Source organism: Oryza brachyantha, chromosome 11 (assembly GCF_000231095.2).
Source record: "Oryza brachyantha chromosome 11, ObraRS2, whole genome shotgun sequence".
In the NCBI taxonomy this organism is placed as follows: Eukaryota; Viridiplantae; Streptophyta; class Magnoliopsida; order Poales; family Poaceae; genus Oryza; species Oryza brachyantha.
Window position 1 is genome coordinate 15711732 of NC_023173.2, and position 62849 is coordinate 15774580.

The following is a 62849-nucleotide window of genomic DNA, read 5'->3' on the forward strand; positions in this document are numbered from 1 at the left end:
ATCCAACCCATTAACAGGTCTATGTAAAGTTCATTTCAAATCTTGCAATCCTTTTACCATTCTTTAAAAATATCTTGAGGCACCAAAAATTATAATATAAAATACTAGTATTTTAAGATATATTGTACCGTAAGGTATTAAACTTTTACGCTAAAAATTATGATGCCTCCAAGGTCGAGTTAGGAAGGTACGTAGTTCATCACAAACTTCTAGCTAGCTAGTTAGCTTCACACATAATCAGGAGAATCTCTGCTGCCTTAATTTGACTAGCTAGCAGCTAGCTATAGCTAATTACCTTCCACACTTTGGTTAATAATTAATTTTACTCCCCCCAGTAGCTAGGAGATTTACAGACATAATTCTTTCAAGTAAGGATTGATGCCGATTCGTGTGCTTTTTCTGTCAAATCTGCCACATGCACCACAAGATTTAAACTAGAGAAGACAATTTTCTGCAGAAGATTGGAACAATTATTTCTGTACAAACTGGATTATGCATGAGCCATCCATGGTACACATGGGCTGGTTTTCAACTTCTGATTTACGTGTTATACATGTCGGCTGTCAATTTACAGATCAGAGTTGATGATTACCTTGTACAGACAAAATCAACATGTCAGCACACGCCCATTGTTTGTATGCATCTTTCGTAAGATAATTTTGGTATCTTGTGATACGAAATATCAGATTCTCATACGTGCAGATTAATGGAAATGACTATATAGAGACCTCTCGTCCCGATTTTTCATAGAACATGCCCTAATGTTACCTATAAACCAATTCTACACGGATATTTGTAAGCTGATTTACGCTTTAGGTATAATAGGGTTCATCTTTTTTTCTTTTGAAGAAAAAAGTCAAACGACCATAAATTTTGATATATATATATATATATATATTCTTGACGATATAAAAGTCAAGACTGGAAAATAAACTATGATAAAAAAACTTTTAAATCTAAGTTAGATCGTAAAAATTTAAATTTTAGCTTACAAGAAAAATCAAGCGAAAAGATGGGTTGAATATCTCAATCCAATAGTAGTTTGGTTCAATCTTTGTGTGTTTTCTAGTTTATTTTGGTCTGTTAGATTCAAGCGTTTATTTGATAGGATTAGTCTTAATAAAATTTCGTAGGTTTGAGAAAACTTGTGTACCTAGCTAGTTTATTCGTACCATGGTATCTTGTTAACCCTTTTATATGGAACTGTAATGAAAATATAAGTATGATGCTAAAAAATATGTGCTCACTTGGTATGTAGAGTGGGATGCATGTATTCGAAGGTTGGGGGGGGGGGGGGGGGTGTTACACCAATTGAGTAGCCGTGGAATAAAGAAGGTAATAAAAATAGTTTATTACTAAAAATTTTTATACCCAGTAATTAGCGGTTTAAAGGCCATACCGATCAATAGAATAAAGGAAAAATATCCTAAAATTAATTTGAGAAATAAATGTCAATACTAAAAGTTTAGATATGGCAGATAGGCTAATTAACCAACTAGGATACAACGTAATTAATGTATGCTATATATAACTTTTTTGTGTAGACTTTGTAAAATAGTATACAGCTTTATATAATATGTCCTCGTAATCGACCGTAAAATACTACTGCTGTCATTTCATAATATAAGATTTTTTAGCACTTTCTAAATTTATACAGATATTAATAAATCTAGACATGTATACAAACAATATATTAATTAATCAATAGATAAATCTAGATATATCTAAAACACTTGTAAAATATGAAACGGATGTGCACAAAGTCTGCCTCTCGTCTATATCAGCAAAAAAACGATAGGAGCATACAATTTTGTTATTATTTATGCAGTGCATACTTGTACACATCTTCTCTTATCATGACGTGGCCACCCATGCCATTCCATGCTGTGTGAAGTCGGTGTGTTGCATCTACTCCGACCGTGCAAGTGCAGTACACGTGTCACGAGAGGTACGGCCGTGCGAGTGCAGCATGCTGGGCTGAAAGCGTAGGGCCATGTGATCAGGACTACCCCGTTTATATTGCCCACACCACACCACACGCCTCTCCCATCTCGCTCCACACTCCACGCCTCATCTCCCTCCTCTGCCTCCCCCTCTCTCTCCACACTGCTTAGATCTTCCCCCCCTCTCTCTCTCTAGAATATGTAAGAAGGGGAGCTAGGTAACACTCCATCACCATAGCAGAAGCATGGCTGAGAAGGTAACTTGATCTCTCTCTGTCTGTCTCTCTATCTGTGTGTTGCAAGAGATTATTGGAGCCTCGTTACGGTTTCATGTTTGTGTTTGTGTGGATTTTTTTCTCTTAGAGTTGATGGGTGGGTTCTTATAATAATGGAGTGGGTGTGAATTATGCTGTTCGTGTGAATTTAAAGAGATATGAGAATTGGGATTTGTGAAATTTATTCTCAAAGTTTCTATCTCCGCGTTGAGGAATATATCTTTTTGGGTGACATGAAACTCTATCTCCGTGTTCAGGAATATATGCTCCCACTTACACCATCGGTTTTCCGTGCAAAGATCGGTGGTTGGTTGGTTTTCTCTTTTAGAGATGTCCTAGAATTTGGAACGGCGTTGATCACAGCGAATTCATAATCTGATATATGTGCCACGTTTCCCAGCTACATTGCTGTATTTCATAAATTGAATTGATGTATGAATTCATTAGCCTCTTAAATTCTACCGTGTTTTTCCTGTCATTTGTAAGATAGCTGTAAAAAAGAATTAAAAATATATGTGTTGAACTCGAACAGTACTTGACAGTTGACAGTGTCGTGCAATGTTTTAAGAAAGGTAAAAAAAAATTTGATATATTTTTCGTGTGAATGTGTGATAGCTCCACGATAGCTTGACAGTGTTGTACAATGTTTTCAAGGAAGGCCATGACCTGGGCTATTAAATATTTATTTTTGTTTTTATTATGGGTGATAGCTCCACTGGTAGAATTGATGCTCTCTTACTCCATCACCGTCAAAAAGAATAATATTTACCTCCCCAATGCTGCTGTCAACACAGATCTCCACGATAATACTTAAGGTTGACCTTGACTGCCACAAGTGCTACAATAAAATTCGCAAGATTCTCTGCTGCCTCCAAGGTAAAAATCCTCTTAATTAACACTGTGCAGTAATATTACTATCAAATCATCAGTAACCAGGATTTACTATTCCGATATGTATAAATTTACCATGGGACCGAAAATATGGGAGTATTTTGGAACGAAAGATTTTGAGATTTGAATAAATTCTGCTACGTTCACAAAAAAAGTTGAAATTTTTGGGGAGATAGTTTGGAATTGCAAACCATGTCAGTTACCTAGAAACAATTAAAATTTGCTATCGTGATTTACGACATAATTACTCATTGATTACTAATACTAATCAGTATTAAGTTTTACTAATTGTGCAGACCAGGAGAGGATCACGACGATCTCATACGACAACAAGAACAACATCGTGGTGGTCGCCGGGCCGTTCGATGCGCAGAGGCTGTGCTGCAGGATCCGATGCAAGGGAGGCAAGGTGATCAAGGACGTCCACATCGTCGACGGAGCCGGCGGCAAGCCGGCGAAGATGGTGGAGTCACCACCACCGCCGCCGCCGCCGCCGGTGAACACCGGCAAGAAGAAGAAATCCAAGAAGGACAAGCACAAGGATATGTCGCCGCCGCCGCCGCCGCCAGCTGAGATGATGCCACCACTGCCAGTGGCTCATGAGCCACCGGCCGAGCACATGCGGCCGCTGTCGCCGCCGCCGCCGCCGCCATCGCAGCTGGCTCCTCCTGACAGGGAGATATCGGCGATGGTGCCGGCGATCGTCGAGGAGGAGAAGCCGAGGGAGCGGCCGGGCGAGCTGGAGCTGACGCCGCCACAGGAGCGGCCGCCGATGGAGATGCCACCACCGGTCTCATGCACGCCGGTGGTGGAGAAGCCGAGCCCGAGACCGGTGCACCCGCCGGCCGTGAAGCCATACTACCCGGTGGACATGACGACGACGACGATGGTGGAGATCCCGTCGTGGCCGGCGGCGCCGCCGGCGGGCCGGCCGTGCGGCGGCCCCTGCTGCGCGCCGTGCTACCAGGGGTGCTACGAGGGGTGCAGGTGCGGAAGCTGCGGCCGCGTGTACGGCTACTCCGTCCCCAGCGCCAGGCCGCCGCCGCTGCTGCCGCCACCGTGCTACGGCGGCGGCGCCATGGCCACGCCGTACTGCGGCGGGTACAGCGGCTGCCGCCTCGTCAACGAGGAGGACCCGACGGCGTGCACCATCATGTGATCGATGTGATTCGATCGTCTCGTCTTTCTGCTACCTCGAGTGTTCACTATGCACAGTTGCATACTATGATTGCATATGCATCGGGATTAATTCAGTAATTAAATTAAACAGTAATTTTTGCACAGATTGAATGATCATTCATACATCCATGCATCTTCAGCTTGAAGCTGAATTGTTGAGCATTTCACTGTCGATCTGTTCGTCAGTATTTTTTTGGTACAGATTGGTTACTGCCTTTCTCTACATTTCACTGTCAGTCGCTCTGTCATGCCAATGTCAGAGAACTCACAATCTTTAAGTTTCAAAACAACAAAAGAGAGAGATAGCATTAGCATCAGAGTTTTGCTCAGAGTGGTACAACACTGATGTGTGATGTGTGATCAGTTGTTAGATTAGAATAATCCAGTGAGTCTAAAAGATAAGCAGAATCAGGTTCTGACTGCACTAAGAAAAAGGGGATGCTTCCTGAAAGCAGTGTTCCCTTGGATCTTGCACATGATAAGAGACCCCATAATAAAACAGTTATAACACTGAAGATCTGAAGCTGATGTCCAAACATGAAAAGAGAAGTCTGCCTCTGAGAGCTACACCATCAGTCCATAGTGTTGCAAAATCTGCACCCCACTAATCTTATTAATTAAGGATTACATGCCTGGCAAGCAGAGTCTAGTTAATCTCTAATGAATCCTTCAAGAGGAAGAAAAAATAGAAGAAGAACAGAAGTAGCAAAGCAAGCTTCCATTGTTGGATTATGATATCTTCTGCTTAGGCCTACTAGAATTTCTTGTGATATAGGCAGTAGTGGCGTACCAAACAAATTAGCCACAGCTGGAGAGAATCATATGCTCTCCTGCGTGGTGCAACAGGTGGCTCAAATCATACCGTGTGATTCGCAGACTTTGATGTTGCAGTGGAACGACCTGATATGGTGATATGCCTGAACGTGGGAAAAAGTCCATGGACATCCATGATATGCTTCACCAAGCAGATCTTTATAACTTCTCCTGGACTTCTGTCTTTAGCTACAAATATCACAACATGGGAAAGTGTTTTAAACTCTCGAGAAAACGTTTCCTCGTATATTGTATGTTATCTAAATAGTCATTAAAAAATATAAAAAGTTTGTGAAGATAGATTAATCAGATCGATATGGTTAGATGGGCAAGGGGGGGTGGTTAGACTGTGGTTTGAATGTCGGTTTGACTGGCCTTTGCGAGAAGGCTCTGATCCTTTCCAAACTTTGTTCAGAAAGTATTACATGCCCGGACTTACCAATGCCGATGGCTGTGCCACTAAACCAATTGACAATCAAACAAGGCCTGGCCCAAGTTGACCACTTAAAGCCCAATCACCTCAAACCACGATTTGGGCAACAACTTTTTTGTGTTTGCCACGATTTCTTACCATGTTTTTTTAATTGATGGGCCATTCTTCCTTGTAATATTTTGTCTTTAAACATAAGTTTTTTTTAAAAAAAAAGCAAATCATAATACCTGGGTTTTATGAAATTTATGCAATCCCAAACATAGAAAAGGGGACTATACCCAGAAAGTGATCTCTGGGCCATTTAAGTTGTGTTTCATAATATAATCATTCCTGTATTAATTCCCATAATTTTAATCATTTCAACGGTTCAAGATCCAATCAAATTCTTAAAAAGATAATATAATTAATTTAAAAAATAATTACTAAAGTGACTAAAATGAAATATTTTAACATATTTTTAGTCTATACTTCAAAACAATGCAGAAACAATTACTCCCTCCCATTTTTTTTTCAATTTGAACTAACCAACATTATATATTATATATTTAATAATAGATGGAGTATATTTTAGAACGGAAGCGGCAAAAACAAACTAGCACCAAGTATAATGGATAAGATGGACGGTTTAGATTTGCTTTCGTAGAGTAGATCGACGGTCAAGAACGGATCGCAGGCCTGAGACTCCCCGTATCACCTGCCAAGTGGGCCCACCATCCAACTCGATCCCGATCCCCCCTTCATCGCGCGACGGTTGACGTCTCCGACGCCGGCGATCTCCTCCTCCTCCTCCGGCGAAAGCTTCCCCCATCTCGTCCCCTGCTCCTCCTCCTCCGCCGCCGCCGCCGCCTCCATGGTAACCCTCTCGCGAGTCGAATCTGATCTCGACCTCCTCCCTAGTCGCTACTACTTCCCCCGTGCAGCTTAGATTGCAGTGCGGTCAGTCTACTGAGCGTTAGATCCCACCCTGATTCGCGCTTCCGGGGTTCGCAGAATTACATCATCGGAGCCTTCAAGGCGCCCTGCGATGTCTTCATCACCTTCGCCGACGAGAGGAGCCGGAAGCAGGTAGGAGGAGGAGGGGCTAGTGTGTTCTTGGTGGGGGCGCAATTTACTGTTTGCTGGATCGGCTACGGGGTTGGTTTGAATGCTCGGTGTCGTGTGTGATTCTTGCGCAGGTGGCGATCAAGAAGGATAACGGGAAGACGGTGATGGTCCCGGTGTTCGAGAGCCTGGAGACGATTGCAGGAGAGGTAGCGCCACACTGCCTGCTTGTGTTGTGTGTGTAGATTTCTGGTGTTGCAGATGGGAGTGTGTGATTGTGATTAAGTGGTGTGCAGGTGTCGATAGCGCCAGTTCCAGGTAAAAGGGTCGAGCACCAAGGTATCAAGATCGAGCTGCTGGGTCAGATAGGTATGATTCACCCTTGCGTTAGTTGATTCGAATACGAGTGCTGTGATGCCTATGTTAACTACATCGCAATGCAACGGTGCTGTATTAAGAAGATATGTTATTTCAGGTTGCTGAGTATACTGTTTGTTTGTAGAAAAATAAGTGCGAGCTGAATATTAAGAAGACATGTTATTTCAGGTTGCTGAGTATGCGGTTTGTTTGTAGAAAAATAAGCGTGAACTGAAAGGTTTTTCGTTGTGCTGAAAATCCATTGCATTATTTTTCCAGCCAATGTTGTTTTTCACAAATCTCATTAGTCATTACACCATTTGTCCCCAAAAGAATCAAATTCTGGCTATAAATTTTTATGGACGGAGTATGTGATAAGCATAGGATTTAATTGCTTGTGACACCGCAAAAGGCATGAGCATTGTACCTTCTATCATTATTGTCTACTAGTGCATTGATCTGTAATACTGTAAGTTCTTCTGGCTTCTAGCATAATTATTGGTGACCTTTATATTGCAGAGCTGTACCATGAAAGAGGCCACTTCTATGACTTCACTTCATTAGGTAGGCTCTCTCTTGATGTTTTTTTCACCAGGCATTTGAGTAATAGGCTAAAGAGCCTCTCTGTTGAGAAAGTCATGATCCTTTTTGCATCTCTTCTTGTATGTCATTATCCCCTTCAGGTTTCCTTGTGCACTTCTCCAATGTTGGTAAATTCGTCTACTTTGTATTGTCAAATAATCCCAAGACCACTATCTTGCAAGTGCAATGGGAAAAATGAACCTTATGAAAACCTTGTTATCGTATTGTTGTTTTATGTGCAATTCTTCTCACTAAAGCATTAGTGAGGTTCCATATGTTTGTTTATTTTATCCCTATTCTACAAATAATGACATATAACTTAGCATATTCTGATTTGGATTAACTTGCTGTTCAATTGTAAGGCAGTAAAGCTATTCCATTATCTTAAGTAATTTCTCCTTTTTGTCTGCAGTCCGTGAGTTAGAGGTCGCTGGTGAAATCTATGAAAGAAAGATTTATCCATTTGAGTTCTCTACTGTTGAGATGCCTTATGAGTCATACAATGGAACAAATGTCAGATTGAGGTAAGAATACTAAATTGCTTCTATTATGCATTGCATGGATCATACAAAGAATAACTTGCATGACTTGTATCATCAACAGCTTTGTAACACTGTCTCAAGAGTCATGTTTGTTATGCTCGCAGGTACATCCTGAAACTTACAATTGGCAGACCATATGCTGCTAATGTTGTAGAATTTCGAGATTTTTGTGTAAGTCAAAACTTCATTTCATTATTTACATATGTTGATAGCAGTGTAACTCTGGCAATTTGCATTATTCTAGTTGGTCTTTGCTAAAATTAGATGTCTCATGTATTCACATATGCATCGTTTTTCCATTTCATCTTTTCAAATTGTTTTAGATTCGTTCAAACGGAATGTGTTTCAGATTTCAACAATGGAGAATTTTCCTGGTTTAATGAGCTATGTTCTTTTTTTTTTCAGGTAAGGAATTACACTCCTCTCCCTACAATTAACAATAGCATCAAGGTGAGTGCTAATAATTAAATGGCTGGACACTCAAAGAGTTAACAGCCTTGGCCTCTTGGTATATTATGGTTCAGTGTTGCTTGTAAAATTTGCATAGTATGCCTTGATCATGATTTTTTTTTCCCTTAGTGATGGTGTTGCATTGCATGCTTGAAATATTCTTCAAATTATTTTGAACCATGTAGCCAAGTTTTTTTAATAAAAAACATACGGTAATAGATTATGGGAAGGGAGGGAGTTCTAACCTAGTACCTTACAGTTTTACATGGTGAAATGGTGATAGTACCATGCCAATAATTTGGCATTATTCTTGAAGCCGGTAGTAACAGGGCCAGTGAACAGTGCTGTTTGATCTACTTTAAAACCATGTTTTGGCTGTTCTTTTTTTCAAAGAAACAAAAGTTTCCAGGCAGCAGTAAATGAAAAACAATAGGAGTGCAGGGTCTTTAGATTTCAAACAGTAACGTTTTTTTTCCTGGTTTTCATGTTCCTTATTTAATTCTGTAATAACTCAGCCAATTTATGTCTTAATCATATGCAACATGTACGAGTAGTTATCTTCTGCCAGTTTTCCCCTATATTTTCTCAAATGGGAATGAAGTGGTCCCTTCTTACATTTTACTCCTATTGTTCGATGTGGTAGTTGGATATTTGGGTGTAATTAAATCTAGTAATGTGATCATTTAAATTATTCCTTCCTTAACAGATGGAAGTTGGAATTGAAGATTGTTTGCATATTGAATTTGAGTACAGCAAAAGCAAGTAAGAACAGTACCATGTCCTAATTTGCCGCTTGTTCTGATAGCGAGAGTTCTGATTTTCTTTCTTCTGGGTCAAACCATATTCAGGTACCATCTCAAGGATGTGATCGTGGGAAAGATCTATTTTCTTCTTGTCAGAATAAAGATAAAGAACATGGAGCTTGAGATTCGTCGGCGGGAATCAACTGGATCAGGGCCTGGCACATATATTGAGACTGAGACACTTGCAAAGTTTGAGCTGATGGACGGCGCTCCCGTTAGAGGTAACGTCTTCTGTGGCATTAGGATTAAAATAACTATGGCATGCTTGGCCTATAAGTCTCATATGGTAATACTCCTTAGCTCAAGCAAAGTTTTTACATTTTACAGGTGAGTCTATTCCAGTAAGACTCTTCTTGACACCATATGAGTTGACACCGACATACCGCAACATAAACAACAAGTTCAATGTCAAGTACTACCTTAACCTGGTTCTTGTTGATGAGGAAGACCGGAGGTACTTCAAGCAGCAAGAGATCACAATGTACCGCCTTCAAGAAACTCCAGAATCTTCATAAACTCATGTTGCCCTGACTTGGTACCAACCAGAAAAACCTGCTCTTTTCTGGCGTAAGCGAGCGTCGGGTAGCAGCCTAGCATGATGTGCCTTCCTGTATATAACTCTCCAGATGAGCAATGCAGTTCTGATGTACCGTGTGCTTGCCTATGTTTTTTTCTCCCCGTTTACCCCTTCAGTTGGATTAGGCAACAACCATGACAATGCTGCCATTGTTGGCATTTTCACCTTGTTCACTTGCTCTTTCTTGTTAGAAATCTTGGGATAACTATATTTGTTGATATTTACTTCATTTCACCTTTTAAGTTCATTTGAACTAGATATGGTCTCCCAAGTCCAAAGATGTGCTACTGGACAATAACCACTGTAAGGATATTCACTGAATTATTGCATGTATAATGTGTTATAAGTCAATGTGAGGAACAGGTTAACTCCTTTCGGTTAATCACTCACAAGAGTCCAACCATGACGAACACATGTTGGAATCAGTTTGAGCTGAACATGTGCACATATCATCGTGTATGCATGAACAGGTAGGGGTTTGGTGGACAATTTGCAGCATTGACTGGGTGCAATCAGACGGTGGTTGCGTTGACTCAACATACTACTATTACATAAAAAGAAGAGTAAATTTCCGGCCTCATCATTTTGCTTATTCTTATAAGACAATTTTTAAGTTTAGAGTTGATTTTGAATTTTTTTTGTTGTAATTTATTTTGATTTTAGATAGCTAAGAACATGTATATAAAAGTTTTATTCACAATTTTTTTTTACAAATATATCATTTGTTTTTTTTTTACGAAAAAGCCAAGAGCTGACCTACATCAATGCATGGAGTTCTCTAGAAGTTGAGTGACGATCATTGAAACTGGAAGTAGAATTACTTGGAACAAAAATGCAGGCAGATAGAGAAGGTGCCCATGTGGGATGTGGCTGTCAACTGATTAGTGATTAGCAAGATCCCTCCCGTAATTACCAACCCTAAACAAATCAATAAACAAATAATCAAAGTAGTAAACACGCGTGCATTGCCGTGTTGCGGCATCTAATCCAGAGAAGAGAAGCGAAGCATCACCGCTGATCATCTCAGCATGATGATGGAAGGAAGAATCTCTCGGACGGAGACGGAGTCAGCAGCAGCAGCCGCTGAAATGGAGCAAAGCGGATCTAGGAATGAAAACACTCTACCTAAACCGTTTGCATTATCATATTCTTCTTTTCTCTTGACTAGTGCGTTACCCTAGGTTATTAAAAATAGCAAAATTAAGTTATGTTGAAAAAATATTTTAAATTGTTTGAAACAAGATAACATGTGTATTATATTTTTTAAAATATATATAAAAAATCTTTCATCTTCAAAAATTAAGTGGTCACACAAGGACAAGGAGGTACTAGAGTTTTTACACATATTTTATCGATATAATGGCCCACTTGACAGTGATGGCATCACTATTGTTGGTATAGAAAACGGAATAAAATCGGTATAGACCAAAATGATAATGGTACCCTTGTTGAAACATAAAAAAAATATCAAAAAGCGGGATTGTCGGAAAGGTTTCAAAACAGCGTATCACACATACAAGCAAGTCATGGTTAATGCCATATACAAATATTAGTAACTAATTTAAATACTTTATAATAATATTATAACAAATCATATTATCAACGTATAAGGATTATGAGTATACTTTTATATTATGATGGGCGTGGGTATTCCCCGATAATTTATGCATGAAACCAGGGTGAACAGTAAAAACTCTATATTATTTTTTCCATTTCCAGATAATACGGTGATGAAATAAAATAACCAATAAAAGATAATCGCACATTTTCAAAAAATAATCATTTTTAGATTATATAATTTTATACCAGATTATATTCATTAATAGCTGATTCATATGATTCTCGTCACATTAATGATTCGTCAACCAACCAGAATCTTTAAAAAGGAAATCTAAACCATTCAAAACTTACCGTCTCATCTTTTTTCTTTTGCTTATATTTATAAGTCAAAATTTTAATTTTCAATCTTAAATTTGGAGTAGATTTTGGGAATTTTTTTAATCGTAGTTTATTTTTCAGTCTACCTTTTTTATCGCTAAGAACACGGATATATATAGTTTTTATTGACAAATTAAATTTTACTTGCAGATATATCATTTAACTTTTATCGTGGAAAAACCAAACATCAACATCATAAAAATAACCACCAAAATAAAGGTATTTTTAACCCAATATTATTAATTTCCCTATTATTATTCACCAGACACAATCTGGTTTTTTTGTTAAGCACATAAAAATACTCGTATTTTGAAATGGAGAAAGCACCATCGGTAGCGGAGCTGCTGGAAGTTTCCACCCTATCTTCTTGCTTTTGTTTACGCGTATAACAAATATTTAAACATTTAATCTTAAATTTAGAGTTGATTTTGAAATTTTTTTCACCAAAGTTTATTTACTCGCCTTAGCAGTTAGATAGTTAAGAATATGTATATTATATTTTTATTCATAAATTATTTCTCGTTTTTAAATATACCGTAGGACTCGATCACCTACCGTTATGTTATTATCCCTAAGCGGATCTTTGGCTGCGGGCGGGACCCGGTAAGGTGTACGAGTACGACCCTATAATACGTATGCAGCGAAGGGCGCAGGCGGTGGAGGAGAACCCCAATCCCCCTCCCATCCCCTCCCCCCAATTCATTCGTCGTCGCCGTCGTCGTCGTCGCCGCCGCCGTCCTGCTCGGATCCTCCCCCGCGCGGCGGAGCGGGAGGCCGGCGAGAAGCGCGGAAGGGCCGTCGGCCTACACTGCTCCCCCGACGCGCACGCCTCCGCCGCCGCCTCCTGCCGGCAGCCGCGGCCGCGGTCCGGAAGATCGAAATCGAGCTGGAGGTTTTCCTCCGCTCGGGTGTCTCGTACTACGTCGTAGCACTGACTCCTTGTCTCGGATTGGTGAGCGGATTGGAGTTGCATCCCGGGTTGGGATCGGTTTCTTCTTGTCTCCTCCTCCAGTGAACCAAGTCGTTTTTCTCCCCTTTTTTTGGATGGGTTTCTTCGATTCGATGCGTGGTATGGTAAGATTAGCAGCTTGGATTCGCCCCGAACATATAAAAAAAAGAAGATTTTTCTTGGGTTCAGCTGAACCGCCGTGATGGGTTAGATCCTGTCCCCTGCGGCTGCGGCTGCGGCTGGAGGAACCTGTCAAATGATCGGATTTTGTATTTGTAGTTATGGATGCGTTTATTGGAGGATTACTGACCTGATTTGCTGCAACTGACAGATATTGACGGGCATTTGGACTGAAGAACTCAATTTTGGAACAGGTCATTGTTTGGACTATGGGAGCTTTCTGTTCGTGTTTGCAAGCTGATTATTCCGATCACCATGGGCACCATGCTTCCTCGCCATATGGGGGCTGCATGTGCCTCAGGTGTTTTACTCAGCAGCTGATCAATGCGGTATGTCTTGTCGTGTTAGCTTGATTCCCTCCATGTTTTCTGTATGTTGTTCTAGTCATTGCTGTATTGTCTCAAGTGTATTGCCTTCCAGTCTAGGTATAATTGTCTCAAGTGTCTGTTTTACTTCCATTAATTTTAAAGACACCCTACAAAAGAAATGTTTAATTGAGCTGAAAATGCTCCGATATGTTATTGGACAGCTTGTTTCTTTTTAATGAGCTGATACAGGTCAGAAACCAATCAAATCATTGACATTTTGGTCTTCTCTCTTTGGTTTTTCCAGTACACTGTTTTATTCCGAGCTGGAACAGTGCATGCAGTTTCTCAGTCTATAGAAGCCACTCCTGTTGATTCAACTGAAAGTTCATTTGACACATATCGTTCACCCCCAAGACCGCTTCCATATGATGATCCTAGATTCTCCCCTCCTCAGCGTGATTGGTTAGTATCAAGGCATGGACCCTCATGCCATTCTCCAGAGGAATCAGAGCCACTGAGGGCAAATGATGATGAGGACATGGAAGTACCAAGTTCAACAAATAAGTCAAGTAAAACAAACTACGACACAAAAATGAAAAGATGCAGCTCTACTTATGGAGAGACGCAGCCAGCAAAGGAACCTGGAAATTATTTCACATACTTCTCCCCATCTGCCGAAGATGAAGATGTCTGCCCGACATGTCTTGAAGGTATTAATCTTGTCATCAGTGAATAACATGTAGTGATTACTACATAATGCAGTACAGTAAACTTAACAGAATCAAGTGTACTGACCATGAATGACATCTGGATTAGTATATCCAAAGATATCACAGTAATTTCTTCAGTGCACTAATTTTGTAACTATAACTTTCTGACATTATGGTTGACAATTAGGAAAATCATTCCTGAATTTATGGCCATGAGTATCATTCAGGCTGATTGAAAACTACTCGGACATCAAATTATCCATTTTAGCGCCATGGAAAATTTATTCGTCTAAGATTTTGCACTAATTCTTGCATCTATCATTACTTATGCAGATTATACTTCTGAGAATCCTAGGATAGTAATGCAGTGCTCACATCATTTCCACCTTGGCTGTATTTATGAGTGGATGGAAAGAAGTGAATCATGCCCTGTTTGTGGGAAGGTAATTTGTCTTTAGCCCTTTTCTCCTAATAATATTGGTCTGGTGATCATACTCTTTGTTCTCTTAATTCAGAGACTATGAAAGTCATTTCTGTGTATTTGCGTCTCTTTTTTTAGGTACCAAAACTTTTTGATACACATGCATTTACTTAAGGATACCTGAGTTAATTGCATTATACAAATGGTTGTCATTTCCTAGTTGGTGGTTTTCATTCTTTAACTCCAGCAGTAATGCTAGATATCCAATGGGATGATATTGAGCCCTAGTTTTAATTACATAGATGTGGTATCAGAATTGCATGAACTAACCTGAAATCCATAACCATGAACTTGTTTTTAGAATCCTAAGAACCTTAGGAACATGGTTTGTAGATACAATTGAAATTTCAGCCTTGAGCTTCAGCTACATTTTTATATGTACTATCTTGTATTCTGTTTTCAGAAATTTTTCTCTTACCCTTAAAACTAGGCCTTGAAGTTTGTACCCAGGCCAAATGCCTGTTTTATGAACTACCCAAGGCATGGTACACTAGTTACTGCACAATGTACTTTACCTTACATAAAGATAAGGTAACTCTTAAGCCCCTTTAGGATGGATGATTGGTGACTATCACACAGACAATAATTTAACTTGGAAAGGGAATTCACATCTACTTCAGACCGGCATACATAAAAAAAAAAAAGAATTGTTTTTTTATGTGGGTGGGAGAACTTTTACCTAATTGAGATGTTGACTATTTAAATTAAAAATAAGCAAAGTAGTTTTGGTAGTATTAACCTAAAATAGATGTGGAAGCTGATATTTTTTATCCCAGGCTTTATGCAGTGGTAATTTCCACTGGATGTATCTTTATGGATGATGGTTTTCAGAATATATTTTATTTTTTTCCTTTTTAAACAGTGTTTTCCTTGTAACTCTTGACTGATGTTTTGCTTTCTTCTAATCCTTTACAGAAAATGGAGTTTGATGAGACAACGTAATCATCAGGACGGGCTACACATCTTGGATTAGTAACTGGTGATGGAAACTACAGGTGGTCTAGGCCACCAGATACTCTGTACATACCCCTTGTAAGTATTGAATCGGTAGTGTGATCCTCATCGCCTCTGATATTCTTGAAATGTTGGAACGGCGCGCGAAACATTCTTTTCTATTTCTTTGAAATAGTTAGTAGGGGAAGCTTGGCTCCCATGGTTTCTTTGTGCGCCTGTGCTGCTATGAATTGGAGGCGCCTGATTGTCCTGTGATAGTACCACCTGAAAGCTGTAAATTGATGACCTGTGTTCATATAATCATATGAAGTTCTATGGTTCTGGGGGAACCTCTTTTCTTGCAACCATCGTGTGGCACCGATATCATGTTTCATGCATTCAGTCATCGCAATGGTTCCATGGATTTTGCATCCCTGACATCAGAATACTGTATTTCCAGCTCCAATTCTGCTATCTCTAACCCAATGTATATGACTGATTATTGTTTGGTACTCACCAGATGTTCCTAGCTGAGTTTTGTGTTGATCTTGAATGAGCTTTTGGCTGCCTAAAATTTTGGCCAGTTGTACAGTCAATCGCCCAACACAGCAAAGTCCGAAAACAGATGGCGTGCTGTGTCAAGGTGGATTGTGCCAGATACATTAGCTAGTGTAGTAGGGTTCTGGTGATTATTTGGCTTATTCAGATAAAAAGCTAAACAACATATTACAAATAAAAATTATTTATGAATTAACTTTTGTGTAGGTGTTCTTGGTGATATAAACGATAAGGCTGGAAAATAAACTCCAATGAAAAAATTACCAAAATCTACTTCAAATTTAGGGATAAAAAATTTAAATTTTGGCTTTTAGGTATAAACAGAAGTGAAAAGATAGAGCTTATTTTTCTCTGATCTTCACAAGAGCAGTTTTTCCCAACTTATTCAAGGTGACTTATCCATCAATGCACAACTTGGAAAGGAAAACCAACGTAGACATGGTCATGTAAATGTTACAGGTTACAACTGCACTTCAAGCACACTAACATCATCTCAACATATATAACAGTGTCCAGTATCTGATAGCCTCATACAGCCATCAAAGCTGGCAGGACTCGTCAGGTTTTCTTATATAAATCACACAATAAACAAAGAACACACACGGCATACATCTACGCGGAGCAGGTAGAAAAATAATCATGTTATTTCTTCCATCACTTGCCGCCAGCGCCGCCGAAGAGGTAGTCGAGCGACGAGCCGCCGCCCGGAGCGGCGTGCACCTTGGTCGACGGCCGTTCCTGCATTCCTCACCAGCGACCAACAGCATCAGCAATTTCAGCATCCAGCAAAACTTGTCGGTTCATTTCTCAGAATCACAATCTTTTCTCTTTTTTTCACTCAATAGAAAAGAGGAAAAATTCAGAAAAAATTGCCTAGAACATCATCAGAAATTTTCATTTGATTTTGGAAAATAATCGGAAATAAGTGCAAATAAATTTCATGTGGCAAAAAATGAGCGGTTGCTATATGTTTATCATATCATAATCTTTATTTCACTCAAAAGAATAGATGAAACTGGTTTAGAAAAATTATGAATACCATTTGATTTTCAAAAAAGAATAAGTTTGAAACTAAGAAGAGTACAAATCCATAAACTTCATCTGGAAAAAAGTGAGTGCCCATGTACAAATAAAATTTGGCGGGAATGAAATTTGATCAAACATGGAGAGCGGCTGACCGTGAGGAAGTTGCCGCAGTTCTGCCCTTGCGCCCGGAAGTAGTTGTTCGACTGGCTGCTCTGGATGCCGGCGGGGATCTCCTTCATCTTCTCCGAGACCGACGGCGCCGGAGACGTCTTCTTCACCGGCGACGGCGTCGTCTCCGCCGCTGCCTCCGCAACCGGCTTCGGCTTCGGCTTCGCGGCCGCCGCCACCTCGCCGCCGCCGAACAGGTAGCCCAGCGAGCTCTGCCCTCCCCTGCTGCTCACTCCCCGTCCCCTCCCCATCCCTCCCTACGCTTCTACGTCGAAGGCGGAGGAGCTCGCTCGCGGCGACCGTGCTGCCTCTGCCTGCTCGTCTCGTCTTGCTCCGCTCCGGCGGCGGGAGTAGCCGCCTCTTATTCGGAAGCTCCACTATTTCCACAAAACACCCTGCACAAAACACAAATCATGCACAGTTCTCCTGAAGTTCTAGTAAGGACTCATATGTAAATACGGGGGAAAGTAAGGGGTCGCGTCGGGAGAAGGGGAATCGCGACGCGTCGACGCATCGTGGCCGTCGGATGATAGCTTTCCACCCGTCGGCGGGCGCATCGGACGGCCCGGAGGTAGCTCCCCGCGCGTCGGTGGGAGGAGAGAAATGCGCGCCATTTTCCGTTAGGCAACGGGTCGCCATTACCGGCGACTAAGAGAGAGAAAGAGACTCGTTAGAGAGACCTAACCGATATTTTTGCTTATGCTTATACTTATAAATCAAAATTAAATATTCAATCTTAAATTTATAGTTGATTTTGAAGTTTTTTTTTACCAAAGTTTATTTTGCAGCCTTAGCTCTTAAATCGCTAAGAATATATATATATATATTAAAAGTTATTATTAAAAGGTATGAAATTGGATGTTGAGGATTGGTAGAACTATGATTAGGGAAAGGTTGAGGGGAGTTGAGGAGGAGATGAGTTTTGGATACCATTCTCAAAAGGTTGATCCAATAGTTCATTAAAAAAAACCCATCTTGGGAGAATCCATCTCGTCTAGCAAAATTTGATGAAATATGAAGATGTCTCCCGAGTTGTGTATCTGTTTTGTTGAAGATGAAGCTGTAGCAATGATGGGAAACAACAGCTACAGAAGGCAACAATTCAAAGCAAGTTATTCTGTCTTTTATTTTTTTTAGTATGACTTAGAAACACCATCTAAATAAAGTAGTCATCAGAAATAGCCGGATGATATTAATGACACTCATAATTCTTCTGGCTGATTGTAAGGTTGCATTTATTGTTTTCTACTATTTTTTCTTTTTTTTTGAAACACATGTATAAACGCAAATGCTCATATATATACGTGTCTCACATACTCAATCTCTATAAAGGCGCACATATATAGATTTATTATAGTCGCCCCTTAAAATAAAATAAATTATCTCTAAACTTGTTTTCTAACTGCCTGAGTTTTGACTTTTCCATTGTGCTCAACATTTCAAACCTCTAGAATAAAACCATAGCGTTTAGGTATAGCTCTTTTTTTTTTCCTCCACCCTAGATCCTCAAGCTTATGTTGTGGGCTTTCACATTCATAGCACAGAGCCTGTAATCTCCTGCAAAACTAAAGACCTACACTTTCAAGCTAATTCTAGAAACATTAAAAATAAACAAATTCTCCTGTCAATGGGCACTAGTACTATATGCAATATAATGTACTAGTGGAATCTTGAGAAAGATAATGAAATGGCCGTGTCAATGTCATGCAATGGATTACAGAATAAAATGATACGGTTGGTACAAAGTATTTCTTGGCTGCAAACACTGGTGATGCTAATACTAAGCTAGATTGTGGTTGAAGAAAGCATCAGCACCAAGTTGGAGAAAGCATTAATCTAAAAAAAAAAGTTGGCAAAAGCAAGAAAGGGACATGGCATCTGTTGCAGGGTAGTGAAGGATGGATGCCATTGCAACCAGAAGGCTCTCAGAGTTGGGCAGGTTAGGAGCATATAAATTTTTAGGTTAGATGTAGGAATCCATGGCTTGATGAATCTGATCGACTGGCTAATTATACAGGTCATTAGTTGGTATAATGTTACTGAACTTTCTGATGCCTTCAGAGACAGGGACATATCCTTTCAGGACCTGAAATCTGACGCTCCTTCGGTCGATAGATTCTGGGTGGAATGGCTTGGCAATACTGACAGAAGTTCAATACTGAATTGATCGTTGTGGTAAAGTGGTACTCCACAGCCTACAAATCAGCTCAAAAACTGAATACATCGAGTTCAACTATTGAGTTATGATCTGCAGAATATTGAGCACCGTTGCTACAATCAAAAGCATCACTTATTTGAGGACATGGGACTACATAGTTTTTGACACTATTTTTTTTAACATTGTCAGATAATAAATGTGAAACAGAAAGATGGCTCAAGGGGGTGATTGTTTAGATGTTTCATGAAAAAAAACCAAATAAAATATTTACAAACGAAAAATAATTTACGAATAAAAATTTTATATATGTATTCTTAGCAATATAAAAGCCAAGGCTGAAAAATAAATTTCGGTGAAAAAAAATCCCAAAATCAACTTCAAATTTAAGGTTGAAAATTCAAATTTTGACTTAAAAACATAAGCATAAGCATAAGCGAAAAGATAAGACTTAAGTCTCCAGCAATTGCCCAGGAGATAATTTATTCACAATATTCAATACAGAGGCATCAAGTTTACGCCCAGGATCGTTTTATAAAAGGATGCAAGGTTTAGGAAAGCTTGAACAAAAAAAAAGTACTTACAATTGAATAATCACGCCTGAAAAATTCTAAAGCTTCAAGCCTTCAATAACATCTACAATTACACGCCACTCAGTAGCAACAATGCTAGATTCTAGTATGTGGAAAGATGATTACGGCAATTCTGCAATTAGTTCTTGAAATTCAACGACAACCCAATCTGCTTTTGCTGCAACTGGTTCTCTCATCTGGACACCTGCGTAACAGATGAACAAGTCTGCTCCTCCAGGTTGCCGAGCCTGCAAACAGACAAGCAAATTAAATACTGGATGGCCACATTTTGTTCATTGTCATCTATAAAGATAGTTCTTTTATTGTACTAGAAGGCAAACTACCACGAAACACATTTAGTGTTCACGTCAATATTCATGCATTACATAGCCATAGAGTGCAATTCCCAAAATTTACCCTTACTGAAACACTAAGAAAAGAAATAACTATAGCATTTCAATAACTTGAAACTTTTTCCCCCAAGAAACACTATACACAATAATATGGACTTATTTGGCATTTGTTTCACATGAGAATTTTTTCTCGAACGCGCAAAAAGTTTCACATGATAATAGAAGGCTCCTGCTACAGTACATTTGCCAGAAGCTTTGTTACTAGTCCTAAATGTGTATCAATGTACCACAAGCCTGCAAATCCTGACTTGACTAATGACAACAGTCAGTAGCTGGTCTCTTACCAAACAAATATATTTAGTTCAGATATACTATCCAGGAGCATTCCAGTTACATACCTCAAGATCAGTTGCACCATCTCCAATCATAATGAGCGTCTTGTAACCATGGTTCTGAATACATAAGTGGAAGATAAATAATCTGCCAAGAAGTGATAGATACAATACCAAATGCTACAAAATCAAATCAAACCTGTCTAATTTGTTGTACTGCTAATGCTTTACCCCCACTTCGTGAAGTAGGTTCAGTGGGATCAAATCCAGCATACTCTCCAGTTGTTCCAAAAAGCAGTTGGTTTGCAATGATGTTTTCAGGAGGAATGCCAAGTTCAGATGCCACAGGCTAGAAAGAAAGTCAAACGGAAAACTGAGAACTGCCTATGGTATCAGATGGAAATTTAGAGCCAATTGATTAAAATCCAGCACATATTACATATGTAATTTCGTCACACAAGATTCAAGTCATTCAATGTCTCAAAGTGAAAAAGGATATAGCTGACAGATTGTCTAAGGGATAAACATATCCTTGATTATTACTCAACAAATGATATAGGTCAAAGCTGTAGAACATGGTTTAGTTTCAATTTTTTATGACCGAAAAACAAATCTTGATGCAGGATCTGAGTATAGCAGGCAGAAAATTGAAGAATTTCTAATATCCAGGCAACCTAATCATCTTCTGTTATTCCAGAACTACCAGAAGTGTGATTACCTTGATCATTTGTCGGAAACCACCTGACACAAGGAATACATCAGTATTATTAGCTTTAAGCTTCTTAATCAAGTCAGCAATTCCAGGAGAAATCCTGCAGTAAGAAAACATCATTTTGGTGATTCTTTGAGTCGACTACGAAAACAGTTTTGTAACACAGAAATACATGTTAGACTGTACAGTGCTGAATATATGGCTGATTAACGCTATCCAAACTTTGTTCTGTTACAAGAGAAATATTTGATACTCTCTCATAAAGATACGAGGAAAGTTGGACAAAATAGATATTCTTGTGGTCACTTCTATAAATTCAACTGTGGCTAAATTTTCTTAATTGAACAAAATGAAAAAGGCTAAGTAAAATTAGGTAGTGTTCCAAACACTTTACGTTCTGTTCAGAAAGAAAAGAAAAAGGAGTGGAAGGAAATGAACATATCCAAAGATTTCCTAAATGTGAATAGTTGTAGTAGTGCCTGACGACATAAAAAAGTAGTAAAGAGAAACACCTCCCTAACATCTCAATTAAACAGGTTGGGACTCATATAAGCTGACCTTGGAGGCCTCTTCACTAAACAGTCCGCAACTTGGGAGAGAGAGGGCTTGATTAACGACAGCCTGGCAGCTAGTGCATCCTCAAATGGAACAGTTCCTGTCATTGCCCTAAGAACATTAAACCAGTGAGCATCTTGAATAAATTTCATGAATTAAGGCATGAACACAATCTAAAAAACTAATTGCACAGCATGTTTTTTACTTTGCAGTCCACTCAGCAACAGCCTTCCCAGCCCCACAGAAATCAGCGAGCTCATCAATACCCTCATCCAGGCAGACTGTGCTATCGACATCGAAGCATACTGCATTGGCATCACACCATTTCTCAAGAACACCTGAACACAGATCAAGTAAAAGTTACATAAATATTAAAAATTGACACAATAACCTTCAGAAACACATCAATCACTCCAGCAAATGGAATTCCCGGCAACAACCTTTGGAAGGTTGGCGATTGGCAAAGCCAGCAGAAGGCGCTGTGACCTCCATTGCAGCCACCACAAAGGGACGAGCTTTGCAGAGTCTAGCAGCACAAAGAAACGAAGGTTTGGTACACTTGGTCGCCAATTGTGATACTTGCAGCAGCGGACGATTTGGAACTGTCTGAGCGACAGACAACGAGTGTCTTGGGCCGGCACTGGCACGGACGGTAATCAGACCAGCCATATCATACGATCCTGCAAACCAAAATGGAATCACTTAGGGTCTGTTGGATTAGCATTTCCCAACAAAATAAACAGAGAAACTTATGTTTATGTCTCACCCAATACTTGCCTGCAAAGGATTTCAACAGACGGAGGGCGACCAGCGGGACAGACGGAGGTCGACGGGCGAAGGAGGGCGACGGCCAGAGGAGGGCAGGGCGGAGGATTGCGCGCAGAGGAGGAGGACTATGGCCGGAGGAGGGCGGGGCGGAGGATGGCAAGCGGCAGAGGAGGGCGACGAGGGGAGGAGGGCGCGACGGGCGGAGGAGAGCGACCGGCGGAGGACGTGGATGGATGCTCACCGGTGAGGATGAAGGACGGCAGCTCGCGGGAGATCAGCGCAGGCGGCGTAAGGAGGAAGCCCGTCCTGGGCCGCCGCAAGGGAGAGCGCGGAGGGGGAGGGGGAGCTCGCCGGCCGGCTGTCTGTCCGTGCTGCGGCGCACCGGAGAGAGAGAGACGACGGAGGAAAGAAAGATCCGGTACACTCAATAGAAAATGCCGGGGGCATTTTGGTCTTTCCAGGTGGTTGCAAAGTTCTTTCTGATATGATATTTTCACACGTCACAGGTTGGTTCTACCTACCTTTCATAAAGTAAAACCACTGTAAGCGATATCACGATTATTTGCGATAATCGTGAGAAAATTACATGAATTTAAACTCTATTTTTTAAATAAAATCACCGCGGTTTTCGGGTCACACCACGCGGTAGAGAGCGATTATTGTGTAGTGGGTAAGGATTACCGTGGTAGTTTTGGTGTAAAAGATAATTACGGTATCTATGACGATAATTGGGGCAATTTTCGTGATATCGATAATCCATATGTCACGATTATTGCAATATATCACCATAATTATTATTTTCCTTTTTCATAATTTTTTAAAATCTTGAATTCTTGCAATATTTACGGAACAAACGGCGATGATCGTAAATTCGTGATATCGCAAACTCTGGTTACAATTGGTATGCTAACCAATTCAACTATTGAGCTGATACAATAGTACATTTCTAGACATCGCGAGAACGAGAAAATATACTCGAGGCACAATGATTTTCTCCTTTTCTTTTGTAGCCACAAATAGGTGTCTCCTCTAATTCTTTCTTATTGATTAATTATCTTTTACTTATATATTAAGTTTAAACTAATATTTTTTCCTCAGAATCAAAATTAACCATTTTAGACTTGTCATACCAGAAAATTTGAAAATTACAGTATGGATATATAGAAGAGAAAAATCTAAAAACTAAAATAAAATATAAGATATAAAATCAATAATATAAGGTTTGTCTATTTTTTTAAATAATAAAAATACATTTTAGAAAACCACATGTATTATGACTTTTTACCGTGTCCCTCGCCAAGAAAGGACAATTATAATTTTTTTTATGGATATTCAGCTGCTTTAATAGTTTACCCAAACCTTTCTGTTCGAAAGAGGAGATTATTGAAAACATGCATGTAGAACTGATAATTAAGCTGAATTCGTCGCATGAATTTGTAGCTACTATAGTTCAATGTCGCCACCAAACAACTTACTATTTCCGTTGCATTGTTAGCTCTTGGATTACTCTAGCTTATTCAGTTGTTCATTAATTTGAAGGGAAGGTGTTAACATTTTACTATTTTAGTTATGGAGACACACTATTAGTGCATCATCAACTACTTGATGCGGTGCCATTTTGCAACTTAACAACCTTGTTTCATTTATTTTATCAAGCCAATGTTTGCACCATGTAAGTACAAAAAATTAGATAACATTTCCCCATATTTTAGCTTATAATAATGAATCGAGATTCTTGACCTTTTCCTTTTCCCTATTTGAACAACGGTTTATTTAGTTTTTCTATGTCATTGAATCCTCTATTTACAACTATATTCATATCTTATCCAATTTGTATGTTTCTCCTGTACCTATGATTTTTATTCATCTGTTCTGAATGAGCCTTTAATCATGTTTTTCATAATTCAGTCAAAATCTCTACAGAAGATCATTTTTTACGTGTCACTTAGGATTGATGCGGGATCAACCCAATGTGTAATTCAGAACATGCTTTAATTTAATGAAATGAGATAAGTTTCGCTATAAAATAATTAAGGTCATTTAAATTTTCTCCGGCTCAAAATTAGTTCATTTTTCAGTTTTTGATATAATGTTTGACTCTTCGTGTTATTTAAATTTTTTTTGAGATTAATTTTTTATTGTTATTAGATGATAAAATATAAATAATACTTTACGTATGACTAATATGTAAGTCTTTTTTATAAATTTTTAAATAAAACGGATGATCAATATTAAAAAAAATTTTTTAGGGAGGAACTATTATACTAAATTATCCACGGAGTGGTCAGTCTGTCATCGCTGACGCCACTGGGTCACCGTGAAGCGGTTCTTCTTACTGGTACTTTGGGTCACTTACATGTGGGGTCCGCATAACGGGCCCATTCGTCAGTCATACACCAAGAATCAGAGTGGGGACAGAAGGAAGCGTCAGTGGCCACCGGCGAGAGGCGCTCAGGCGCGGCAATGGCGGCCGCCGGAGCAGCAGCGAGCAGCGGCGGAGAGGAGAACGCGCGGCGTTCCCCTACGCGTGGGCGGCGCGCTACAGCCAAAGTGGTCACTGGTCAGCGTCGCCAGTCGCCTACTCGCATTCGCAGCGCCATCTGTCACCCCCCCCCCCCCCCACCCCCATCGACCAACCGCGAGCTTTGACCAACGACTTCCCCGCAAATCCTTCTCAGCGTCAGTACCCAGTACCCACCTGTTCATAGCACAAAATCCACGGCCACGGATTCGATTCTTGACAAGTTCCACGAGCTACCGCCGCGAGGAGGAGGTGCGCACGAACTTGTTCTTGAATCTTGAGTTTTTCTTTTCCGTTTTCTGGCCATGAACCTGTTCTTGAATTCCTGACAACATTTGATTTGAGACACTTAGATTTCTGCAATTTTCAGTGGTTTGAAAGCCACAATCATCCACCAACCAACAGAAGATTTCAGCCATTTCGGCGCAAGAACTGATTTGCGCGAGAGAGAGGAGATGGAGGTGGATGGCATCATGGTGAGCGCGGCGACCGGGGCGATGAACTCCCTCCTCGGCAAGCTCGCCGCGCTGCTGGAGGAGGACTACCAGATGCACAGGAGGATGAAGCGAGATATCACCTTCCTCAGGGACGAGCTGAGCAGCATGAACGCTCTCCTCGAGAGGCTGGCCGACGCGGAGGCGCTCGACCCGCAGACGAAGGAGTGGAGGAACCAGGTGAGGGAGATGAGCTACGACATCGAGGACTGCATCGACGAGCACACGCGCCAGCTCCGCATCCGGCAGCCGCAGGCGGCCAGTGGCGTCTTGGGGTTCTTCCATGGCTATGTGCAGAAGGTGAAGGAGCTTGTTGGCCGGCACGAGATTGCCGAGCAGATCCGGGAGCTCAAGGCCCGGATCGTCGAGGCGGGTCACAGGCGAAAGCGGTACAAGCTCGATTCGTCTGCGGTGAACTGTAAGAGCAGTAATGCTGTGGCGATTGACCATCGATTGCCTGCGCTGTATGCCGAGTTGGATGCTCTTGTTGGTATTGACGCTCCAAGGGATGAGATCATTAGGTTGTTGGATGATGGGGATCAGAGGATGAAGGTAGTCTCAATTGTGGGTTCAGGAGGATTAGGCAAGACCACTCTTGCTAACCAGGTGTACCAGAAATTTGGGAAGCAATTTGATTGCAAAGCTTTTGTGTCACTGTCACAACATCCTGACATGGGAATGATCTTTCAAACCATACTATACCAAGTCAATGATGAGGCTGTCAGAACTAGATCTGGAGACAAGGAGCAGGTCATCAATGAACTGAGGGCTTTCCTAAAGAACAAGAGGTATCGCAGTATGATAAGTTTATTTGCACTAGCTTCAAATATGCTAGTAATTTTCATCATCTGTTTTATTTACCTTGACACCACCAGCTATTAGACTATCTGTTACAATATGGAAAGTGCCATCCAACTATCTACCAATCACCAGGATTTTCCTTTAATTGAGAACTCCTGTCCTGACAGGAAACAAATTAAAACAAATTTTTTTTTGTGGATCTTACCATTAAATTATAACTGTATTTTATTTCTTAGGTATTTTATTGTGATTGATGACATATGGAGTACCCAAGCATGGAAGACTATTAGATATTCGTTGCTTGAGAATAATTATGGTAGTAGAATATTAGTGACAACAAGAATCGGTACTGTTGCAAAGTCATGTTCCTCCCGTTGCCTTGATCTTGTATATGAACTAAGAGTGCTGAGTGAAAATGACTCTAGAAGGTTGTTTTTTAGAAGAATTTTTGGCACTGAAGATAAATGCCCTCATCAATTGAAAGATATTTCAATTGAAATTGTAAGGAAATGTGGTGGTCTACCATTGGCAATAATTTCTGTGGCTAGTTTGTTGACTACTAAACCATATGCAAGAGCAGAGTGGTACAAGGTGCATGATTCGATTGGTTCAGGACTTGAGCAAAATTCTGACGTGGAGGAAATGAACATGATATTATCTCTGAGTTACTATGATCTTCCTTATCATTTAAGGACTTGCTTATTGTATCTAAGTATGTTTCCAGAGGATTATGTGATCAACAGGGATTATTTGATAAGAAGGTGGATATCAGAAGGATTTATAAAGGTTAATGGTGGGCGAACTTTAGAGGAAGAAGGCGAGTGTTATTTTAATGAACTTATAAACAGAAGCATGATCCAACCAGTACATATCCAGTATGATGATAGAGTATATTCATGTAGGGTTCATGATATGATTCTTGATCTCATTATATCAAAGGCAACAGAAGAAAATTTTATCACTATAATTACTGGCAAAAAACAAATGTTGGCCTCGAAATACAAAGTTCACAGACTCTCATTTGACAACCATGATCAAGAAAATGTGACATTATATTCCATGGTTACTACTCATGTTCGTTCCTTGAACATATTTAGATACTGTGAACAAATGCCTCCTCTTTTGAACTTCCCAGCCTTGAGAATGCTGGATCTTGATGGTAATAACAATTTGGAAAGCAGTTATCTTGAAGATATCGGGAACTTATTCCAGTTAAGGTATCTACGGATTAGAGCAAGTAATATTTCTCTTCCAGATCAAATAGGCGAGCTACAGTTTTTGGTAATACTGGATCTTCTCAACTGTATTGGTATAAGTAAATTGCCAGCAAGCATTGTGAAACTTCAATATTTGAAATGGTTAATTGTTCCTCGTGTTGAGTTGCCGGATGGAATTGGGAACTTGCAAGCTTTAGAGTATATGTCACTTATGGTTGTAGACCAAAGTACCTCTATAAGTTCATTACAGGAGCTGGGCACTTTAACCAAATTGAGAACCCTCGGATTGGATTGGCGCATCAATGAATTTCACAAGGAAAAACTAACATACACAGATAATTTTGTCTCATCACTAGGAAAACTCAGTAGGTCTAACCTACAATATTTAACTCTGATCAGTCCTTGGTCCCTTGACTTCTTATTGGATTCTTTGTCACCTCCTCATCTCCTTCAGAGATTAGGAATCACAGGTTGGCATCTCAGTAGGATTCCAGTGTGGATGGCCTCACTGGCTGACCTAACATACCTAGATATTGAGGTTAAAGTCCGACAAGAAACCCTTGAGATCCTTGGGAATTTTCCAGCTTTACAGTTTCTAAAATTATACTCAAATGCAGTAGACCACAATGAAAGGTGGCTCACTGTCAGCAACAATGGATTTCGGTGCCTGCAGAAGTTTAAATTTGTTCACTGGATGAACCTGATATTTGAGGAAGGAGCCATGCCAAAGCTTGAAACTCTTGAATCCCAAATAGTAGCACATGAGGCACGGCCTGAGTGTGGATTTGGTCCTCCTGATTTTGGTATCTGTCATCTCTCTGCCCTCAAGAACCTCATCATTGATATATTCTGCGAGTGTGCAAGAGTTGAAGAGGTGGAGGCATTAGAAGTTGCCATCCAGATTGCAGCCAGTATGCTTCCCAACCATCCTACACCAACTTTGAACAGATTTCGTGAAGCAGAGATGGTAAAGAATTGCCAGGGTAAGCAGTAGGACATGAAGTAACTTACAAGCCCTGCCTACCTCTGCATCTGCAATCGTAATTAAGGTACTCCTAGTTAATAGTGACTACTCATTTAGAATGATATTCTGCTGTAATACACATAGGACTTAAAACAGCGACTTTTGATTATTTCCAGGTAAAGCAGATTAGTTTAGTTAGTCATGTTAGCAGTTGCTTGTGGTACTAGACTTGAAATTAATACCTTTTCATTTATGCACTAAATTTAAGCTCTTTCTTGCAGTTTCACCAGCTTACTTAACTGCTGAACTGAAACTTGTAACTACCAGGACACAGATGCACGTATCTGTGGACAACTCTCTCTATTTCGCTTAATATCATAGGCTCGGTTGCAAGTTCTTATGGACTCATGAGCTCTGATTCATCTTTCACATGTTTCATTTCTGTAATGTGTCAAAATATCAATTTTTTATTTTTACTGATTTAGAAATACTGACTTGTGATCTAATTATTGCAAAACAAGAAATGATATGTTCCTGTTCTGTTGTTTCAGCATTCAACGCAGAAGTGGATCGAAGTCAAACAGTTCTGAACTCCAGTGTATGTACGACATATCGACCGATAGAATACATGGCTGGTTCAACACTCCTGAAGATCTGAACGCTGGAGGGAAAAACCACAAGCTTGCCTTTATTCTGCAGAATGGAATGTGAAAATCCATCAGCTGTCCTTTTATGCAAATAGTGCGATCTGTGAATTACTATGAACTCTGTAGTTTTTTATATTCCATTCAGAAATGACATCTGTTTGATACTTCGATGTCAACATGATGTTTGAAACATGAACCACTATTTGTTGTATAATTAGCCTTTAAAAGTCTAAATTTCATTCTCTTTGATATATGCACTGATGTAGTATTACAGACGACTAGATCTGGGGTGCTTGTTTATAACATTTCAATCTTGCTCCTATATTAATCTTGCCTAACCTTTTTATCCATGAAAAATACTGAATCCTTTTTTCTTGTTGAAACTCTAAGCAGCAAAGGTACATGCATGCCTGTTTTAACTCAAAATTTCATGGTTTAATCTACAGATGATACTCTATATAATTCTTGATGGCTGTATGCATCCTGAATTTAGAATTCAAGAGTGTACTCTTCTGTCATAAAAGTAATCACAAGCAGTTAATCTCGCAATTAATTACACTTCATGAAAACCTCCCATGTTGTTTTCAGCTTGTCTGATATCCTGATATTTCACATAACAGAGTGACACTGACGCAATAATGTGGCCTTCTAGTTGGCCCGGTGATTGACGAAGATGCTTGAGCAGCACATGACACGAGAGGCTCTGGCCTACTGACGTGTGGGCCCCTCTTGCCTGCTAGTTCCTCATCTCACCTTCCAGTGAATTACTCCAGTCGCTTTCACAAATAATTGGTCAACAGCAGGACAACACCGTGTTCTCCTCCTCCACCACCTTCAACTTTCTCATTGCCCATTTGCAGACAGGTTTTCAGATCTCCATGAACTTCTCCTGCTAGTCTGAAGCCGAGGGCAGGAAGAGGCACAGAAGGTATACTTTCTTGAACTCTCATTTATACAGTTAGATATTTGTAAATCTTCAGAGCTCTGAATTTTCAGCATCCTTGGCATCAGCAGAAAAGTGGTATGCCAATTGATAATTGCTTTCTGCTTGATTGTTTCTTGAGCGAAGAAGAACAGCGGAGGAGATGGGTGGGTTCATGGTGAGCGTCGCCACGGGGGCGATGAACTCCCTAATCGACAAGCTCAGCACTTTGCTGGTCCAGGAATTCAAGCTGCACAGAGGGGTGCAGCGTGACATCGCCTTCTTGAACAGTGAGCTGAGCTGCATGAATGCTCTGCTGGAGAAGCTGGCCGACATGGAGGTGATTGACCCACTGGTGAAGGAATGGAGGAGCCAGGTGAGGGAGATGGCCTACGACATCGAGGACTGCATCGATAGGTACATCCATCAGGTCCAACATGAGCCACACAGACCTGGTGGAGTCATGGGACTCTTCCATGGCCATGTTCAGAGAGTGAAGGAGCTTCTTGCTCGCCGCGAGGTTGCTCATCAGATAAAGGTGCTCAAGGACGACATTGTTGAGGCAAGCCACAGGAGGAAGAGGTACAAGGTTGATCCTGAATTGTACTCGGGAGCAGCCAATGTGGTGACCATTGATCCAAGATTACCTGCACTCTATGTCGAGGCATCCGATCTTGTCGGAATTGATGCTCCAAGGGATCAGCTGATTAACCTGGTGGACAATGATGATCAGTCACTCAAGGTGATTTCAATTGTTGGATTTGGAGGCCTAGGCAAGACTACCCTTGCAAATGAAGTGTACAAAAAGATTGGTGGGAGATTCAATTGTCAGGCTTTTGTGTCGGTGTCCCAGAAACCTGATGCAAAGAAGATCCTACGGAGCATAATTTCTCAAATCATGGAGCCATATCATCCTAGCACAAATCCGGGGGATAGGGCTGTAATTTCTCAAATCAAGAAGAAAGATTACAGTAGCGCAGAAGCGGGGGATGAGGAGTGGCTCATAAATACAGTGAGGGGCTTCCTGAAGGATAAGAGGTAGGTCCTCTGTTTGAAATTAGGGCTTTTTTACCATACTTAAAGTACCTCAAGGTATCAAGAATTTTAGTATAAATTTTTGGTATCTCAAAGTACAATATATTTTAAGGTATTATATTTTTTACATTAAAAAGGATGGTATCTTGAGGTACTTTTTCAAGGATGGTAAAAAGTCTCTTGAAATTACACGCCGTTTATTTAAACTCTGTTTGAATTACATGTCATTCTACCAATGGCAAAAGTTATATTCCATTGCAACATTATGTAAGTGATTAATGTACTTATTGTGCACATAAATATTGAATAATATGTACGAGCACCTGCCATTTTATTACTCTGCGGCTTTATTGTTATACAATGAACTGCATTTACTTATAATATGGGATAAATTGAATAATTTTAGGGAAACTATTCTGTCCTGCATAAGATATTATAGCATTCTTTTTCCATCAATATACATTTATGTATTAGTTCAATGTTGAAACGTAGACTTTTCATTTGAGTACAATTCTCTCATGAATAATCATGAGTTATACCCAAAAAGCTCCATGAGTACTAAATCCGAATGGCTCTTTCATTTGCTAGGTATTTGATCGTAATTGATGATATATGGAGCACACAAGCATGGGTGACTATTAAATTAGCCCTGGTCGAGAATAGTTGTGGTAGCAGGATACTAGTGACAACAAGAATTTCTACTGTTGCAAAGTCATGTTGCTCCCCTGACCATGGTACAGTTTATGAATTGAGGCCACTAAGTAAAGCTGATTCCACGACTTTATTCTTTAAAAGAATTTTCGGCTCAGAAGATCTATGCCCAAATAACCTTAAAGATGTTTCAACCGAAATTATAAAAAAGTGTGGTGGTCTGCCTTTGGCAATTATTACTATGGCTAGTCTATTGGCTGATAAATCAGATAGAAAAGAAGAATGGGTTCGCATTCGGAATTCAATTGGTTCAGAACTTGAGAAAAAATACGATCTGGATGTAATGAGAAGTATTTTTATCCCTTAGTTACAGTGATCTCCCCCACCATTTGAAGACATGCTTGTTATACCTAAGCATTTATCCAGAAGATTATGAGATCAATATGCATCAGCTGGTAAGGAGGTGGATAGCAGAAGGGTTCATCAAGGTCACAAGTGGTAGAAATTTGATGGTGGAAGGGAAATGTTATTTTAATGAACTTATAAACAGAAGTATGATCCAGCCAGTAGACATTGGAATTGATGGTCAGCCAAAGGCTTGTCGTGTGCATGATATGATTCTTGATCTCATCATTTCCAAGGCAGTAGATGAAAAATTTTCGACTTCTATTGGTGATCAAACATATATATTGCCATCACATATTAAAGTTCGCCGACTCTCTGTTGACTACCGTGGGAAAGAAATTTCTGTATCATGGCCATCCACGACTTCTGCTCATCTTCGATCCCTCAGCATATTTGGATACACTGAACAGATGCCTCCTATTTCAGACTTCAAAGCTTTAAGAGTGTTGGATCTAGAGAGCAGTGTGAAATTGCAAAACTCTGATCTTAACAACATAGTGGATCTATTTCAGTTGAGGTACCTACGGATTGCAGCCAGTAGCATTACACATCTTCCAGATCAAATTGGGGAGCTTCAGTTTCTTGAAACATTGGATCTGCGTCGTACATGGATAAGAAAATTGCCAGCAAGCATTGTTAAATTGCGATGGTTGAACTGTTTTTCTGTTAATGGTTCACAATTACCTGATGGAGTTGGAAAAATGCAATCTCTAGAGGAACTGTCAGGTATAACTGTGTATGATGAATGCTCAACAAATTCTTTGCTGGAGCTGGGCAGTTTGAACAACCTGAGAGCTCTTAAGCTAACTTGGAACATCCGCGAATCGCACAAGGATAGAACACATTACACTGATGCATTGGCTTCATCACTTGGCAAACTTGTCAGTTCCAGCCTTAGATCATTGAGCATCATCAGTGGGCCTTTTTCTGCTGACATATCCTTTGATTCTTGGTCATCATCTCCTCATCTCCTGCAAGAATTATACATTCCCAAGTGTTGTTTCCAAAGGATCCCAGAATGGATGGCTTCAATGAGTAACCTCTACAGGCTATGCATAAGGGCTAAGCAAGTGACACAGCAAATCCTCCAGACCCTTGGGGACTTGCCTGCATTGCTAGACCTGGAGCTGCGTTCAGAATCATCAAATGATCCCATGGAAATTCTCATTGTTAGCAGCAATCGGTTCCGATGTCTGAAGATCTTCCGCTTGTATGGATCATTCCTGGGTCTGATCTTCGAGGCTGGATCCTTGCAGAAGGTCAGAGAGATCTCAATTGTTGTTAGAGCACATGAGGCGAAATCCGCATTCGCTGGTCATCCTGATCTTGGCATCCACAACCTCACCTCCCTCATGAACCTCAATGTTTGGATCAATTGCGAGGGAGCTAGGGTTCAAGAGGTGAAGGTGTTGGAGGCTGCCATTACTGATGCAACCAGTCTACTGCCCAACCATCCGACTCCACAATTCTTAAGAGAGAATGAGGGGAAGATGGTTAAAGAGGAAGCACACATACAGGTGAAGATGTTCGAGGAGGACTTCATGATGGAAGGAGACATTTCTACAGATAACATAGAGGGTAAGAAAAGTTCTGCATCTGCTTACTTTAGATAATATCATATCATATCATATCATAATTATTCTGGTAATCATATATCAGTAAATTAGTTGGAAGTTAATTTGCAACCAAAGTCGTAATCTTCAAATCCAAGATAAGACGATGATCATTCTGGTAAAAAAGAAGCTGTAATCTTTTGAGTCCGAATCCATAACTCCTCTTCACTCTGTTTTATAATCATATTATAAGACGGTCTGATATTGACTAAATTTATATTTGTACTAATAAATCTACACATATATACAAAAGATATACATTGATACATGGATACATGGATAAATCTAGACAAATCTAAAAAGTTTGATAATATGGAACGAAGTGAGCAAAACAAAAGAACATTCCCTCCGTTCTATGTTATTATAATACCCTCCAAATTCCTAATACTATTGGTAATATAATTTAATCGCAGTCATTCGATAAAAATAGATCAACGGTGGTGATGATTAAATTTTACTATCTGTAGAGAGCACTGGAAAGGGGTTCCATTTGAAATGGTATATTGAGATACTATATTATTTTTAGTTTAAAAACTTCGTGTGTCTAGGTATTAGGAACACAAATTTTACATTAAAAATTTGATACCCTCGGGATACTCTTTGAACGATATTGTGTAATATTTGTTCAAGTCCATTGCAACATATTTTGCTAGACCGAATCAACAAAACTGGATCTCTATAAGTCAACATAGGCCCTATTTAGTTCCTAAATTTTTTTCCACAAAACATCACATCAAATTTTTGGATATCTAAATAGAGTATTAAACATAGATAAAACAAAAAAAAATTACACAGTTATAGGAGAAATTGTGAGACGAATCTTTTAAGCCTAATTAGTCCGTGATTAGTCATAAGTGCTACAGTAACCCATATACTAATGTCTTAATTAGGGTCAAAAAGATTTATCTCGTGGTTTTTAGGCGAGCTGTGAAACTCGTTTTTTTATTCGTGTCAAAAGCTCTTTTCGATATTTGGTCAAACGTCCGATGTGATACCCAAATAATTTCTTTTCCTCAACTAAACACCCCATATTTATTCAGGTCAATATATAGACCGGAGACAAGGCAGAATTATGGTACTCCCTCTATCCCATAATAACACCATTTTTTGTTTTTCCATGTCCAACATTTGATCATTCGTTTTATTTGAAAAATTTGTATAAAAACTTAAAAATTAGTCACGCATAAAGTATTGTTCATGTTTTATCATCTAGTAAGAATAAAAATATTAATCGTAAAAAAATTTCAAATAAGACGAAGAGTCAAAACATTGTATCAAAAAACTAAAAAATACAACTGTACATAAACAAACAATTCAGTTCTACTGATGCAAGTATATATAGATGAATCCATGATTCAAATTCAAAGGGTTTAATTTTCTTAGAGATTATGATGGATAGATATATAGCACCAACCAGGTAGACTGAATGGACAAATATTTATAGACACGCTAGATGTAGGATTGGGAAGCATAGAGAAAACGCACCGGCACCGCACTGAAGACTCGTGCCGCTAAAACGTGTGAGAAATTACGTCATCGTAACAGCATGCGTCTGAATTATCCGTCAGTCTCTCTTCTAATTTAGAGTATTTTTTCTATCTTCGAGAATATAACACTATTTTCTACGTAAAATTTGATACCTCTCGATATAAATATAGAAGGTACCAAGAGGTACCAAATTTTACAAATTTTACATAGAAAACACTAGTATCTCTTGACACCTCATTAAGGATGGTAAAATTGCTCGTAATTTTAACATGAAAACAAGTCGCCTGTTTCATGCTGTTCTTTGTTAATTTCTCCGTTGCATTGCCTGATTTCAGTATGAAATTAAATTACGTGATATTGCTTGATGCTTCGTGCACGCACCTTCAATAGATTATTAGGGCAGAATAGGGAACTTTTCTCATGAATTAATTAGCAAAATCTGCTCGAGCTGTTTACACAGTTGCGAAGACGAAAAGATTGCTGATGAGCCATATATATATGGCATAAAGTTTCTCATAATTGACTGTATTGTATAAATTTATAATCAAGTGTAAGATCGAGATTGATAGAAAGGTTGAAGCGCAAATACTGCGTATATTGTTGCAGTGGCTATTAAAGGCTTCGTTTGTGTATCTGCCTTCCCCGAATAGCACACCAATATTCTTTTCATTTGTGTTTATTAAAAAACGCATGGTTAAATTTTCTTTTCATCTAGTATCTCGATCCGTCTAGCTAGGCAAATGACATATTTACAAACAAAAAATAATTTGTAAATATAAATTTTGTATACATATTCTCATTTCTTAGCGATCTAAAAGTCAAGCAGACTGAAAATTAAACTTCGGTAAAAAAAATCTCTAAATCAACTCTAAATTTAACGTTAAAAATTAAATTTTGTCTAATAAGTGTAAGCAGAAACGAAAAGATGGAAAATTTGTGCTCTAGCTAATTAAATGGTGGCTAACGATGGTTACCAATTAGACCAGTACGCTAGTCGTAGAATCAATATTAACATTTCTAACTTTTTTGAGTCCTCTCTACAAGAACCTCATGTATTTATAATACCATCTCAATTACTGATAATACAATTTAGAGGGTATAGTTTGTACCGGAAGTAAAACTCATGAATCAGTGTCTTATTAGATCATTTCATTTATAATTATTTAAAGACCATCCATGCCCTACTACCAGATAGACTCCAATGTAATTAATGAAATCATTTAAAGAGTAGTTAGTATGCTAGTATAAATAGATTCGATCTATTTGATTGAAAAAAATAAACATTCTATATTAGTTGTATTATCAGTACTGAACAATACCTATGACGACTGATGGTTTGGAATTTCTGAAGGCAACCTGCCCTTCTGGTTGGATGGAATTCTTCATGAAGCAGATTGTCTAGCTAGGTTTTAACTAGTGGCGATTAATTAAGTAGTTGTATGCTCATTAATTGTGCAATTCTGGGAAGCACTGTCCAAATTTTTATTACAAAGGGTTCAGATTTCTTTTAATCCGCCGTTCTGTCCAAGTTACATTTTACAGGCTCAGCATGTATTTTTGATGTTTTTGTTGAATTGAGTATTATCTCTCTCCTTTTGAATAATACCAGAGATCTGTGTGTCATTTATTTTTGAGAAGGAAAAAATACAAAAAAAAATTGTCAAGATGAGTTTTATTACAAACAGACTTTGAGTATAGCTAGATTGTTATTACCCCTGTTTCATATTATAATGTTTTGATCTTTTCTGGATTTATATATATATTTATATTATAATATATACATATATATATATATATATATTGATCTATAAATAAATCTAGATATGACCAAAAACATCTTTTAATATGAAACTGATGGAGTAGATTGGTTTTGAACGAACCCGTCATGAAGTTAGCCTTGTGCGAACGTCCATGTAATTGTCAAAGAAGCCTCAATTAGTCACACAGTGTTTATTCGAAAATGCTTGGTTCAATTATCTTTAAACACTAATCGATCTTTCTGCAAGTTAAATACTTCGCCATGTCGTCCTCAAAATTAAATTTAGAGCGATAAGGTACAAGCAAGGTGCGTTCAGGTCAATATATAGACAGCTGGTGAAAAGGTAGAAGGTGCATAAAGTGTACGCATGTATGCAGACATTTAGTTCTACTGCAAATATAGATGAAACCATGTTTCAAATTTAGTTCTATATCTAGGCTGAATGAAGCCAATTAGCACATATGTAGGCTTGGGAAGCATCGATAACATGACTACAGTGAAGACTCTTCTCTGGTCGCCAGATGATTCATTTGCGAGCTGCATGAGATGGCCAAGTTACCTGTGCTGCTTATGCTCAACAAGATCTCAGGTTACAGCTAACTGAGATTGATCACTGCTCAACTCATGCTGCTCACTGCTCACCAGGCTAGTAACTGATGTAAGTTAGTTAACAAAAGCAGCCTGAAGTGTTTAATCAGTTGCTAGAGAGAAGAGCGCTGATAAGCCAGGATCCAACTGCTAATTGAGCCCAGGTACTTTCCCATGAACGAACGGCAATTAATCCCGGTACAATTGTACTATGAAGAGTAGAGATCGATGATCAGATTCAAGCGAAATGCTGTATGTATTGCTTCAGGTCCTATAACTCTCTTCCTAAGAGCCACGACAGTGATACCCTGTTTGATTATCCAGTTTGCAACTGAATCAATATCATTGCAAGATTAGCCCTTTGGTTAGGACTGTTATTTATTTATTTCAGTATCGAATCAATAATATTGCTGGAGTTTACATTACAAAATGCACAAATGAAAACGATTTAAGTAGGAGGGCATCCAGGCTGATCTACCACTGCCGCTTCCACTACAAACTGCTAATAATATCTGGAAAAATGGTTGATAATTGAACTAGTTGCTAGGCTTGGCCATGTTGCTGACTCCGCAAGTCACACTACCAAGCTGATTCATCGAGCCGATTACCACCCAATCCCCATGGAATCAAGAATGCCTGATTCCAATCACAATTTTAACATCCAATTGAGCTGAATCAAAAAAAAAAAACACACACACACACACACACACAAAGGCATGCTATGAATCAAGCTAGAGGATTACAGAAATTAATGCTGCCTCGCCAGTGGTTCCATTCAATGTTTCTCGCCAGTCATCAATCCTGCCAACCTCAGATCGAAAACTTCCTAGCTACAATGGAAGTTGTAAGGGGGTGTTTAGTTGGTGAAGTGAAAATTTTTGCGTGTCACATCAGACGTTTGACCGGATGTCGGAAGGGGTTTTCGGACAAAAATAAAAAAAAACGAATTTCATGGTTGGCATGGAAACCGCGAGACGAATCTTTTGAGCCTAATTAATCCGTCATTAGTGCATGTGGGTTACTGTAGCATTTATGGCTAATCATGTACTAATTAGGCGCAAAAGATTCGTCTCACGATTTCTCACATAAGTATGCAATTAGTTTTTCGATTTATCTATATTTAATACTCTATTTATGCGTCCAAAAATTTGTTGTGATGTTTTTAGGTAAAAATTTTTGGGAACTAAACGGGGCCTAAGTCGTGTTCGGGGGAACTACTGTCTATTGTTGGCCTACGCGGTACAGCGTGTCAGTGTAATGTATGCAATCTTTGATCCATGCATGAAAAATTATAATTTTTTTAGAAAGTATATAGAGATACCAAATTTTTAGTGCATGTTTTGGTATCTTCAGGTAGGTATATCTAAAGAATCTAGTACCTTTTTAACAATAATAAAATTGCCGTTGTTGTGTCGCTTTATGTTTGAGTTCTATTATGGAGAGAGTTTTCTGTGCTTGAAGAAATTAGTTTTGGAAGCAAGTTCATTCTTGTTCACATGGAGTAGCTAGTTATATTTCTAAATAATTAATTGGATGACTGGTCACTGCAATTCAAACAGCTTGCATGTTTTTCAAATTAAATGTTTGTTCGTGCCATGAGTTAGAGTCAATTTAAAAGACGGTTCGTATCAAGAGTTGGATTGCACCACGTATTTGCCTCTGTTTGTAAAACTCGCGTATATATAGATTTTTTTTCCAAAGATTGCAACAAGAGATCATCAAACATCTCGTCCTCCCGCGGTGACTCTCGCCGTAAACCATGGCGGCGGCGGCGGCAGGCCGCATCCTGCGCACGGCCTCGGCCATCGTCTCCAAGCCATCGGCCACCTCCCACGTGCTCAGGATCGACGGCTACTCGCACCTCGCCGGCGCGCTCCCGTGCGGCGAGTACGCCGACTCGTGCGCCTTCGACGATGCCGGCGGCCACACCTGGCGCCTCCTGCTCTACCCGAACGGCTACAGCGACGAGCACGAGGGCCACGTCGGCGTGTTCCTCCAGCTCACCGGCGGCCGCGGCCGCGTGCGTGCCCGGCCATGGTTCAGCCTGCTTGACAGCGCCGGGAAGCCGGGGCCGTCGCGGGACGCCGGAGCTCACGCCTTCAGCTGCCACGGCGATCCGTGGGGCTTCATGGATTTCATCAGCAGGGAGGAGCTGGAGGGATCAGAATACCTTCGAGGCGATTGCGTCGCCATCCAATGCGACCTCGCTCTCACCACCGTTCGAAAGTGCCATGACGACCCGGTGCTCATTGCTCAAAATATAGTAGATTAGGTTGCGGTCACACTTAGAATCTGAGAGTTCATCCATTGAAAGTTTGAATTCAAACAACGCAATGTGGTTTCGTACATGCAATTTGATTTTGGTGGTGCTGTTTCTGGATCTTGCGTGAGCAGAGTCAATATTCTTCCCTCACATACAAAGGAGTTTGTTATCTAATTAACTTGTCGAATTCCTATTGAAATATGGGTGTTGTGATTTGAAATAGTGGTATTGTGATGTGATAAAATTTGTTGGAACTTTTATTTTTAGAGCAATTTCGTCATCGTTGAGAAAGCACCATGAGATACCATATTTTATAGTGAAAATTTATTATCTTTAGCTATTTTGTATCTCGATGTACCAAAATTTTAAGCATAAATTTTAGTATCTAAAGATATTTTCTCAAGAATGATTAAACTTCCCTTGTTTTTATGGCGTATCAATGACTTTGGAACCTAAAAATATTTTCTCTAAGGATGATGAAATTTTTATGTATTTTTCTATAAGTGATGAAACATCGTTCAATGACTTGTCTAAAATCAGATGTTTGGACAATTGTGGTAACAAATCAGATTTCTTTTATACAAGGGAGTACTACATCCATCCTAAAAAAAAAATTCATTTTTTCACTTTTGTGTCCAAAGTTTTACCATCCATCTTATTTGAAAAAAATTATAGAAAAACTTAAAAACATAGCCATGCGTATGTACTATTCATATTTTATCATTTAATAACAATAAAAATATTAATCACAAAATTTTTTTAAATAAGATAAAGAGTCAAACATTATAACCACAAACTAAAAAATAAATTTATTTTACGACCAAGGAAGTACGTAGTGATCCATAAATTAGAGGGATAGGAGTCCATATAGGTAGCGATCTAGTTGGGACAGTGTAAAATGCGTGGAATTTCCATCTTACGTCCCTCAATTGGTTAGGCTACCTTGTTCTCACGGTGGTCTGAGTGCCCCTGCTTCTGTCGTGTGTCCCAGTCGGCTTTTCTTGTCGGTCGGACGCCGAGATTTTATTGCCACGCGCTCGTTGCATATCTCAGCCCGGAGACAAATCTGACACAGCGATTTCATATGTGTATCATCTTTATTTTTAATCAACTAGATAATTTTGGACCAACCAGTGTCATGATGCATGGATACTTATAGCACAATTTTATCGTTTTTGAGAAAGCATGCCCAGATATCAAAATTCACGCTTAAAATTTTGGTAGCTTAAAATACAAAGGCTGCGTTCGAAGTTGGCAATTGTCATTAGTCAAATCATAGTACGTAAACGAGGAAAGTATATGATTAATTGATTATTAACTTTTGCAAACTTAAAAAATGGATTAATCTATTTTTTAAAACAATTTTCATATTTTTTTTTAAAAAAAATCCTATAGTAGTTCGGGAAGCGTGCACACGAAAAACGATGAAAAAGTTATAGGCCATTGTCACTTGTGAACGCAGCCAAAGTAGTTCCTGACACCAAATTTTGAACTAAAAATATGGTACTTCCTGATACCTTTTTAACGATGGTAAAAGGATAATTATTTCTTCCATTAGAAAGTACTTCGAAGAACAAAATTTACGGTTAAAATTTTATCACCTCAACATACAAAGTAACTACAGGTAGTAAATTTTACACTAAAGAAATTTTATGTTCTAGTACTTTATCTAGAATGGTAAATTTGTCCATGGTAAAAATCGAGCAATTTTATATCTTTGGGAAAGGACCTATATGTATCAAAATTTACGATTAAATTTTGGTATGTCAAGACACAAAGTAGCTGGTGGTAACAAATTTATACTATAAAATGTGGTATCTTTGCTACTTTTTTAAATGGTAAAATTGATCTTTTATCATTTCTAAGAGAGTTTTTTTATCATTGTTGAAAAATACCTTGAGTACCATATTTTTTGGAGTAAAAATTTTGTTCCAATGTACCTTAAGGTACTAGAAACTTGCTACTCAACACTTTAAAAATAATGCTTGCATTTAAAACATGATTGATTACACATTTACTTGGTCGTTCAAGCATATATGTAGCTAGCCACATAGTATGATCCAAACAGGTGCACATAACACATGCATGGTTCTACTTCACACGTATATTGGTTTAGGACTAGAGGATTACTAGCGGACGGTATACCGTTAGTACGGTACAAGTACGCCCCGAACAATGACCTCCACGAGAGCCGGGACCTCACCATCACGGTCCACCCACCGCGACTAGGGCGTCACAGTCGCTGCAATAGGATCCCGTTTCGACGGGATACTGTACGGTAGTATTTCCGTTAGGACTACTCGGGAAAGCGTAAAACGCGTCCACTGACCGCGTCCCTCTTCGTCCACAAGGGCAGCGAGGCTGCAGACAGCGTGCATCGCTGTTCTCTGTCCATCCACTGATAGCGTCTAATTCTGTTTCTGTCCCGAATTGTGTGTGTTCATGTGTAAGGTAGGGCAGTTCATACATGAATACTATGCAGTAGATTGGTGGCTCGGTCCTACTCGTTTTTAGGACAAGTACTGTGAGAGTGTATACAGATTGGTGGCTTGGTCCTACATGTTTTTAGGACAAGTATTTTAATCTAGAGCGTGAGTGTACGTGTGTGCACACGATAAAAACATGATTATATATATACACACACATTTAAACATTTTATTTGAAGTTTAGCTAAGAAGAAATATTTATAATTTGTCCTTATTGTAATTTCATCCGATCCGTATGGACATCAGGACATGTAATTTTGTTTTGTAAGCATTCAAAGAGATACATTTCTAGGGAGATGACTACCATAGTGTGTGTATCATCCCATTTTGGCTTTGCTTGTTTCAGCACGTCCCAGCAGTACCACATAAATCATCAAATATATTTAGCTCCATTAATGTCGCCTAATGAAAACCCAGCACTGATAAGGTGTTTTCCAATGAATCTCCTAATCCATGTCATAGTATAAATGATTATGGACATAGAAATTCACATCCAAAATCTCTTATATTTTAGGATCGGATAGTAGAACTTTGCATCGTTAAATGCCATCCTGTCACGACTAAATTAATAACAGGATAGCACCACTGGACATCAACAAATACCTTGGATTGTTTTTTTATTCTTTGCTTTGTACTACTAATAATCGATACAAATATCAATAATTCTTTACTGGTATTTCACCCGTATGGACATCAGGACATGTAAATTTTGTGTGTAATCATTCAGAGAAACTGTATATCCATAATGTATGTATATGCCAATGTCAGACTTGCATGTTAATTGCTGATGAGATGGTACGTACAGAACTTCAAGTGTATAAATTTACCCAACATAGGTAGATCGGCCTATATATAAAAAAAACGTTGGAGCTGAATGGATATATATAGAACGATATGTGTAGAGATTTAAGAAGCTCTGCAGCTGCAAAACAACATGAAGCATAGTGCTTCTGCCGGTCACTGAAGGCCTTAATTTAATCTTGCTGAAGCTCTCGCATTCCTGTTTGTATACGTATGGATGTTCAATAGTTTTAGACATGGGAGGTGTCAGGATAAAATACGTTGGCGTGCTAGTCGAGACTGGACATGAGCTGATGAGCATGTAATCGACAAACTTTTGTTCTTGATGTGTGTGGTGAGTCCTCGATCTGGGTTGACTAAGAAATTATTCTTGGTGCAAGACTAACGTTATGATTTTGTGAAGTTTTCCTTCTTGAACAGAACTGGAGTTGAGTTTTTTTACAAGATTAGTGAATCCCAAAAATGGGAAAAAAATTATCCTAATTTGCACTACACTGCTGATATAATAATCAGTGTGCAGATGCAGTGAATAATGCAATTTAGACAGTTCACAAATTCAGCCCCATTGTTTGGCTGTTTTAATACATAAGCAAAATCACTGATTAATAATTAAAAAATATTTTGTTAGTGAATCCTTTACATACATGTTTTTAGTGACCAAAAAGTAAAGGCTGAAAAATAATCTATGATGAAAATCAACTCTAAATTTAAGTTTTTAAATTTAAATGTTGTCTTATAAGAATAAGGATATGCGAAAATATAGGTGCTAAGTTAACGTGTCAAATCATGATTGATCGACCGTTCGTATGTTATGTCCTAATACATACGTACCAAGATTGTGAAGTACTAGCTATGTCAGTAAGAGCATTCACAGTGCAGGGATATGGCGAGTGATCATCATTCATGGTGGAGAACATAGAGGGGGAGTGGCAATGCTAGTATTCTCATTTGTCAACCAAGCCATGCATTGAGCGAACAATAAGGTCTATCAAAATTGGAGATTGTGGGAGGAAAATAGTGGTGGCCAGAACTGAGTAGTTGCCATCATCACAAAGTACATGCCAAGATCAAGTGTAGGCATGTAGCCGTAGAAAGCAGTGGATTGACACCACCCTCATTGTCGTCGTCACACAGAGTAGATCTATATATGGATCAAGAGACAACGCTGTTGGGAGGGAGGGGCGTACTTGGAGCTCCATCAACTCTGTTGAGCCCATCCGCATGGGGCTGCCTCTTTGAGACCTTGCCGCTCTGCCTCATCAAGGCCTCGCTGCTCCACCCCATCAACCACCTCTCTGTTTAGATCAACCATCTAGACCGCCGAATCTGAAGTGGAGGAGACAAGGAGAATGACGGCCTCCACACAATAGATTGATCATGCAAAGGGGTGAGGGGATGGCGGCGCTAGCATGGGGATAGGGGGTGTCACCGATGTGAGGGACGAGTAGCGGAGTGCGATGGCTCTAGCGTGATGTTTTGTGCAAGGAAAAGCGGAGAGACAGAGAGTGCACACATGGGGAGGAAGGGTGGATTTATATTGTTTTTAATATGTATAATATAAACTTTGGCCCTATCGACAAAATAATAAATTATGATGATTAAAATGTAAAATTGAAGGGAAATGTATGAAAAATTTAAGACAGCACATAAGCCACCTTAAATTCTGCGAGAGGGGGTTTGGTCTCAGCCTGCATGACATATTAAATTTAGAATTTTTTTATTATCCTTGAAAATCACCTCAAGATACTAAGAATTTTAGTACAAATTATTGGTATCTCGAGATACAAAGTACCTCAAGGTACCATAGATTTTATACTAAAAGGTGCAGTACCTTTAGGTACTTTTTAAATAATGGTAAAAGAGCTCTTAAATTTATCTCTCCCATGTGATCTGTCAAATGAAGGTCTTGCACTGTGAATTTCATAACTGGCTTCCAAGCAGCTTATCATCATGCATGTTTTTTGGATGAAAGAAAATGACATTTACATCACCTTGTGCATGCATCTTTGGAGTTTGGAGACAGCCAGACAGCTAAAACAGGACCCTATATATACGAGTACAATAGTTATGAACATAGTAGTATACTCTCACTTATATATATACATCGATTGCTGCTGGACTATATATTGCTTGCAAATCACGTAGTCTTAGGAGTAGGAGTTATCGGGATAGCGTATAAGGCCACTTTGTTTTCTCTGATGTTGCATCGACAAGACTAGCCAATATCGCAGTCGACAATTATCGTGTTTTGTCATCGAGGACACCAAGCTAGTGCCTATTTTTGAAGTTGCATACACGCTTTTGCATATGATATTTCATTTTTCAGAGTTTGGTGCCAAGTATATATATGCATGCAGTATGGTGTAAGGTCTAAATGTAGATTAAACAAATTAGCCACACTCTACTTATAAATGTAATAAATATGTATGTAATAAATATGTAGTTTCATTAACACATGAGAATAACTCGTATTATGTTTGCACTGCTTAAAAATGATTTTTACAGACCGATTGAAAGACGGTCCGTCTAGAAAAAAAAGATCCAGTGGGTGTCAAGTAAATGCCCACAAGTGAAAAACATGCATGATACGCCAGCCAGTCAGTACCCTTCAGTCCCAAGGAGGTAGGTGCACATGGGAGAGGTGATAATTTGTAAATAAAAAATAATTTGTAAAAAAACTTCTATGCAGATGTTCCTAGTGACATAAAAGAAAAGGCTATAAAAATATACAATGATTAAAAAATCCACAAAATAAACTCTAAATTTAAGTTAAAAATTAACTTATAACTATAAAAACAAGCAAAAATAAAAGGGTGAACGTGTTCTCCCGTGGAACCGGGACAGCAAGGTGTGCACGGGCGCACGCTAGCTGCCTCGCTGCACACAGGCCAAGGCCGTCAGATATCGAAGAGGATCCAGTTTTTCTGGATTTATTATTTACATTTTGCAAAAAAAAATATTTTTTAGGCGGATGACTTAATATGTCCAGTCACAAATTAAGATGTCCACTGCACAGCCGGTTGGTCATCCGTCTGCGAAAAAGCCTATCTTGGCAGTTGTTTGAGCATAGACTGGCTGGCCAACCGTCTATATAGAGAGCATTTTGGCTGTTGCAAAAGGTTGCTCTGTTATTGTCGTTTAAACATTTTCAGTGAAATATTGGAATCCTAAGCCTAATCTTTAAGACCCTAACACATATTCATCGTCCAGTTGTATGTATATATCCTGATAAAGAGACTTAGATTTATATAGATGTCAATACGTCTGATCAAATACATAAAACCTATTCATTTGTCTATGAATAAATCTAGATTTAACCAAGAGATATCTTATAATGCGAAACCAGGGGAGGAGAAACTAGTGACCTGTGGGTTCATGGCTGCAATTTTATTTCGATGATATCATGCATCCAGTTGAAAGCACACATGCATGGTGGTTGTAGGCATGGGAAGTGTCAGGACCAAATGCGTTGCAGCCTATGAAGATGGGGCAAACACTTTATTTAAGCAAGCAACTAGTCAGCCAGTACCCTTAACAGGAATGACAGCAGTCACACGGTACTTTAGTATGGTCCCTCTGTTTATCTTCAGTTTGAATCCATATGGGAATTAAGCAGGCTGCCAGCAGCTAACGGGCTTAAGTAGATGTGGAGGTATATGAACACAAACTAGTTGTTGAGAGAAAACATAGTAAATTTTCGCTTGCCCTCAAATCTCTTAGAAAATATATTTCCTATAAAGTGATGTGGACATGGATCGTTATTTCTTTATTTTTTCTATTCTAGTAATAGATTGAAATATCTTAAAAACTAATACTGGTACGTGAAATTGGGCTATTGCTGCATAAAAATGGTCTAAAATTAAAGCAGGATAGTCCCGTACTTCAATTAGGTATGCATGTCAGAAAATTGGTTACTTTAAATATGCATATATGGTTCATATATATTAATATGTCTATATATAGGGATTAATGTAGCATCATATATAGTTATTTGAGCACAGACAGGCTGGCCAACCGTCTATATCGAGAGCATTTTGACTTATGCAAAAGGTTGCTCTGTTGTATTGTCGTAATATTTTCAGTGAAATATTGGAATCGTAAGCACTAATCTTTAAAACCCTAATGCATATTCATCGTCCAGCTGTATGTATATATACCGATACAGAGCCTTAGATTATATAGATGTCAATACATCTAGACAAATATATAAAACTTATTCATTGGTCAACGAATAAATCTAAATTTAACCAAAATATCTTATAATACGAAATCGGGGGAGGAGAAACTAGTGACCTGCAGGTTCATGGCTGCAATTTAGTTTTGATTATATCATGCATCCAGTTGAAAGCACACACGCATGGTGGCTGTAGACATGGGAAGTGTCAGGACAAAATGCTTTGCAGCCTAAGAAGATGGGGCAAACACTTCGTTTAAGCAAGCAACTAGTCGGCCATCACGCTTCACAGGAGTCAGGAATGACAGTCACACCTCACACAGGGCTTGTAGTAGTATGCTCCCTCTGTTTATCTTCCGTCTGAATCCATATGGGAATTAAGCAGGATGGCAGTAGCTAACGGGCTTAGCAAGATGTGGAGGCCTATGAACACGAACTAGTTGCCGAGAGAAAACATAGTAAATTTTCGCATTTTTTCTATTCTAGTAATAGATTGAAATTCCTCCAAACTAATACTGGTACGTGAAATTGGGTTATTTGCTGCATAAAGCAGGTCTAAAATTAAAGCAGGTTAGTCATGTACTTTAATTCAGCATGCATGTCAGAAAATGAGTTACTTTAAATATGCATATATGGTTCATATATATTTACATGTATATGTAGGGATTAATGTAGTATCATACATATACAGGGAACACATGGATGCAGTCTGCTACATGTGCCTTGTACCATATATATTAGCGTTAGGACTAAGAGGCATCGGTATAGTGGAAAACACTCCTTGTACTCTCGCACTCTGCATCCAGAAGAGTGGGCGTTTGCTCTGCCAACATTGTCGTTCTCTGTTGAATCTTGCAGTATCCACCATTTTGTAGAGATCACTGGAGTTAGAAGATGTCGCAGACTGATCCATGCTGACCGCCGCTTGATTACAGAGACGGTGGGGGCTAGTGGCCTTGGCAGGATTCTCGTGTAGTTTGTAGATCAGGAATGGCTTCGGCAGAGAAGTCGCGAAGACATGACCAAGCCATGCGTTGGACGAACGATAAGGTCTACCAAACCTGGAGAGGGTGGGAGGGGAAATGCGTTGGACCAACTAAAAAAGTTTCCACCATCACAAAGCTCATGCCTGGATCTGGTGTAGCAGAGAAAAGCAGTGGATGGACACCACCCACAATGATACAGTCGTATGGAGCAGATTTGCAGATGGATCAAGAGGCAATGCAATTGGGGCGGGACATACATGGAGCTCCTCCGTGTCAACGATCTCATCTGCACACATTATCTATTTGAGCCTTGCCGCTCTGCCTCATCAAGCCCTCACCACCCCACGCCGTCAACCACCTCTCTATTCAGATCCATCGTATGGATCATGTGTATGTCGAAAACTAGATTATTTTAAATATGCATACACAGTTCATAGGCAATTTTCTCACAGTGTCTCTAAATACTAAAATTTATACTCAACATTTTGGTAACTCGAGGTACATAGTAACCGAAGGTATCAAATTTTATACTAGAAAATGTAGTACCTCCAATTACGTTCTTAAGAATGGTAAAATCGCTCTTAGTTCATATATATATATATATATATATATATATATACACACGCACTACAGAGAAGATGCGCGCTACGAAACATCATAGTGTGTCACATAGCGATCAACCAACCAACTCCACATCAGTCCACCCCCTCCCACCACTCCCAACAATGCTAATTGGGTTAAATTTTAACCTTTTGAACAACACACCGCATATATATCATTATGGAGGTCATCAGTTAATTTAACTACTCAACCAGTAAAGCACACATTCCTTTTATATTGTCATCAGTTAAATTTTAGCTCCGCGGCGTATCATAGTAAACACCTAGTTGAGGAGTTAAAAATTAGCTGATGACCTCCACAGCGATATATGTGCGGTTTGTTGTTCAAAAACTTAAAATTTAACTCAATTCGATATATGCGGTGTGTTTCAGTAAAATTTTAACTCGAAATCAATATATGCGGTGTGTTGTTCAAAAAGTTAAAATTTAACTGGAGGTGTGGAGGTGTGGGGTCAGGGATATGGATGTTGTATCGCACACTGTTTATTACGTAGCGCTCAAAGTGTTATATAATAGTTATATATATATATATAATACCTATATATATATGTAGGCATTATATATATATATACATATATATATATATACATGTATATATATATATATATATGTATATATACACGTGCAAGCCACAAGATTCCACGGAGAGCGGCAATGTACAGGAGCCATAGCCCACTTGTGCATGCAGAGTGCGAGAATACAAGAAGTGTTTTCCACGGTCCAGATGCCTTCCACTCCTAACACTAGTTTGGTTGAAGACGCATGTAGCACACTAGCACTGCATCCATGTGTGCTCTACTATATATATATATACTCCTAACACTAGTTTTCCATGTGTGCTCTACTATATATATATACTCCTAACACTAGTTTGTTGCATGCAGTGCTAGTGTGCTACATGCGTCTTCAACCAAACTAGTGTTAGGAGTGGAAGGCATCTGGACCGTGGAAAACACTTCTTGTATTCTCGCACTCTGCATGCACAAGTGGGCTATGGCTCCTGTACATTGCCGCTCTCCGTGGAATCTTGTGGCTTGCACCGTTGTGTAGAGATCGTTGCAGTTAACAGATGTCACAAACTGATTTGTGCATGGCTGCCTCCCATGTGGTTCCAACGTACTTATTCTGAGTTTAGAAAAACAAACAAGTAATGTTACATAGTTATGGAGCTTGTCACCCCAGTTATTTTAGATGTACTTCCACTTTAGATCAAGCATTTCAATTTAGGTTTATCAATGTTAAGAAAAATAGAGGATTGATTATGACGCTGGGGATAACAATAGGCCATTGGAACCTTTCATGTAGCTTACCAGAGATATACCAAGGAGAAATATAATGATCCGAATAAAAAAGGCTATAAGTGTTATTAGAAACGTAGTCGTAATACAACAAGAATACAAGTTGTAATAAGAAAGTGATATCGTAATTCGAATATAATGCCTAGTGAACTCTAGATCTTATATCTGTTAATCTCTATCGTGAGACCAATTTAATTTTCTTATAGCACGACAATCATGAAAGATAAAAACCTTGCATAGATAAAATCATCACACGCCTAATAGTCTCCTAGACTATAATGAACATGAACCAAATTTGAGGAAAGGAGAACATCGCTTGCGACCAGTGGATTATATTTCAACCTTAATCACCTAGTATATAGGTCGATCACACGTAGCAAGAGATACAAACCATGAGACACTTGCATATGCCAAAATAAATTACTTTTATCGCCTGGTGATCATCATAGATTCGTTGCATGCATATAAAGTTTCTTTGAAATCACATGATCGAAGTATGACCATGATCGAGTAATTAATGGATCATACTTCGAACCAACCAACCAAGGGAATCAAACGACGAATCCGCGGGTATAAATTATAGAAGCTAGCCCGAAATAACGAACTGTATCAATCTCCTTGTACTTAAGCTCGGGCGGAAGTACCCAATGTTCCCAAAATAAATTAATTAATCTCAGTGATTCTAATCACGAACTCTCAGGCTCTTTCAGTAAATTTGATTTTGCCTTCGGCCTTGCATACAACAGATCGGTTTGTTTCATGACTGTGTGCATTGCTCGGCCTCGGTGGATGGTGGATCGATGCCGTGCAGATCGATGGGTAGGACGGACGTGCTGCATGTGTACTTCAGTGTTCCGGCTTGGGCACCACTCCGATTTGTGATCAATATTCACGATGAATTAATTGAATTTAGTGTCGCTTAGCTTCGGATTTAATGCGCCCAATCTAGTCGAGATTGATTCGACCAAACAGCCGCGTCCGGCGAGAAACGCAAGTTAACTTAAGTCACTCGTTTTCCACGCGCCCACTTCCTGAACTGTTAAACGGTGTATTTTTTGTAAAAATTTTTATAGGAAAGTTGTTTTAAAAAATCATATTAATCTAATTTTATATTTTATATTTTTTAATAATTAATAATTAATTAATTATATATTAATCTATTACTACGTTTTCTGTGCCGGATAAGTTAACTTACCCACTTCTATAAACGAACGCGGCCTAGGGGTGTAAGTGGACCGGCCTACGAACCTACTTATATAGACCAATTAAGCGAGTTACCGACTTAATTAGCCTATAAACAGGTTAGCGGGTCGGCCCACTTACAACGTGCCGACGGATATCGATTTGACAACGAACGCTGACGGTAAAAGAATCCCATCTTACTGCTAGTTGAAAAAAATAGGTCTAAAAGAGAATTGATTTGAAAAAAAAGGACAAGATTAACTCGTAGCTATACACGATTACATGTAAAAGATGCTCTATATATATTTATAGGCATATTAAACTAAAACTAGTGTTCTATCTGTTTTTTTTAAATTTTACGGTTTTGTCTACGTTTGACCATCTTCTTATGAGAAAAAATATATTATTATGAATTATTCTTTTGTGATTTGATCTATTAGTCAATGAAATTTAAGCATGAATTATAATTTTGTATATTTGCAAAAAAAACACAAATAAGATGAATAGAATCCAAAAGTAAATGACCTTAGTTTAATAAAAAAAACAGGAGAGAGTACTGAACTAGAATTAGTATTCGAGTCATAATACAACACTTAAATTAGAGTCTTCATCGTAGATTGCATCCGTATGGACTAGTGACAGGTAATAAAATTCTGTATCGGCATAAAAACGTGGCCCAGATGGAATTAACTGGACATATTAGGCCCATGTGGCCTTGCATTAGACTTATGTACTCTGTAATCCTATGGAAGGTTATGATTTTTAAGAAGGATTTTGCTCTTCATATGAATAGAGCAAAGAAAGTTGATAAACAATACTGGCAACCATGGATAGAAAATTAGATTTACTGATTCTGTAAATTGTTTCTCTTGTACTCGTAAATATGACCTTATTTTTTAATTTATTTAACACAGTAGGAGCCTCTCCTACTGTTTATAGTCAAAACAAAATCTAGTCTTCTTATTTTATTAACTAGTTTCAAATATTCTAAGTTAAATTATTTGTAAGTTTTTGAGGGAAATAATTAGTAAATTGTGATTGGTGTGGACTATTATTTTAAGTTGCCCAATTAAAAATAGCTAATGTATTTAGCATATGATTAAAACTAATATTTCTAATATATCAATAATAATAGTCCATGTAATACACGGGTGAAACACTAGTTGCTGGCCAATTAAAGGGAGCAAGTGGCTGATCTACTTGACTACTTCATATAATGCATCGATGTTCTCTGTAGTAGTGTTACCTACTCCAACTTAATTAAACTGATCTAGTTCGTCCATAAATAAATTTATAAATTTATCTATGTAGTATATACTACATAGTGTTATCTAGACACACATGCTTATACTATTTTACATGCACCTTCTGCTGCTGCTCTGAATTAGGACTAGGAGGCCTTGGGACAGTGTAAAACTCTAGTAGTTCCTCTCCTCTTGTTGTATGTCCAAAACAGTGAGGAGGCTATATTAGCTACTTGCATTGTGAGCCCTGCTTCTGCTCTTTCTCCAAAATTTGTGCTCTCAAGTCTTAAGAATCGCAAAAATAAAAAAAAAATCTTGTTGTGGGATTGGAAGATGTTGGGATTGAACCCGCTGAAACCAAAGTTGAGGCATAACGCTTCAGAAAAACATCTACTTTACTTTTAACATATTGCATTTCACAACAAGTTTTGTAGTATATCACGGGCGACTAGAGAGGATGATAGCATCACTGCAGAGAAGACCTTTATGGCTTGATTTTTAATTAGCAAGATGCATGATTACATGTGCATGAATCATATTTTGCACTTTTTTTTAGTTGACAACCGATGGGAGTTTTCCTCTCCTTCGAACATAATACGCTGAGTTGCACCCATGCCCGTTTTGCCTTACTAGGCGCCCTCGCCTTCTATAGTTGATCGCCAGCAAATGAAGTGATGGAAGTATCGATCAGTGTATCATGTCAACAAATGCAGAACGACAGTTCAGTTTACGGTTTGGTTAATTGATGTCAGTGCTCTCAACTAGTCATTCAACTCTCCATTTGGGACCAGACCGTAAGTCGCACTGAATTAGTAATTTGGTACCCCCATCCATGATCCATCCTAAAATGTAGCTACTTTCGAATTTCACAAATACTAGTATGACGAATCTGAACAAGCTCTCCCTGTCCATATTTCTAATATTGGTAAGTACCAAATTAAATGTTATCTTAGTTAGTTTTATTTTAGGACGAATGCATTAACTTTTATTCGCCAAGATATATAATAGTAAAGATTTGCTCCGGTCCAACAAAAAGTACCTCGAGGTACCAAATCGTTTTCCACCAATGGATCTAGCTGAGTAGGATGTGCACTATTAGATCCAACGGTCAGAAACGATTTGGTACCACGAGGTACTGGTACCTTGAGCTACTTTTTGGTACTTTTTATTGGACTGAAACAAAACTCGTAACAGTAACTAATGTAACCAGACTATAGATTTAAAAGATAATAGCGATATATTCTCCTCTACTATTGCAGAACACCTTTTGGGTGTCGATTAGTAAGAACACATAGGTGCTGGTTTTGTAACAATGCACCCTATAGAAGGCCCCAATGCGGTTCTAGACGTGATCCTACACCCACAAAACTGACACGTATGAGAGTTATAGATGAGATCATTTTTCCTATCCTTGAGGAGGTATCATGAGATATCACTGTTTTCTTTATAAAATTTAGTATCTTCTATACCAGAAGGTATCAAATCTTACATAGAAAAAAGTGGTTACCTTCTGGTACCTTCTTAATAACGATAAAATTACTCTTTTATTTATAAAATCCTCGATCATTGCCACTAGGCATGTGAAACATCACGAATACACCATCTGCTACACGGTAAGCTTAGACCACCGAATCTCACGGACAGTTATCAAGCAAATGCATTCAGCATCCTTACCCAGAAGAGGGTTAAGGAAGACATGGAGAGACCTTGTGTTCATTGTGGCATACACAGTTGTGATCTGGTTTGACACCTCTAATCATATGCCTCCAAACTATTCAAGCTCATGCCCAATCATTAAGATATATGGAGTAGTTCATAATCCAAGCTAGTATTCTGTTGAATGTAAAATCTAGATGACTGACCCACCTGATCATATTTTTCTGTCAATGTCACATTGTAACCGTTCTCTACCGCCCATAGGAGCGTAATATATATTCATGCGTATCTTGAATTTGCAGTACTCCGAGATGCATTAGAAAATATGATTCCGTTCAATATTTAAATATAAGGACGGTACAATTAAACTAGCAAATACTACCAGGCTGAGAACATGCACATGTATTTCTGCTTTATGGCACAATTAATGTCACACTGTACTCCAGAGCTAAAATACACATCACGTCTTACCTATATATATATAGTAGAAAGTTACATAACACAAGGCATACAAAAATGCTAACAAATTGAGTGTTTACGTAAAGTTATTCGGATGGGCAGTAAATTCCTCCTTTGTAGAACTACCACCTATATTCTTAGTCGCTTTGTAGTGTACACGGAATTTATACAGCTTTATCTCTACGGTTTGAGAGGTGTTGGGACTATGCACACTGTAAATCATCAGCGGGTATGCATCGCCACCCGTTGTTTCCATAGCTCTTATGTCTTGGATTTGCCTGTGCCACAAGCTTACAGTAATGGACTTGTTGGTGTCCTATGTCCTACAGCGTCTCTTTGGTGGTCAAGTACTCCTTCTGTTTCGTAATAGCAGGTTCAACACACATGTGTGAACTTTGCATCAATACAACAATGGCCTCTGCAATGACAGCTTTGATGGCATTCTGCTTGATTGCTCACCATTTCTTCAGTTGCATGGGTAGAGTGCCAAACAATGTGGAACATGTAATCAGGTCCGATCAATTAAGACAGGTGTGCTGCCACCTGCCACGAAGGTATTTAGTAGTGTTTACAAAATTGTACAACATAGCAATATCTCATAACTCTAAGAAATTACTACTTGATGTAATAGTGAGCATAATACATAAAAAGCCGGACATTATATTAGCTCATTTTTTTGACGGAATCGAACAAAATAATCAAGACTAGTAGCAGATTCTTTCCCTTGCAAAAGCATAGAATTTGTGGTTATCTAGGCTAGAGTAAATGAACCTGAAAATTCACGACAAATGCTTATAAAGTTCTATATAAATTGAAAAAATTGAACTAGTCTCATTAACTAGGCAATATGGCAAGATATAGAAATATTTGACCGAACATAGAAATGAACCTGACCCTTTGTGTGAGGCAGTTTTGACTGGTGGCGCAATTCTGGTCTAACCATTGCTGAACTGACAGTCAAACTAGCACACTGATAGTCGAACCGATAGAATCCCAAACCAAGTAATTTTGCGAATGTGTTTCATTCGGTGTGCACCTGTTTCCTAAATTCTAATGTGCTGTAGGATATGGAGAAGGCCATGTGCAGGACCTCTAATTGTAATAACCAACCTTCTACAATTAAGACAACGCCCATTAGCAATTGAATTGGTCTGTTCAGTTCTCTTTATTTTAGGCTAATTTTAGCTCTAATTCGGTCATTACTATTAGTTTATTGTATAAGTCATCCATTTTTTGTTGTGATAGTGTGAATCGCTTTGTATGTTTGTATCGAAAATCTTTCGTTGTGCCCACATGATGTGTGGTTCCCTTCATCCTATAAATCGTGTGAAATTTCGTGTGTGTTGCTTGGGTCATAGTGAAAGAGGTGTGTTTAACTTCACATTTGGCAGTTTTTGACCTGTTGGGTAAATTGATTGGAACCATACAAACATGTAGGGCATTCCCATAAACATAACCGGGCAAATGACACAAGAGTTGTCAGGGATGACATAGGAATTAACTAAGTGCATACTGAGAATTGTAGGGAACTTAATTATGATAAATTGTTTTAGTGTTTTATGTGTATTTCTACTTGCGTTGAGTGTACTTGAAGACATGAAATATACCTACCAATATTTGTTGCGACTTGCATACTAGAGTTAGCTAGACACGGTTGATTGCCGGTGATCATCCCTTCCAGCTGGCAGTAAGACACATTTTCATTTATATTACTCATTGCCACTTTGTATGTCATGGTTCATACATGTTAGAAAAATAGCACAGTACATAGGAGTGTGAGACATCAGGAATACGTTGTTTGCTATATGGTAAGCTTGGGCTATGAAATCTCACGGACAATTTATGAAGAAAATGCATTTAGCATCCCTACCAAGAAGACATGGGGAGACCATGGGTTCATTCTAGAGAACAGTTCTGTGTTTCGACATCTCTGATTTTGTGCTTCCAAACAATTCAAGCTCATGCCCAATAATTAAAAGAGATTGTTCATAATCCCTAGATCATGTCTTCACTTCTGCTATTCCACAATATCAGGTTCAACACAAAAGTGTGAGCTTTGCATGTGTTCAACTATGACATCTGCAATGGCAACTTTCATGGCATTGTGCTTGATTGCTCACCATTCCTCCAGTTGCATGAGTAGAGTGCCAAACTATTCAGAATAGGTGATCAGCTCAGAACAATTAAGACAGGTGTGCGGCGACAATGTACCCAACAACGTTTACAATTTTGTACCACATAGCAGGCAGCAGTCACGTGCATATCTTTTCCATTTGAATAAATATCAGATAACTCTTAATAAATTACACGATGTAATAGTGAACATAGTATAGAAAAAACAAGACATTACATTTCCTCATTTCGTTCATGAAATCAAATAAACTGGCGGGACTATATTAGTAAAAGGAGCCTAGCAGCAGATAGAATCTCTCACAAAAACATAGAATATGTGGTTATCAACCCTAGAGTAAATGAATCTGAAAATTCATGACACAGGCTTACAAAGTGCTACAGAAATTGCAAAAATTAAACTAGTCTTGTTAACTTCCGAGTCTAAGCGTATTTTAGAATAGAAAAAGAACACCCAATTTGTCAAAAATATGTGGCACACCAAGGATAGAGTGATGAGCTCCTAAGATGTAGTGCAGAAATAAAATTCAACAATTATTGTGAAGGGGTATAAAACCAATCACTAGGTAGTGTTCGGGGAATGTTAGTCCAATTGATCACCATACTATAGTACTTTCTAGTGCAGGCTTGTGCGATTGAGAGGTGTTGGGACAATGTTAATTTCATCCATCCTCACTGAATCTCTCAAACAACCATTGTTGTAAATATCATGATCGATAGTCTGCCAGCAAAATTCCCCACAGCTTGTTCATCCTCCAATCAGGCCAAGCAGCCTAGCGTAGTTACGGGACCACTTCAGTTACATTCAGAACTCATGAGGTTAATTGTAAGGCGGTATGTGTGACTCATATGGATATAGAATTAAACTATAAGAAATCGCATGGTGGTTCTCCGCTCTTTGGTGTTGTTCAGGAGAATCCATATAACTCACTACACCACGACATACGTACCGAAACACTTGATCTGTTGGGATAAGTAGCTATCAAGAGCAAACTATCCGTCAGGAAAAAACTTCTACCGACACACAGACTGCCACAACTGACTGCCGGGGTTCTAGCTATCGAGAAAATTATTTACCGACAAATTTATTTTTTAGCCACTGACATCTATCGGTAGTTCAATATTTTTACCGACAAACAAAATAATTGATGGCTGATGATTGTACTCCGACAAACATTTCTATTCTAGCTAATGCCTGCCCTTATTCATGGTTTTACCAACTGATGGTCTACTAGAAAATTTCTAGTAGATAATTTGTGCAACCTTTTTAATTTGTTAGACGATATTGAAATAGCATGGGAAATATTTTGCTAGTGTGACAATTTTGCTTCCACAAGATGTTAGAATGCCTTCACTTCAATTTCCATTCATTTATAAGTGTAACACATTTCAGTGCCATCCAGGAAGGAAATCTTGTGACATCCATATATTAACCATAATTTCAGTAGGTCCACAAAATACTTGTCACAACATAATATCAGTGTCTCCACAGTATATATCCATCGTAGGTACAACCATAAATTGATGACCAAAAAATCATGATCTAGATTTAGTTTTAAAGTGTGTACAAACAAAACTAAGAACAATATACCCTGTGTCTACCGCATATGAATACTTTTAGCACATATGAATGCACACAAACAAAACTAAGAACAATATACCCTGTGTCTGCCGCATACCCAAATTTGTCTCAAGAAGAACTTGAGATAGGTAAGGGCATTAGGAGGGAAAGGGAATCAGGGATAACCTTGGGTTGCTATTTCTAGAGGCCACACAACACTGTCTTGAACTTCAGATTATGACTGCAGCAATGCAATCCACAGTCCTGGGATAGAATCTAATTGGGGCTAATTGCTTTCTCAACGGTGTCGAGATGCTGCTTCTAGTGCTTGAGTGCCATGAGCCAGAAGTTCCATGCTGGAGTCTCCTTGGGGCTGTGTGGAGGTGGACTCAGGTATGAGACGGCTCTAGCGTGAAACAATGGAGGTTTCTCATGGATGATCGGGAGGAGGCAAGGAGCAGATGTGGGGGAAGAGGAGCTGTAGGGGGCGCACAACAACAGGACTAAGGGAGACGATGCTGCTGCTAGCTATGGTTTGGATTGGGGATTGTTTTAGATCTGAGGCATGGATGGAGAAGGAGAGAAGACAACACCTATTGAGGCATGAATTATTAGGCCACGACTAAGCCTGCCAGTGGATTGTAATCCAATCCAAATCCATTTGCACTCAACCAAACACAATCCAAATTAAAACCAACCCATTTAACCTATTTCCATCCAACCCATTAGCAGGTCTAGCCACGGCACAATTGCCACCTGCGCTCAATTTTTTTGCATGGCGCGTCTTCCCTCCCGCCAAGACTATTTGGGCTGTGCCATTTTTTTCGGTGTATATAGACATTGGGACACACAAATTGATAGGATCATTCTTAGTGGAAGATAATTTGCCATCATTCTTTTGCCGACAGACAATGTACTGAAATTTATTTTTCTACTGGCAGACAGTGTGCCACTACCTATACCGACAGACCGAGTGAAACCAAAATGTTTTGTTTTTTTACCGATACAACACAGTCTCCTCTATGGTGTTGTGGTGTAGAGACTATATTTCTCCATGGAAAACTGCAAGCTTCATTAATTTGCATGGTCTAATCAATATCCACCTTCTAGTTTTGCTTCATTTACATGGTACTATCTAAATTGGACTATATATGTTTTTTTGTTTTTTTTGAACCATTTTATTTTAATACTAAACTCCATAATTGACTTTCATGCAAATAATAGAATGAATCAATGAGCTTATTTAAAATAAACTTTCAAAGACAAGAATATATTAAGAAAACTAATGGCAATAGTTCCACATGTGCTGATCAAAATATTTTAATGCAGACTGTAAACAAGATAAAGGATTCTGACCAGATAAAGGATGAAAAATTGGCCATTAAATATTTTGACCAACTATTTGCTACATAGTACTAAACATGCACCCAAATTCACTTGTATATATACATTGGAGACGAAGGATAAATATATAAAAGAACTCCTAATTCGTTCCAATGCCATCAAACCTAGTTTTCTTGGCATGAAAACGATTGCTAGTGTTTGTTTGCTAGTTTTCTACTATCCGTACATGTGCTTGGGAGGTGCCAGGACTATATTCATTGCAGATTTTTCTCTTGCAACAGCCTTGCACACATTGCGGTGAACACACAGATATAATATAGCAACTTGATCAAAAAGCTTCTACCAAGTTATGTCAGGAATCCTCTCACGTTCTTAATTACTACAACCAGCTGTTGGGAAGAATAGTATATGAATTCATTTTTGTTTTGCGATGCAGTGCCTTTGTACGACTAGCCGGATCATCAGTTCTGAAAGAATAACATATTGTCAAATTGTGTTGTTATTTAAGTCTTAACTGATAAAACATTTGAGATAGTAGGGTGAACTTGATATATCATTATGATCTGAATGATTGTTTAATTATTTTCAAATTGATTTTGATTTGACGAGTCATACAAAACATGTGTAAAATATTTTGAAAATCCATATAGTATCCATACCAGATTAAGAAAATAGAGAAAATTCCTTATGAGGTGTTGAAATTTCATGTTTACTTATTTGCCGCGAATAGAGTGTTGCTATACCCCTATATGTCATTGAACTATTCGGCATTTATTTTGTTGACCTTTAGCATTGGGGAGGTTTGTTATACTTAATTTAGTAAAATATAGAAACATTGTCATGTATATAAATTATTTTCGCATATTATATGGCATGTTTATTATAGTTCAACGGACATTTCCCCTAAGCTTTCTCAACATCTTTGAAATGTTATCTTAAAGTACCATAAGTTTTAATATATAAAATGAGTACCCGTTCATGCTAGGTACCACAATATACTCAAATTTTAGAGTAAAAATTTGGTAATCGATGTACCTTTTAAGGATGATAAAATTTCACTTTTTACAATGAACTTTTTTGCCATCCCCAAGAAACCATCTAGAAGTACCAAATATTTAGTAAACTTTTAGTAGTTCAAGGTACATAATACCTAAATATGGTACCTTTAGTTATCTTGAATCAAGGATGATAAAAAATAGTTTCTTTTATCATCCATAAGAAGGTACTTGAGGTCTTTATACCTCGAGATACAAAAATTTTATGGTACTTCTAGGTTCTTTCTTTAAGTGTCAAGTCGGTTGAGTCCTCTTAAACATGGTAAGAGTAGGCTATGCACATGTATGCAAATTGGTCATGTACTACTCCATCTGTTCTATATTGCAAGACCTTTTGGGGCTATTTGCATTAATCTATTAATTAATTTATATGGTTTGTATATAGGTGTAAATTTGTTAGTATCCATATGAATCTAGACAATAGCAAATGGTCTTAATTGTGGAACCGAGGGATTATATTTTAGAAAGAGTTGCCACTTGTCTATACCATATTACATAGTAAGGAGGGGTAATAATTTTTTAAAAGACTTATAACAAGTGGTCAAGGCTCACATTTGCATCGATAGATCCAAATTTAAGTGTCTCATATTATAAAAAATAAGCGCCCAATTTGTCACATGCAATAAACATTTTTATGAACCATAATGAACATTTTGAGTTTATCTAACCAATTACACCCACCTGATAAGTTTGTGTATCGCCAACTTAATTTACTCTAGAAGAAAACATATTATAAAATTTTGCATTATAACTTTAGTTTATTTGTTGGAGTCCAAGTACCAACCCATTAGAAGTGAAGCCGTGATGTGGCCTAGTGGAGATACCCTTCAACGATAGCTTCATGACTTTGATGAGGATGCATTCGGCAGGGAGGCTCTATGACATGTTGACATACCCTTTGGGGAAAGCGGCATGACTCCGACCGGGAAGCCTTCACTGAGTGAACCTTTGGTAAGACAAAGGCTAACACTTGGAACATAATGGTCGTCCACTGAGGCTCATCAAGTGTGTAGTTATTGGGCTTGGCCCAAGTATTCCTATAGCAAAGGTAAATCCCTGTTGTATCCCTATAAATATCATTATCATTGACAGAATCTTGTAATCAAAAATAAAACCCTAGCACCTCCATTTCTTGTGGCTATAAATAGACACCATCGCCTTGTAATATATTATAACTCTAGTAATAATTTCAAAGTTGAGAATCCAACACTTTCTAATATCCATTGAAACAACAATATTTTATATTAAAAATATATTATAACATTTGATGAAATAATTTTTATGGAGCACATTACAAATTTCTTTTCTATAATGAATAATTAATTTCATTTCATTTAGTATATGATTATTTCTCTAAATTTGATTAATTCTTAATAGTAAGGAGTTCACTCATGATTTACAGAGTTTGCAATTGAAGTAGTTTGAATGACACATTAATTTACAAAAACAGTATCATCTTTTAAATTAGTTGATATTAAACATAAACTAGCCCATCAAATTGTATAGGTTGATAACTATAATATATAGTAGAATATATTTAGTATAAAAAATAAATTTGGATCAATTCATATACATATTCATTTAATAGATTTATTTAGAATTTTTCAATAATTGTGATAGTGAAAATATATCAGCTATCATGAGTTGTTAATGAATAGTTCATACAAACAATATTAATTTTTAGACCAAATGTATAAACTATTAAATAGTTTTATGGGAATTTAAATTTTATTCACTATATTTTAGCTTCTATTATCAAATGAAATAAAAACATTTTACATTATTCAAGTCAAATTTTAAGAACTAGACTAGAAAAAAGAGATGACATCATATCATAAATTAGTTGTTTAATTCATTAACAATATTAAAAAATAATTATACATGAGAAATATTTACAAAAA

The 62849-nt window shown here is 38.5% G+C and overlaps 7 protein-coding genes and 1 pseudogene across 11 annotated transcripts; 6 read left to right on the forward strand and 2 right to left on the reverse strand.

Moving 5' to 3' along the window:
- Positions 1-1832: 1832 nt before the first annotated feature.
- LOC102705759 (early nodulin-75-like) lies at positions 1833-4773 on the forward strand. The gene is made up of 3 exons (XM_040528892.1): positions 1833-2200; positions 3013-3094; positions 3406-4773. The coding sequence occupies exons 1-3, from the start codon at positions 2189-2191 to the stop codon at positions 4266-4268; spliced, it is 957 nt and encodes a 318-aa protein (XP_040384826.1). The 5' UTR covers positions 1833-2188; the 3' UTR covers positions 4269-4773.
- Positions 4774-6224: 1451 nt separating this feature from the next.
- On the forward strand, positions 6225-10237 carry LOC102705954 (vacuolar protein sorting-associated protein 26A-like). The gene is made up of 11 exons (XM_006662998.3): positions 6225-6387; positions 6525-6599; positions 6710-6784; positions 6872-6944; positions 7452-7496; positions 7927-8038; positions 8161-8227; positions 8462-8506; positions 9213-9268; positions 9355-9530; positions 9637-10237. The coding sequence occupies exons 1-11, from the start codon at positions 6385-6387 to the stop codon at positions 9822-9824; spliced, it is 915 nt and encodes a 304-aa protein (XP_006663061.2). The 5' UTR covers positions 6225-6384; the 3' UTR covers positions 9825-10237.
- Positions 10238-12493: 2256 nt separating this feature from the next.
- Positions 12494-15732, forward strand: LOC102706232 (E3 ubiquitin-protein ligase At3g02290-like). Of its 2 annotated transcripts, none has more exons than XM_006662999.3 (5): positions 12494-12776; positions 13105-13282; positions 13566-13971; positions 14305-14414; positions 15368-15732. In XM_006662999.3, exons 2-5 carry the CDS (start codon positions 13163-13165, stop codon positions 15392-15394), a joined length of 663 nt encoding a protein of 220 aa, XP_006663062.1. In that variant the 5' UTR covers positions 12494-12776; positions 13105-13162; the 3' UTR covers positions 15395-15732. The 2 variants fall into 2 exon arrangements, with proteins under 2 accessions (XP_006663062.1, XP_040385109.1); XM_040529175.1 differs by having other exon boundaries at positions 13148-13282.
- A 568-nt stretch (positions 15733-16300) lies between these two features.
- Positions 16301-17464, reverse strand: LOC102706697 (protein SPIRAL1-like 2). The gene is made up of 2 exons (XM_006663001.3): positions 17122-17464; positions 16301-16681 (listed from the first exon to the last, which is right to left on the reverse strand). Exons 1-2 carry the CDS (start codon positions 17386-17388, stop codon positions 16598-16600), a joined length of 351 nt encoding a protein of 116 aa, XP_006663064.1. The 5' UTR covers positions 17389-17464; the 3' UTR covers positions 16301-16597.
- Positions 17465-19740: 2276 nt separating this feature from the next.
- LOC102706980 (phosphoserine phosphatase, chloroplastic) lies at positions 19741-22991 on the reverse strand. 2 transcript variants are annotated; one of them, XM_006663002.3, is made up of 8 exons: positions 22594-22991; positions 22257-22496; positions 22022-22154; positions 21820-21927; positions 21268-21361; positions 20749-20898; positions 20616-20669; positions 19741-20112 (listed from the first exon to the last, which is right to left on the reverse strand). In XM_006663002.3, exons 2-8 carry the CDS (start codon positions 22483-22485, stop codon positions 19987-19989), a joined length of 894 nt encoding a protein of 297 aa, XP_006663065.1. In that variant the 5' UTR covers positions 22486-22496; positions 22594-22991; the 3' UTR covers positions 19741-19986. The 2 variants fall into 2 exon arrangements, with proteins under 2 accessions (XP_006663065.1, XP_040384600.1); XM_040528666.1 differs by having other exon boundaries at positions 22583-22991.
- Positions 22992-25216: 2225 nt separating this feature from the next.
- Positions 25217-29539, forward strand: LOC102699911 (disease resistance protein RGA5-like). Of its 3 annotated transcripts, none has more exons than XR_001551449.2 (4): positions 25217-25357; positions 25476-26387; positions 26637-28666; positions 29133-29216. XR_001551449.2 is itself a non-coding variant. In XM_015842533.2 (4 exons), exons 2-4 carry the CDS (start codon positions 25561-25563, stop codon positions 29237-29239), a joined length of 2898 nt encoding a protein of 965 aa, XP_015698019.1. In that variant the 5' UTR covers positions 25217-25357; positions 25459-25560; the 3' UTR covers positions 29240-29539. The 3 variants fall into 3 exon arrangements, 2 of the variants coding, with proteins under 2 accessions (XP_015698019.1, XP_015698018.1); XM_015842533.2 differs by having other exon boundaries at positions 25459-26387; positions 26637-28600; positions 29133-29539; XM_015842532.2 differs by having other exon boundaries at positions 26637-28600; positions 29133-29539.
- A 543-nt stretch (positions 29540-30082) lies between these two features.
- LOC102700193 lies at positions 30083-36974 on the forward strand (annotated as a pseudogene).
- Positions 36975-39174: 2200 nt separating this feature from the next.
- On the forward strand, positions 39175-40238 carry LOC102700477 (BTB/POZ and MATH domain-containing protein 6-like). Its single transcript, XM_006663549.2, has one exon. The coding sequence runs from the start codon at positions 39449-39451 to the stop codon at positions 39959-39961; it is 513 nt and encodes a 170-aa protein (XP_006663612.1). The 5' UTR covers positions 39175-39448; the 3' UTR covers positions 39962-40238.
- The last annotated feature ends 22611 nt before the right edge of the window (positions 40239-62849 follow it).

What these genes read in the sequence shown, in the direction of transcription:
- LOC102705759 (XM_040528892.1), top strand. An exon ending in GATTCTCTGCTGCCTCCAAG is followed by an intron (nt 3,095 to 3,405) that starts GTAAAAATCCTC and finishes CTAATTGTGCAG; the next exon opens with ACCAGGAGAGGATCACGACG.
- LOC102705954 (XM_006662998.3), top strand. An exon ending in CAATTAACAATAGCATCAAG is followed by an intron (nt 8,507 to 9,212) that starts GTGAGTGCTAAT and finishes CTTCCTTAACAG; the next exon opens with ATGGAAGTTGGAATTGAAGA. An exon ending in TTTGAGTACAGCAAAAGCAA is followed by an intron (nt 9,269 to 9,354) that starts GTAAGAACAGTA and finishes AACCATATTCAG; the next exon opens with GTACCATCTCAAGGATGTGA.
- LOC102706232 (XM_006662999.3), top strand. Translation starts at nt 13,163, where the DNA reads ATGGGAGCTTTCTGTTCGTGTTTGCAAGCTGATTATTCCGATCACCAT. An exon ending in CTCAGCAGCTGATCAATGCG is followed by an intron (nt 13,283 to 13,565) that starts GTATGTCTTGTC and finishes TGGTTTTTCCAG; the next exon opens with TACACTGTTTTATTCCGAGC. An exon ending in CTGCCCGACATGTCTTGAAG is followed by an intron (nt 13,972 to 14,304) that starts GTATTAATCTTG and finishes TTACTTATGCAG; the next exon opens with ATTATACTTCTGAGAATCCT.
- LOC102706697 (XM_006663001.3), bottom strand. Translation starts at nt 17,388, where the DNA reads ATGGGGAGGGGACGGGGAGTGAGCAGCAGGGGAGGGCAGAGCTCGCTG. An exon ending in ACTGCGGCAACTTCCTCACG is followed by an intron (nt 16,682 to 17,121) that starts GTCAGCCGCTCT and finishes TGAGGAATGCAG; the next exon opens with GAACGGCCGTCGACCAAGGT.
- LOC102706980 (XM_006663002.3), bottom strand. Translation starts at nt 22,485, where the DNA reads ATGGCTGGTCTGATTACCGTCCGTGCCAGTGCCGGCCCAAGACACTCG. An exon ending in GTTGCTGAGTGGACTGCAAA is followed by an intron (nt 21,928 to 22,021) that starts GTAAAAAACATG and finishes TAATGTTCTTAG; the next exon opens with GGCAATGACAGGAACTGTTC. An exon ending in GTTTCCGACAAATGATCAAG is followed by an intron (nt 20,899 to 21,267) that starts GTAATCACACTT and finishes CTTTCTTTCTAG; the next exon opens with CCTGTGGCATCTGAACTTGG.
- LOC102699911 (XM_015842533.2), top strand. Translation starts at nt 25,561, where the DNA reads ATGGAGGTGGATGGCATCATGGTGAGCGCGGCGACCGGGGCGATGAAC. An exon ending in GCTTTCCTAAAGAACAAGAG is followed by an intron (nt 26,388 to 26,636) that starts GTATCGCAGTAT and finishes TTTATTTCTTAG; the next exon opens with GTATTTTATTGTGATTGATG. An exon ending in GATGGTAAAGAATTGCCAGG is followed by an intron (nt 28,601 to 29,132) that starts GTAAGCAGTAGG and finishes CTGTTGTTTCAG; the next exon opens with CATTCAACGCAGAAGTGGAT.
- LOC102700477 (XM_006663549.2), top strand. Translation starts at nt 39,449, where the DNA reads ATGGCGGCGGCGGCGGCAGGCCGCATCCTGCGCACGGCCTCGGCCATC.